Source organism: Amblyomma americanum, chromosome 8 (assembly GCF_052857255.1).
Source record: "Amblyomma americanum isolate KBUSLIRL-KWMA chromosome 8, ASM5285725v1, whole genome shotgun sequence".
Taxonomy (NCBI): domain Eukaryota; kingdom Metazoa; phylum Arthropoda; class Arachnida; order Ixodida; family Ixodidae; genus Amblyomma; species Amblyomma americanum.
This window is the reverse complement of record NC_135504.1, coordinates 112,365,776-112,437,662: the sequence shown is the minus strand read 5'-3', so window position 1 is coordinate 112,437,662 and position 71,887 is coordinate 112,365,776. Positions and strand designations below refer to the sequence as shown.

Genomic DNA, 71,887 nt, shown 5'->3' with positions numbered 1-71,887 from the left:
TACTGTCTTTTTTCTCATTAGAACAAACAATGCCGCCCATTGGCTGTTTGATGGCTGGATGACCTTGTCGCGAATCATTTCCTCCACTTGGTCCCGGATGGCTTGTCAGTGAATGTTCCGTTCAACACCGAGTAATCGGCTCCTGTGTCGACTAGAACGCTAAATTTCCGGCCGTCTATAACTTCTTCCAAGTCGGAAGTCCTGGCTCTTGGGTTGCACGTTGTCCTGGGCTTCGGGTCACGGCTTAGTCGGGTATAGGAATCGTGGGTAAAACGTTTGGTCGAAGCTTTTCTCTGTAGCGGTGTCGTTTTGGAGGTGGTTTGTGTCGTGGTCTAGGTTGTATTTGTATGTGGCGTCGGCGGGTTGGGGGCGGTGTCTTCGTGCGGCATGGTCGTTGGAGGTTAGGGTTCATAGTTTATGGTTTATGGGGGTTTAACGTCCCAAAGCGACTCAGGCTATGAGAGATGCTGTAGTGAAGGGCTCCGGAAATTTCGACCACCTGGGGTTCTTTAACGGGCACTGACATTGCACAGCACACGGGTCTCTAGAATTTCGCCTCCATCGAAATTCGATCGCCGCGGCCGGAATTGAACCCGCGCCTTTCGGGCCAGCAGCCGAGCGCCATAACCACTCAGCCACCGCGGAGGCTGGTCGTTGGAGGATCGTCGGTGTTTCGCTCGGGAGCATCCTCACTTCCAGAGGTTGCTGTCTTTAGTTTTTCCTACGTGGGCTGGGAGACCTTCCTCGTACCACGGCTGCGTAGCTGAGGCGTGGCGACGCAAAGAGCGAGGCTGACGGCGATATTGACTGGGAAAGGCGGTTTAGCGAGTACTTCTCTCGCGCAGGTACTCGTCGACTTCCCGCGGACGTTGTCCGAAGCGTGGTCGTGGTGCGTCAACGGCAAATCCGCGAAGACCCTTACGTCGGTACGGGCCGTGACGAAGAATATGGCCGGCTTCACCGCAACGGAAGCATAACGGTCAGTTGGAAGTTCTCCAGGCGACGCATTTCAGGGGGCTTGAGCATCGTTCGTAGACTGGGAGGGCGGGGGATGGGAGGCGGCGTTCTGGAACAAGTGGCTCATCTCGGAGAGGACCTATTGGCTGATGAGTCCGTACTACAGCGGTGTAGGTCATGGGCTGGGGTTCTGTGGCCGTCGGAGTGCCAAGTGCCTGTTACATTTCTTCCCGTACCACATCCAAGAGAGTCGCTGCTTGCGGCTGTCGGAAGGATGGCAGTAATCGGCGTAGCTCCTCGCGGACGATTTCGCGGATAACTTTCCGCAAGTTGTCGCTGGTGGTGGTTGTGTCTGGACGGATTGCACAGACCGAACGGCGGTTGTACCTCCGAGCCCGGACCTCGAGAGTCTTCTCGATCGTGCAGGTTTCTTCCATGAATTCCTCGACTGTTTTTGGCAGCTGGCGGACGAGGCTGCCAGAGAGTTGTTCTTTTACGCCGCGCTATAAAAACTGAACTTTATTTTCCTGGGTCATCTCGGGGTCGGCGCGGCGAAATAGGCGCTTCATCTATTCGACGTAACCAAAGACGGGCTCATTCGGAAGCTCGATTCTGTACTCGAGGAGTCGTTCTGGTCTTTTTGTCCTCACGACACCAGTGATACCTTCAAAAGTTGCCTCTTGAATAGCCCCCATGTCGTTAGGGACGATTCGTGGTTTTCGTACCACGTACGTGCTGAACCCTCCAATGAGAAAAATACGTACCAATTTTTGCCGCATCATCCCACTTGCTGAATGATGCCACGAGCTCAAATTGGTCCAACCATTCTCCGTGGTCTTCGCCTAGGGGTCCATTGAAAGTTTGCGGCACCCGTGGCTGCTGCAGTATGATCGGTGTGCACTTCTTTGGCGAGGTTGCGTTGCGGTCCGGAAGGGTCCTGAACTGAGGCTCCTCTCCCTGGATACGCCGGCTGGCTCGGTGATCTGCTGGCTCGTCCTCAGGTGCGAAGCAACTAGGGCTGGCGTCGCGACTTGATGGGGGCGTCCTGAACATGAAAGGTTTCCCAAAACCTCCACCAGATGTCACGAAGTGGTGACTGCAATACGAGGAGCAGAGCGACAGCGAAGATGCTGTCTAAACAAACTATTTGGGCTGCCTTGCGTCCACAATGGACTGAATCAGTAGGTGGTAGCGTAGCAACATGTGTGCTAGGCGGTCATCGAAACGAATGCCCGCTGCTGTCGGCTGTGCTCAATTTAATTTTGATAACCAACTTTCGAGATAAAGCATGCAAATTTACATTCTGGAACAACGTATAACCAGCTCTGCCTGGCTGCGATCAATCGAGATAAATTTAGACGCGTCTTCCATCGCAAAAAAAGCGATAAAGCGACGTGCCAGCAGGTTTGAAGAATGAAGAATCACTGCAAAGGCTCGCGGCAATATTAGCATGACTGGTATTAATTCTTGTAGATAGAATGTCGCATTAGCACTTTGTACAATTGCGTTTGTCAGTTTCAGCTGTTCGTTGAGCGTGAAGCGATCTTCAGAGCCTATTTCTAATGCCTACAAAATAATTTAAGATTCAGTCCCTAGTGCTTCGAGACAGCCTCTATGACTGGCTGTTTTGCTTTAAACTGGAAAGGTGGCAGCACGGGGCGGTTTGGAGGGGGGGGGGGGGGTCGGCGGGATTTGACATAATGTGCAGACTGAAAGTCGCACATTATGTCAAATCAGTCGCAAGAAAGTTTGGGAAAAGTCGCTGAGTGAATGAAGAAACTTTCCTGACAATATCTTATAAGGGCCACTGGTGAGTTCAGCTCTCAGTCTAGGTTCCCCTGGGCTTTGGTGCCCGTGCACACTCAGTCGGCCAGGCTGCGCTGGGAGTCTAGTGAGGGGTCGGTGACGCGCAGCCAACAACAGGTGGGGTGGGGTTGTGGCCTAGGGAAGCGCAGTGGAAAAGGCATTCTGGGACGTATCTGAATGGATAAAATCATACTATCACCCTGACTACGTCTACTGCAGGGCAAAAAAATCTCCCATGTTCCTCCACTTAACAATTCCCTATGCCAGCTGCAGCCACCTGCGGCCACTCCACCCCATTCTTATTTTCCTAGTTATTTCACTCTTGTGTTCTTGACCTGCTGTCACCACGTGCCCTTGTAGATGTATTCCCGTACCATTCCAAACACTTCGCAGAATGTCATCAACTTCTGTTCACTTCCGAGACTGATGAACATTCCTTTATTTTTCAGCGCATTAAGTTTTAGAAGAACTGTTTAACTTTCCTGTAGAGGTCTTCGATCATACTTTGGACTTCAGTTCGTGAGTTACTTAGCAAGGCAATGGCATCACCGAATCGCAGATTGGTAAGGTATTCTCTATTACCTTTTATCCTAAATTCTTCCCAATCGAGATATCTCAATCCCTCCTGGAAATAGGCGGTGAATAGTACAAGACAGATTGTGTCTCCATTCCTGATACCCTTCTTTAATGGGATTTTAACCTGACAGCGTTAAGGGCCCCGTTCAGCGGAAAACCCGGTGGTCGTCCTCGGCATCGGCGTAAGCAAAAAATTCTGAGAAAAAGTTAGGCAGGGTTTAATAACGGTTATACCCAACAGGTCAAGCGATAGCTCTGGCATGGCTAGACAGGCGGTCCCGACTCCTTTTCTTCAGTGTCTAATGCGGCAAGGGTAGCTACGCGGCGTTTATGTACACGCCGTACCTTGACGCCACGTCGTGCGACCTGAGAGATGCGCCCCCTCGAAAAAGCTCAATTAAGGCGAAATGTCATGGGTGAAAGGTCAAAGGTTAAAGGGCAAGCCATGGTGGGCATGGGGCGCCTTGGTGCATCATGGGGTTTTAACTTGGTTAAACCTAACATAGTTCAAACGCATTTACAAATAGCCAAGACCAAATTTTGGTGATGACTCGTGAGAAAGTTGGAGGTCACCATCATGTCTTATGCACTGAATTATAGTTGGACATTGCTTTTAGTCTGAATCAGCGAAGGTAAAATTTCGGGGCTTGCCAGGGCTAAAGTTTTGGAAATGACCCGGGCCAAATTTGGAGGTCGCGATCGTGTCGGGCACGGTCAATTATCGTTGGACACAAGACGTGTAACTAAAGGCTCTTGCTAAGCGACTTATCAAGGTCAGTCAAGATCAAGGATCGCACCGACAGGAATATCGGCTTTTACATCTAGAATATCTATCGCTCTAAAATCCTCATAGGTTGGTTAGCAAGACCAACCTGGGCCTCACAAGCCTCACAGGTGGCTATGTTCGAAAGACCTATCTGCCCAAGAATTCTTGGCCACCGTCTTACAGTCTGTAATTTGGCTGGCGTTTTTCTCGCTGCATAAGCGAGGGAGATAATAGAGACTTACAATATTGCAAAGCACCTTGATCCATGTGTCAGTGACCCGTCAGTTTCTTTAACAAAAATAATAAGTACGTATCAAATGTATAGCAAATCTCGCTTTCATGTAACCTGGTGACGGTCTTGTGTGTTTTTGCCATCCCGGTTTTGTTTTTGTCATTTAGTATCTGTTGTATATATTGAAGACCTTTTGAATAAGCTTGAGTTGACAGTCTGTGCTGTGTGTGTCTGGTTCTTGCGTTCGTGCTGCCATTTCCGCCCCTTGACTACCATTATAATGAACAACCAACTGATCCAAAGTTGTACCCCTGATTTTATGAGCAGTTACCTTAGTAAACACCTTGTATGCAACGAACAGTAAGCTGTTTGGTCGGAAATTTTTGAATACTTTGATCTCATCTTTCTTGTAAACTGCGATAATTTTCCCATTCTTCCAAGATTCTGGTACAGTCGAGGTAATGAGGTGTACAGGGTGGCCAGTTTTTACAGCAACAGCTGTTAAGCGTCTGTTCCTGGGTTTCGCGTCGCCGTCGTCATTGTAGTAGTAGTATAAACAGCAGTTGTCGGTGTTTACGTGGGTACGTTGCCGCGGGAACCACTCGGAGGGTACTTACAATGTAAGGTTGTTTTGTGAGAGTTTAACGTCCCAAAGTAACTTAGGCTATGAGGGATGCCGTAGTGAAGAGCTCTGGAAACTTCAACCAGGGGGGGGGGGTCCTTACGTGCACTGATATCGTGATATCGCGTAGTACACGAGTCGATAGAATTTCGCCTCCTACTAAATGCGACCCTCGCGGCCGGGATCGAACCTTCATCTTTCGGATCAGCAGCCGAGCACCATAACCACTGAGCCACCCCGGCGGCGGTTACCTTGGAAGGAGGACGGTATCGCGAGTGCGCAGGAATACCAAGCCAGTTGATAGTTACCGTGGACGGAAGACGGTATAGCGAGAGCGCAGGAATCCCCAGCCAGATGATAGTTACCGTGCTAGGAAGATGGTATGGTGAGAGTGCAGGAATCCCCAGCCAGATGACAGTTACTCTGGAAGGAGGACGGTATAGCGACCGGGCAGGAATCCTCAACCAAATGAGAGTTACTGCAGAAGGAGGGCGATATGACGAGAGAACAGGAATCATCAGCAAGATGAGAGTTACGTGGAAGGAAGACAGCATGGTGAGAGCGCAGGAATCCCCTGCTAGATGACAGATCTGTGGAAGGAAGACGGTATGGCCACAGTGCAGGAATCCCCTGCCAGATGATAGTGCATTGGCTTTTCATATTAGGACATGATACCCTGCTCTTCATTGTATTTGTAACCACTCCTGCAAAGTGTCTCACCAGAGAAAGCATGGTGTAGAAGAACGTCAGTTTGGGCTAGATGGTGCATTATTTGAGACAGAAATGGTAATAGCGCTGCAATTAGACGTACACAAGAAAGACTGACACAGGACTTCTTTCTTGTGTACGTCTAATTGCAGCGCTATTACCATTTCTGTCTCAAAGAGAAAGCAGTATATGTAAAGAATGGTTACAGTGGAAGGAGGATGGTATGGCGAGAGCGCAGGAATCCCCAGCCGGATGATAGCGCGGAAGGAGGAGGGTATGGAGAGCCCGCAGGATTCTCCAGCCAAATTATAGTCACCATGGAAGGAGGACGGTATGGCGAAAGCGCAAGAATCTCCAGAAAGATGGTAGCTACTGTGGAAGGAGGACAGTAAGGGGGGGGGGCACAACAATCCCTTGCCATTTGATATTTAGCATGGAAGGAGGACGGTATGGCAAGAGCGTAGCAATCCCCAGTCAGTTGATAGTTACCGTGGAAAGAGGACGGTATGGCGAGAGCACAACGATCCCCAGCCCCATGATAGTTACCTTGGAAGGAGGACGGGATCTCGAGAGCGCAGTGTCATGGATCTCGACGGAGAACACTCGGACCGAAAGAATGGACTAGGCGACAGGTATACCCACAAAAAAGCACATTTAATACACCTTACGTGACATGCACACTAGAACACAAAACTAACAAAATTAACACAAAACACCTAGACTATAAATACACACGACCCGGGAACCCTGCTACCAGCGTCTACTACTAGCGTCCTACTGTTAGTGGTCGTCTTTCGTGCTCATGGTTGGTACGGTGCGGCTGCGGCGTTGTATGGATCCAATATCCTGCGTCGAGGCGGCGTTCGACGTGCTTAGGCTGGCGTCGCTGGCTGCGTCGTATAAGCTCCAGGTCCAAGCGCCCGTGGATGTGATGCCGGTGTTGTTGGCGTTGGGGGCACCACCCGGAAGGGTGGCAACGGCGCTGGAGACACCCCTGGTAGTAGCAGGTGGTCGCGTCCTCCGTTGACTCCCCAGGACGGGCTCAGGCACGGCAGGGAGTCCACGATGGGAAGCCGTAGAACGCGAGCTCACCGGAGCAGTAACCGGCGTCGCTCTCTTCCAGCCGAAGTGTCCCTGACCCGCCGGAGCCTCCGCTTCTCTGCTCTTCCCCCCACCCATGCCTTGCTCTCCCTTGCTCTTTTATAGCCTCGGCGTTAGTCCACGTAAGTCTTTTCGTCGTCTTCTCCTTCACTTCTCCACCAGTCATCTCTCTCCACCTCACCGAATATTTTCCACCAATCATCTCTCTCCACCTCACCGAATGCTTCTTCTTATTCTTTGTTCTTCGGTTAATCCACGTCGTTTTCTTCACACCTCTTCATAATTTAATTTTAGATTCCTTATTATATGTGACAAGGGTACCCTCTCTCAAAAGTTTTTCTATGAAAAACTGCTCACGTCATACTCATCTTCCAGCCATCCAGCCATCCAGCCAACTGACTATCTTCTGTGGCGATTCTGGACCCAGCACACAACACACTGCAGATGTCCAGCGTACCCCAAAAGCACACCACTAACTTAGCACACCAAACTGTGTTTTCAGAACAATAACACACCACTGCCGTAGTCCGTACAGAGTCCTTAATAATCATGTTGGTGTCCACAACACACTCCATTGATTAATCGCATAACACCAACAACAGCAACAGCAACAACAAGATAAATCCCAGAGATACATAACCACAGCACCAACAACAAGATACAAACCCAGAGATACCTAGAGCTGTTCAATTAGCTCTATCTGTATACAAGTCTAATTTGTAACATATGGCCTCCGTTTTGCCTGGCCCATCCGAAAACGTCTCCCCCTTGATTTGGACTAGAGCTGTGATCGTAGGTCTTCATTCACATTCGGCTTCATTAGTACCTCATCCCCTCCTGCATTTTTCTTCCCACTGCACGTGGGCACCTCGGAAGCATCTCCTGTCTCGTCGGCCACTACCGCACATGCTACCTTGGGGGCGTACCACACGGGTCCCCTTTCTTCGTACTTCTTTAACACATTTACTTGGAAAACGTTCTTAGTGTCATCTAGCAATAACTCATTATCCATGTCCTTTTTCTTCCGCTTCACAAGGTACGGACCCTTCCATTGCATCACTAACTGATTATGATCCGTGGGTAGCAGTACAAGAACCCTGTCGCCCGGATTCACATTCTTGTGAATGGCTTTCTTTTCATAATATCCCTTATGGCGTTCACGCGCCTTTTCCAGGCCTTGATGTGCAAGCCTGCATGTTTCCTTCAATTTGTCCAGCAACTCAAGAACGTACGTGTTTGTTGTCTTGAGATCTGTTGCAGTCTGTTTATTAGCCCACAGCTCCTTGAGTATTGCAAGTGGACTTCTAACGGTTCTCCCATATAGCATCTCGAAAGGCGAGAAACCAAGACTCGTTTGCGGTACTTCGCGGTAAGCGAGCAAAAGAGCTGGGAGATATCTATTCCAATCAGTAGGTCTTTACTGCCACATTTTCTTGATCATATTTTTGAGGTTGCGGTTGAACCACTCTACAAGCCCATTATACATGGGATGGTAAGGTGTCGTCAGTAACTGCCTTACTGACAAAAGGCGGTTAACCTCCCGGTCACTCAAAACTGCCCTCTGGAACCCATAACGCGAAAACATTTCCACAAGATCCTCCGCCACTTGGATACTGTCAATAGTTCTCAGTGGAATGGCGTCAGAATAACGAGTGGCCACGTCAACCAGAGTAAGCACATATCTATTGCCTTTGGCAGTTACGGGAGAGATTGGCCCCACAATGTTAATAGCAACTCGCTGAAACGGTAGGTCGATGGCTGGCATCTTGCCATGAGGTACGGGACAAACTCTCCCCTTTGGAACTGTGCGCTAGCACACGTCACATGACCGAACAAAGCGCATAACGTCACACTGAACACCCGGCCAAAAGAACTCGGTGTTCCTAGACACCGTTTTTTGAACACCCTGGTGTCCGGCCATAAAGGCGTCATGTCCTAAGAGTAGCACGATCTCTCGCATATCTTTCGGCAACACAAGCTGTTGGACCCGCCTTCCTCAACTAAATATGCATTCCCTGTGCAGAAAACCGTTTACCAATTGATATTCGAAGGACGTACGACTCTTCTTTCTGTTCACTTTCTCCCCGAATCTTTCAAAGCAGGCTTTCAAGCTCGGGTCTTCGTTTTGCCTAATTGCAACTTCGCCCGGTGTTACCCTCAGGCACATCATAACAGGAGTAGAGAGCGGACGCTGCGTTGCTCGGGCTCTAGCTTTAGTTCTTGTCTCCATTGCCGACGAGAAACTAACTGCACCCGCCTGAGCTGTGTGCGGGCCTTTCCTCCTTTGGATGCTCTTGAATGTCGAGCATCCTCCACTCGGGATCGGGGTCTTCGACACTTCTTGCACCCGTAATGTTTCCCAAGTTGATATCGTAGATGGGTTGGTCTACGCATTTTGCCACTACCTGCCCCGTATAATATGGCTTGGACACTAGAATCCTGGCTTCAGGAAGGTACCTAACTGTGCTATCTACAAGAGTGACGGCCGACGATTCCCCTGTAAGATCCTCGTCCTTCACCAGGCTTCTCGGGACCAAAACTGTGTTGGCTCCGCTGTCTCTGAGCACCAATATAGGACGGTCCTATATTTGTCCAACCACCACCGGCATTGCTGCTTTCGACTTGGGTGTTCCACTCACCGCCTCATTTTCCAGCGGCGTTTGCTCTCCTTTCAGCTGTGGAACTTCAGGTGGCGTGGCAAGTTCTACCTTAGCGTCGACAACGCAGCCAGCTCGGTCCGGCGTTCTGTATCGGCACTCATCCAGAGTATGACCCCTCCGTTTACAACCTTGACACACAGCCTGTGTTTTTTGGGCTGCGCTACTAGTCCGACAGTCAACTGCACGGTGTCGCACCTTGCCGCAGAGAAAACACCTTACTAGCGCCTAAGATGCACCGCTATATGCTCTTGGTTTTTCCGCATCTGTCTCTAGGATCTTTTGGACTTCCTCCTTTGGCTTCCTCAACTTTCTTAGCCCTTGAGGCTCGAGGTATTGGTCTGCAGTGTCGGCGAACTCTGCCAATGAAAACAACTTTCGTTCTTTCAAGAATAGCCACCGATCAAAATAGTTGGTCAGCCTGCAGGAAAATTGCTTAGCAGTTTCTGAATCTTTAGGTTTCGCGGTGCGAAATCTCTCACGAAAACCCTCTGCCGTAAGCCTGAATATTTTGGGGAGTGCCTTTTTGAATTGCTTGTAGTCCATAGAATCAGCAGCGGGCATTCTTCCAAACACATTCAGCGCCTCTCCGACTAAACATATGCTCAATGCCGTGGCCCATTCACTGCGCTCCCAGTCTTGCCCCAAAGCTGTGCGCTCGAATCGTTGCAGATATGCGTCCAGATCATCTCTTTTGTCATCGAAAGGAGAGAGCCAACAGTTTTTTGGGGCAAACTCTGGCCGGTCTAGGAGATTCTGTTCCCGCTAAGGAACGCTGATTATTGTCCGTGATGTCCTCATATCCTCCCGCGACATGCGTCTGTTTCCACAAAATAAACTCATTCTCCCGTTCTATCTTTCTTTTCCACTGTTCTTCTGCCTCGCGAGCTCTTCTCTCTGCCTCGTCAGCTCTTTTCTCTTCTCGCTCTTCTACCTCGCGAGCACTTTTCGCCTCGCGCTCTTTTGCATCACGAGCTCTTTTCTCTTCTCGCTCTTCTGCCTCGCAACCGCCTGCGCGCCCGTGCGTCCTTTCCTCTCTCTGCCTCTTTCCCTCCTCCTCATAGAGATGCATCGCCTCTTCCTTGCTTAACCCTAGCTTGAGCGCCAGTTCTAACGTTCTTGCCAAATCCATACTTTCTGCCGTCGAGAGATCGGAATGATCCGAGACAAAGAAAAAATAAAAAAGGAAATGAATCATGGCAGGCTCGCCACTTCGTCAAGGATCTTCCCAGAGAACAATCGGGCCGAAAGAATGGACTAGGAGACAGGTGTACCCACACAAACGCACATTTAATACCTCCTACGTGACAGACACACTCGAACACATAACAAAACTAACACCAAACACAAAGACTATAAATACACACGCCCCTTGAACACTCCTACGAGCGTCTACTACTAGCGTTCTACTGTTAGTGGTCGGCGTTCGTGCTCACCGTTGGTTCGGTGCGGCTGCGGCGTTGTATGGATCCAGTAGCCGGCGTCGAGGCGGCGTTCGACGTGCTTGGGCTGGCGTCGCTGGCTGCGTCGTATAAGCACCTGGTCCAAGCGCCCGTGGATGTGATGGCGGTGTTGTTGGCGTTGGGGACACTCCCCGGATGAGTGGCAACAGCGCTGGAGACACCCCTGGCCGTAGCAGGTGGTCGCGTCCTGCGTTGACTCCTCGGAACGGGCTCAGGCACGGCTTGAAGTCCACGATGCGAAGCCGTAGAACGCGAGCTCACCGGAGCAGTAGCCGGCGTCGCTCTCTTCCAGCCGAAGTGCCCCTGATCCGCCGGAGCCTCCGCTTCTCTGTTCTCGCCCCCCCGTGCCTCGTTCTCCTTCGCCTTTTTATAGCCTCGGCGTCAGTCCACGTAAGCCTTGCCGTCGTCTTCTTCTCTTTTCCACCGATCATCACTCTCCACCTCACCGAATGCTTCTCCACCAATCATCTCCCTCCACCTCACCGAATGCTTCTTCTTTATTCTTCGGTTAATCCACGTCGTCTTCTTCACACGTCTTTCCTTCATAATTTATTTTAGATTACATATTATATGTGACACGCAGCAACCCAAAGCCCCATGATAGTTTCTATGGAAGGAGGACGTACGGCGAAGAATGCAGCGATCCCGAGCAAGATGATACTTTCTGTGGATAGTGGATGGGATCGCGAGAGCGCAGTACTTTCCTGCCAGATGATAGTTACTGTGGAAGGATAGCATATGGCGAGAGTGCACGAATCTCCAACCAGATGATATTTACCGTGGAAGGAAGATTGTATGAGGAGAGTGCAGGAATCTTCTGCCGGATGATAGTTGCCGCGGAATAATGACGGTATGGCGACAGCGCAGGAATCCCCCGCCCCGATGATAGTTACCCTGTAAGGAGGACGTTATGGCGAGAGGGCAGGAATCCCCAACCCTGACGTTAGTTATCGTGGAAGGAGGACGGCGTGGCGAGAAGGAATCCTCAACCCCCAATTACAGTTACGGTTGATGGAGGACGGTATGGTGTGAATGAATCGTCAACCCCAAAATATAGTTACCCTGGAAGGAGGCCGGTATGGCGAGAGCGCTGGAATTCCCTGCCCGATGATAGTTACCGTGGAAGGAGGGCGGCATGGCGAGAGCGCAGGATCCCCCCACAGGTAATAGTTATCGTGGAAGGAGAATGGTATGGCGAGAGTGCAGGAATCCCCTGCCAGATAATAGTAACCGTGGAAGGAAGACGGCATGGCGAGAGCGCAGGAATCCCCAGCCAGATGACAGTTACCGTGGAATGAGGACGGTATAGCGAGAAGAAATATCCAATCCCCAATGATAGTTACCGCGGAAGGAGGACTGTATGGCGAGAGTGCAGGAATCCTCAGCCATATGATAGTTACGTGGAAAGAGGATGGTATGGCCAGAGTGCAGGAATCCTTTGCCAGATGGTAGTTACCGTGGAAGGTGGACGGTGTGGCGAAGGTGCAGGAATCCCCTGCCAGATGATGGTTACTGTGGAAGGAGAAGGGTATGCCGAGAGCACATGAAAGCTTAGCCGGGGGTGGTTAATTGGGAAATCGGAAGGAAGGGCCGTTAGGTGTCCACACTCCCGTCCGTTTCACGCCCACTTCAGGGTGCTCGTTTAATAGATTAATAGATTCTCTCAAACAGCTCCATCGACCGTTCGGAGGGTGGTCCCGCGCGCTGATGCCATGCTGCGCGGTTTCGGCGGTGGGTGGTTGCGGTGCATTCTGGTATAGCCACAGCGATGATATTTAGCTCCAGGGTGGGAAATGACTGTCGTAGGTTTCGGGCACAGGAGTGTGTGCAGTGTACCCGTCCTGTGCGGGACCTACGTACCTGGATTATGTCGCCTGATGACTCACGCCACATGTCCACCCTGGTTTTATTCTTTTGCAATCTCCACTCGCTGAAGATCGGAAACATGCTACTGAATATGTGTTCTGTCCTTACTGTACAATGCATCATTTGCAACGTTCAAAATTTTTTGCTTAGTATCACTTCCGGATTTCTTCAAAGGTACCCAGACACCAGCAGGTTCAAGAAAAGCTTAAACGGTAGCAGAGGACCACAAATATGCCTTCCAAAGTGTACATCCTTCCCATAACGTTTTCATTAAGACTTAAACGGTTCTAGAACTAATTCCAGAGCTGGCATGATTTATGGGTTATGGTGTTCGGCTGCTTACCGAAAAGGCGCGAATTCATTTCGGCGGTAGCATTTTGATGGAGGCGAAACGCAAAAGGCGCCCGTGTGCTGTGCGATGTCAGCAAACGCTCACATCGCACAGCACACCCCAGATATATATCCGAGGATATCTGTCCCAAGGTATATATCCGGAGCCCTCCACTACGGAGTCCCTCATAACCTGAGTTGCTCAGGGGCGTTAAACATTAAAAACCGAAACTAATTGGCCCAGGCTACCTTTAAAATCTCCCTGAAGGCATGGAAAACATTCCCTCAGCACCCCGTATCAATTCCTTAAAGGAAATAATAAGAATTATTATCGTGGCTGAAAGAAAAATCTCTCTGGGCGGGCATATTATTGTTTTCACGGAACAAAGACAATTCCCATCAGGAAATGCTGTAGAGGGGAAGTAATTTTATGCCCATCTGGGCATCTTTTCTGTATGTTCGTGTTTCGTGTGTATGCTCGGCAAGCTCGATGCCGTCTGGGAAGTGAGAGATCGTCCAGTACCAAGCGGTTATCGAGTGCTGTACCAGTCCGACTGTAACCTAGATGTCAAAAGTGAGATGAATTCCTCCCGAGATCACATTGCAGAAGCTCGTCTAGCGGCTCATCCTTACACTTGCTAGCTTCCATCTGGAAGAGAGTACTGTGGTACCACTTTTTGACCCGGAGTTTGGATAGTCTACACCGTGCACCTACTGCACTTCATCGAGTTCACTCGTCGTGGCGTTCGCCGAATCCCCTATAATCTTAGGTTGTGAATTTAAAGGAGGCCTTTGATACGACGACTCACGCAGCCGTCATTGAATCCCTAGTAGATGCAAGCCTTGTGCCTAAAGTGATAAACGACTGAAAGGTTTTTTTCCTATTCCGGCACCTCTGAAACCCGGTGCTGTGCCGATAAGCTCTGGACTTATGGCAACTGTGCGGGAGTGCTCTAAAGTGAATCATTTCTTCGTCTCTTTCGAACCTGGACATGCGTTGCCGTGCTGTTAAACTGCGACGGGTACCACCTGTATGACGATGAATTCATGGCTTCGATCGAGACCAGCGAATAGCAGTGAACTACAGAAGCCTAGTGCATGGACAGCATCGTGGTCTACCTCTGCGAAATAGCCATGGCTTCCTCGCCTGAAAAAACGGCGCGCGTCCTTCTTGGAGGAATCCCGGTGGATGGCCAAGAGCTCCATCCTTTCGTGGCGGCAGCCAAGCTCAAGCGCGCCTTTAAAGGGATGGAGGGAATCCTCAGTGCACATCTAAAATAACGGGGCGGTGCTGCCTGCATAAAGTCACTAGAGCCAGAGTGCCACTAAATACGGCAGATAGTGCGGATTGTCGCTCATTACAATGGTGCCGGTTTACATGCGCCCTGATTGGAAAAAAAATTATTTACATATGTACACATGCCAAGGTTACCGGATACATTGACATTCACTAGTAGACATGGCGCTAAGCATGTAAGTCGTGACAATTAAAGTGGAACCATAAGCATCTTTGAGCAACTAACAGGAATTGCTTGTGAGCGATTTAAGAGAGGATAGCATATCTTTTCACAGAAGAGTGAAACAGTAATAATCTGACACGGAGAAAAAAAAGGGGGACCTTAGCGCCAGTTTGGTCTAAAGAGCAGAACAAGACGATCGTTGTTAACAGAAATGAATGGGCACGGCCACTTCCGGAGGAGCTCTTCCTCTCCCAAGAAACAGAGTACTTCTGACAAGAAACTGATCAGTTCCCTTCGAAGACCGCCAAGTATTGGCCACACAGCGCGGCGTCGAAAGCCACCAGTGACCGCGGTGCATCGATTGCGCCATAAACTGAAAAAAAAACCGCAACAATAAGCATGCGAGCAAAACGGCCGTTGAGGAAGCGGCCGCGGGAGATAAAGCTCGAAATCCCCTGCCCACGGAATTCCGCATGAACCGTGCGCCAAAAGACGCGCGTTACCACGCAGATGATTGTAGCGTGGCGATTAGATTCCGGAAGCGGATGATTCGGACAGGTACTGGAGCGTAAAACACCCCACCGCTCTAGCCGATCACAAGTAGGCATCACTGCCCAACCAAGTTTCCAAAGTCGTGTAGATGGTCTTGGAGAGGCGTCGACGCTATGCGCGTCCATTGAACGCGACGCTATGGTGACGACGAGCCGCCGGCACAACAGGCAACAACAGCGAGCCCATAATGTGCACCGCACGGTCCGCAACGATGTTGACATTAGATGCTACTGCGCTTACATGTCTGAAAAAGGCCACTGACTTAGCATAGAAAGCGGTAGGCTACTCTGATTGAGGTCCATGAATAAAAGGGGCCGATGGATTTAAAAAGCGCTAAGAAGGACCCAAGAAGTACCGCGCTCGGGTTCGCGCCTGAGACGCGTCCCCCATCAGGATACGCAAAATGCACTTCAAAGCTAACAACGAGGACGTGATGAACAAAGTTGGAAAGGCTAAACCGCCTCTCTCCCGTGGTTGTCTAAGAACAGCACGAGCCACAAGCTCGGTTCTGCCTGACGAAAAAAAAAAGAAAAAAAAATGTAGTCGGCACCCGCATTATGACGCGCAGGGGTGGTTTAACAATGCGGCAAAGGTACAACAAGACAACCAGCACGACCGACTGAACCAGGTAGCGCCTCTCAAGCAGAGGCAGGTCAAATGTCTGCGTCCTCTGCACACGAGCTGTAATGCCCTCTACGACCGAAGACCACATACCATGCCATATTCTACCACAGTCGTAGGTCACGAATAAAATGCGCATCTGCACACACCACTGCAAAGGTATCGCACATGTAATACGTCTCTGAGGAGACCTCACAAAAAAGCAAGGACTCTTCTAATAATTAAGAGCAGCCCCCGAGAAGGAGGCGTGCTTACGAAAAACATTTAAAGCTTCGAGAAGGCTTCGTTAATCAGCTAAGTAGAGTGTGATGTCATCTGCATAAGCAGTGACGCGCACTGCCTCACTGCCTGGCAACGCCAGACCTCTAATAACCGAGCGGTGATTGACTGCCAGGAGAAAAGGGTCTAATGCTAAGACAAACAAAAGGGTGGAGAGCGGACTACTTTTACGGACGCCGCGGCCAACATCAAATGCGGTACTTTTTCCCAGCCATCGAGGAACAGAGCGCTTGTAATGTCTCTGTACATCTCCTTAATGAGAAGCACGAAAGAAGGGGGAAACCGAAAGCATCCAGTGTACCGTAAATATACCCATGCTCTAAAAAGTCGAACGCCTTCTCTTGATCGAGGGTAGCAAGAAGACCCTGTGCGCGCCGCCGTATAGTATACTCTAGGATGTCTCGCGTTACGGAAGATGAACTATGTATTTCACGACCCGGGATGGAGCAAACCTTGTGGCAGGAAATGATGGACGGGAGAAGAGACCGTGGACGGCAAACAAGTAATTTTGCTAATACTTTATAATCTGAATTTAGTAAGATGATAGGGCGCCAATCTGCAGGACATGTTGAGAAAGGAGAGTTTTAGGAATCAGGACAATGCAGCCTCTTTAAAATGAATCGGGAAAGACATGCCGGGTGAAACAGAGTTTTAACACTTGCGTGAAAATAGGGTCTGCAATATGCCAGAATTGTAAATAGAACTCCACAGGAAGACCATCTGGCCCAGGCGCTGAGCCTCGTTTCATGAAAGCTAACACCTCCTTGATTTCAACTGGTGTTGGCGGAGCCCTAAGGCCATCATGAAGTTCAGCGGCAATCTGCGGCAAGCCTGCAAAAAGTGGGTGTGCGGAAACGTCATCGCGATCAACCAGAAAGAGCGACTGAGCAATATGCAGGAAATGGACGAAAAACGCAGTGAAATTCCTGCCAACTGGCTGCGTCACCGCCCTGGTGGAAGATGTAAAAGCAGGGGACCTTGAGGGCACAACAGCTCCTGGCGTGCAAAGCGATTAACCTCAGGATGAGCAGTTGGACGGCGTTGACAACACCATGCCGCCGCTGTCAAAGAGGATGATCGTAAAAGACGCCGGAGACGCTCCGACAGGTCCTCTTTCCATGCGCACATAAGCGACGATGGCGACGGAGTGCGCTGAGCTATACGCAGCTTCGACGTCACTACACGCACCTCAGCTGAGACGTGAGTCCTAAGGGCTCGACCAGAAGCGGCGCAATGGTGACGCCACTGCTCCTTCAGACGGTCCCAGTCACCAGGCACGGCCTTAATAACCGAAAAGCACAAGGCCCGCGTTAGTCCTTCTCTCGTGCTGGTGTCGTGAAGGATGCGCACTTCCAAACGTCATAATCTGTGAGGAGACACTGCAGCCGCCCGTAACCTCGAGTGACAGAAGAAAGGGGCGATGGTCTGATAAGTATACCGGTGAGGATGCCAGCGTCATTACGTTAGCAGCACACACTGTCCTCGAAAGGCCCGTCGGCACATACGCCCTGTCTAACCTGCTCGATGATAATCCGCGACGCCAAGTCCACAAAAAGACACCTCCATACAGAAGCTCATAAGCGTCAGTGAGCACAAACTGGTTGACTGGGCGGCGCAACTCGCGCGAATTCTAGCCTGGCGTGCCCCTACCACGGCCCTGCACATCAGCGACCGTATCGAGCATGCAGCTGAAATCGCCCAAGATCGCAACGTTACGTCCTCCATGAAAATACACATCTAGATCTTTAAAAATGAGTTTACCAAATTTGAATGCGCAGGTGCATATATGCAAAGAATTCCCAGGCGATGTGCGTTAAACGTGCAGTCGAACACCAGCACGCGTCCCAGCGCATCGTAGGTAACATGATGGTCTCGCAGGAGGATGCGGCTGGAAACAAGAACGCCAACGCCGCTAGAACGCGTGCTGGCGTACGAAAAGAAAGCATCGATGCCAAACCTACGCTTAAATTCCAACACGTCACTGAGGCAAAAAAAATTGGTTTCTTGCAGGAAGAGAATATCACAGCCCGATGAACGAGCAAAAGCGACCACCTCGGCCTGCTTCATGACATTGCGGAACCCCTGCACGTGAAGAGTAATGATGCTAAGAGTAGTCATTTTGGAAATGAAAAATAAAACTAGGAGCTGTGGTGTCTAGGCAATACAATGCGCGCCTCGAAAGGCGCCAAACTACCTCACTTTGTTCGTAGGGTTGGACCAGAGGAGGCACGAGGCCTCCTTGGCCGACCAGGAGAAATGTCCGAGTCCGTAGTCGACCCATGCGGACGCTTTAAGCTCGAACTCAAAGCGACCATCTCAACATCCGAATACAGGGTACTAGAAGTGCTGGCACTAATCTTCGATGTAGAAGAGGACGGCGACTGCACAGGTTCCGCGTCAGGAGATGGCCTTGGCTCCTGCCCAGGCGAAATAATTGAACCGACACTAAAACTCGATGACGAAGGAGATGCTGACGGCGGCCTCGGCTCCTGCCCAGGCACGATGACCGTCTCGTCAATGACGAGGGTGACTGAAGGAGACGAGGACGACAAGCTGCTCTCGTCACAATCGGTCTCAGATATGTTGGCGTTGTTGCTCAAAGCCGCAACGCTGGCTGCGGGTTACGGCGCGGGCTCCGAGAGCGGCTTGTCCCCAGCATCAGAGACTTGCAGGGGCGCAATGGGCTCCGTAGCGGCAAGTACACTTGGAGAGACTGAGGCTGACAGAGCAGGCACATTTACTGTCGGCTTAGTAGGTGCATCACTGGAAGCCTCAGCCGCAGACACCGGTTCTTACACACAGACGCTCTGAGACGCAGAGGAACCACACTTAACAGCGTCAGTGTTGGAAACGCCGGGCTCCTTCATGGCTTCATCGGCTGTCTTTGTGGCCGGCGGAGGTGCAGGTCGGGCCGCAGCCCAAGAGTACGAGCGCTTGATTGCGCATGCCAGGGTGGCGTGTGGATCACCACACGTCGACACGCCAGCACACAACCTTGACCTTGGCGCCCAATGACCCCGCAGCGAGCGCAGAACGGAGCCGCGCACTGTGCTCTGAAGTGTGCAGTCGACCCACAACGCCGACAAACAGGCTGCATGCCTTTGTAATCGCATGTCACGCGGTGGCCAGTGACCTTGATGTAGTTAGGCACGGACGACTCGGGCTTCATTTCTATTCAGACGTACCGCGGCCCGGTGGTCACAGTGGGACGCGACCCGATGGTGCCGCGACTTATGTGCAGCACCTTGCCATAAGGGGAAATAGCCTTGGCAAGGGCGTCACTTGGCGCTCGGGCGGGCCGAAAAAAAACAGTCACCTGATTCACCTGCGGGCTTAGGGGAACGATGGCGATGCCTTCCTTGCCGATGATGAGGCAGGACGCATCAACGATTGCTGCCATGGCGGCTTCACTCTTCACGGCTACTTGGTAATTGCGTCCACCAAGTGCTGGACACCAGTAAACTTCATCCAATCCAACTACGGAGGCTGTCGCATCGACGAAATCCTCCGGACTAGCCCCCTCAGGGACAACGACAACCAAGGCAACATCCTTTGCAGGTGGCTGGCTCACCATATTGATGCACCCGCCAGCCGAAGGACACCCGAACAAAATATCACGACCAGAGGCTGAACACCGGCCACCGACGCAAGCCGGCGGCCGGAACACAGTCAACTGCAACGAATTGAGTCCACCGGTAAAAGAAAGCTGTGCCCTACATCCGATTCGGGGCAATCCTCTTCTGAAGGGCATGTTGCAGCGCAGCGTGTACATTGCAGTGGATTGCGACGTGAGAATACTGATTAGAAGACCAATTGCTAAGGTGCTTCTAGAAGGTTGCAAAACATTGCAGGGCCCATGAAAAAAGACAAAGAAGGTGTTCCTTCAGCTTCTAGATAAAGATTTTATACAATCATAGGCACCGTAGTACAAGGCAGTTGTTCGAGGCGTACGTTATAAGTAAAAAACCGCATATATGTGTTATCAATCCGTCGCTAGTACTTTCTGATTGATTAAGGGGTGCGGTTCCTGCGGGTGTGGTTGTCACGGCAGCGATTTTCGATAGTCTCTTGGCATGTGGTTTTCCTGTTCACTTTATTTGTCATTAACCAATCAAAAAAAAATCACTTGAGCTAGCGCACTTCCTGAACGCTTTTTATTCTATTGTCGGTATTTTTTGGCGTAGTCCCCACTTGCAAGAAGTCCACCAATTAGCCCAGCTTGCCGCCCTACTAGAAATCAATCATTTTAGGGCAGAAACAAGCTGGGACTGGCCGCCTCTGCCAGAGTAACACACGCCTTGAAACGCGAGAAATCATGTGCTTGAGCTGTGCCCCCGGTTTCTATTGTCGTCGATAAGGGTAGCAATGACAATGAGGATGTTGCGTCATCACCCTACTTTAGTTCAGACGGCGAGGACCTGAGGACATAGCCCAGAACATCGGCAGCAGCGCCTCATTTAGTTTATTTGGACCACCTTTGCTCGAGTCTGCGGCTGTTTTGGAAATCATATTCACGTTAACGAGGGTATTTCTCTGACCTCTAGGGTTTCCATATCATTTCGGGAGGATTTGACACCGCGTACGCTGCGAAAGGCTCATTCGATTGCCTGCCGTGTACTATATGACCTATATTCAGTGTCTTGTAGCCATAAATTTGTACAAGCTAACAAAGAATTTTTTCAGAAGTATTTTAACGCAAAGCGTTAAAGGCCCCGTTGTACAGAAAATTCGGTGTCTGCGTTGCCGGCTCTGCGAAGGAAAAATTTGGCTGGGGTTTAGCTCTTGTTAAACCTGAGGTGACGTGATAGTGACCGGGGGCCGAAATCCTTCTTCATCTTCGTTCCTGGACGTGGATTCACTCTATCCCCTCTCCACGTGATCAGCCACGGCGTCGCCATGGTGGCCACGGGGTGGCCACGCTGAAGGCTCGAAATGCTAGAGCAATGTAGCTAATGTAGCGTAATGTAAGGCGAGGGATGGCGGCGGCATCGAGTATGTCGAGGTGGCCGCTCTGGAGAGGGTCGGCTTTCTTTTCCTGAGCTAGCCCTGTTCGCGTGGTCGACGCACAGGCTGCTACAGGGTAAGTGTGTTGAGAGCGGCACTCCGGAACTCAATTCATTGTTTATCAGGGCATGATCGTATTTTTGCACAGGTAGGATACAGTGCGGATTGCTATACAAGTTCCATTACAAAAATTTCTTTACAGTGTTGTCTATGGACTTTTAGTAGACTTTTACCTATAGAAAGTCTATAGATTATGAATAGACGGCGTCCCTCATAGCCTGAGTCGCTTTGGGACGTTAAATCACCATTAACAAAGAAGCAACATTTCACTATAACAATCAATATATTAGCAGAACTCCCGTCGGCAGAGTCCCCCAATGGTTTTCTATGGCCGCCTTAACTGCTCGATGCAAGCGATGGAAACACACTAAAAGAAAGATTTTGCTACATACCTGGAAAATGAACCGTTACCTTAAACATTTCTGTGCCAGTAGCTTCCAGTTTTGCGGTATTGAAAATTTTTCTCGAAAAATGTTAGACATGATTCTGTGTAGAGACCTTTCAGCGCAGAGAAGAATGACGGGACAAAATTCTGCGTGTTCGTTTGGCGGGAAAACGGCTACCGCCAGTCACTGCTCTCGACCAAACGTGAAACTTGGCCTTCAAGAAACGACGGCAGCGCAACCAGAAAATTAACGAACGCAAGCGCTCAAAGTCGTTCCTAGTAAGACATGAACGAATTAGCTCAGTCAGAGCCAGAAGCTCAGTCATACCGTATCAACTGGTAACCTAAACCAGTCTGTAGCATTTGAATTTTTTGCTGAATGTTTTTGCGCTCTATTCAACGCCGCATTACAGATTTTCAGGAATCTTGCGTGAAATAATGTTTAGCGTACCGCCTGGTACAAGTTGTACAAAAATGTGTGCAGTTAGGGCGCTCGGCTACTGATCCGGATATTCCGGGTTCAAACTCGACCGTGGCGGCAGCGTTTCGATGGAGGCGAAACGCATAGGCGCCCCAGTGCTGTGCCATGTCTGTGCACGTTAAAGATCGCCAGGCGGTCGAAATTATTCCGGAACCCTCCACTAGGGGCACCTTTCTTTCTTTCTTTCTTTCTTTCTTTCTTTCTTTCTTTCTTTCTTTCTTCTTTCTTTCTTTCTTTCTTTCTTTCCTTCTTTCTTTCTTTCCTTCCTTCTTTCTTTCTTTCCTTCTTTCTTTCTTTCTTTCTTTCCTTCCTTCTCTCTTCCTTTACTTCTTTCTTTCTTTCTTTCTTATTTCATTCCCTCCTTTACCGCTTCACTTACGGCGCGGTTCAGGTGTCCGCCGATCTGTGAGACAGATACTGTGCCATTTTCTTTCCCCAAACACCAAAAATGTACCTATCGCTACAAAATCACTACCATGTCTCTGGAAGGATGTCCAGAGAGCAACGTAGGAGGCAGGGTGGCTGGCACCTAGATCACATGACCTTGCGGTGTCACCACAACCTGCCCAGCGGATGGAGAGCAACCTGCCAACCGTAGCAGTTAATGACTGGTCCCTCGGGAAGACCAACCTGAACCGCACAATGGCCATCGCTGGGAGCACCTTCCATAGCTGGGTAGGGATGCACCGCTTAACCGCTGCACCACTGCGCCAGGAGGGGAATGAGGACTCTCAGGGATCGAGAATGAACCTCTGCATGTATGGGAATTGGCACATTACGCGGTCGCGTCATATTCTTAAGGCCGAACTTAAGTGTCCCCTCTAATTTTTTTTAACTGCCACACATTTTTATACTTTAAGATTTTATCTTTTTTGATTAAAGCATATCTTTTTACATTTGGTTCAAAATTTTTCTAAGAACGTTGCTTTTGATAATAAAAACTGACAGCATAAGGAACCCTTTTATTTAAGCTTGCAATGAACACAGTATGGTATACTCTTGCCTTTCTAATGTATTGCATTAAATACTGAACCTCAAATTCTTGGACGAAAAGCCCTTAACGAAAGCGTACAAAAAAGGGCCATATTTGGCAAGGTTGTGAAAGAGCGGACTATGCAAAATGGATGTGTACTTTAGCCACTGCGAGAGTGAGGGGAAGAGAGAATTGTGCGGATTTCCGCACTTCGGTCTAATTCAATTTTATCAACAAGAAAAAGGAACGGCAGCAAAGATGTGCGTGTTCCTTTAACCGCTGAGCATCTCTCCAGGCTTCCCGGTTGCTGCGCCCGGGCCACCTCTTCATCCGGGCGTGTTGTAGCGGGTGACAACGTTGTTCCTCTCTCGAATCCACTTGGTCACGATCCACTTGGAGCCCCACAAGACGGGGCACCCCACGTGCTGAGTTCGCTCGTCCACTTTCCTTTTCTGGTGCCAGAAGGAGAAGGTCTGAGGAGCCTTGCTTCCGTCATACGGTTCCACGTCATACCAGAAGAGGGCGTCACCGACGCGTGGCTTCACGCCAATACCCAGCTGGACGAAGGCAGTGGCGCCACCTGCGGCCACGTCCGCCAGGTACATTAGCATTGTCGCCAAGCGGTTGCCGTTCTTTTTGTCAAAGGCGGAAGAAACTTTGTCGAAACGATACGCGTCTATGTGGGGAGTGTAGTGCCCTCCTAGGCCGTAGTTGACCACTTGGTAGGGCTCGGCGGATTCCAGTGAAAGGTTTGTCATCGCCGCTATGCGGCGAGTGAGTCGTTGAAGTTGGGGATGCTTACGGTCTTTAAGCCAAGACACCTGCGGAATGAAAAAAAATGAGCCGACGCTGAGGCAGCGATCGAATATCGAGCGTTAACACACCTAACATAGGACGGCGGTTCATCTCTGCCGCGAACTAGACTCTATCTTAACTAGTAAGTTGATTCTGCACGGAACGCTGAATCGTGTGGCCCCATCCGGAACATTCTGCGGCATACTGTTCGCCCGCAAATTTTACACGAATACCGGGACTAAGTGGCCCACATTGACGCCTGTCAGACGGGGATATATTTATATCGGATAGACATAGTTTAGTTTCGAGTTTTTTTTAAAGCTAAATTTATTGCCCCTGAGCATCAATAATGTAGTAGAGATTAAATGAATGGGAAAAGGTTAGCGTGTGCTCGGACATTACACTGCCGTCTGTTATTTTTTCATGCTATTATGTAGCCACGTACCTTTGTTATCATGATAACAATTGGGTTACAATTTGCGTTATAAGACATCATGCTGAGACCCTAAAGGCGAGAAGCATAGCTCAATGCTCTAATACAATGTCGTTGTTATGGAGGCAGCCATCTTGAATTCTATCCATAGAATGAGCATAACTAGGAGGCTCGAAACGTGAGCAGTAGAGCTAGCTCTCTAAAATGTGTGAGTGACCAAATTCTATCATCCTAATGAAGATGAGTATGAAGGTGCGCAAATTATGCATCAATAAGCACTTCTGAGTGCACTGAAAGCGTCATCGAAGCCATAAGTGAACTATAACAATTGTTGCGTGTCAGCACTACTTCGGGGCCTAGTGCTGGTCCATCACTACCACCCTTGCTCGAATACGCTCGTGCAAGAGCGTGAGCACACTCACTCCTAAAGATGGCGTGGTTCAGAGAAGAGGGAGGCATAGGTTGGGTTTAAACAGCCAATTTATCAAAAGCAAACATATATATTAGTGTGGGCAGAGAAAAAGAAAGAAAAAGAAAACAAACAGCAGGAAGTGTGGTGTTGTGAACACCTCGAAAGAGAAGAAATAATTCGCGCGGAAAGAAGCACGCGACAACGCCAGTGAATGGTGCCAAAAATGTGGTCACTGAATTACCGCTGCCCCGACGCGGTGGCTCAGTGGTTAGGGCGCTCGACTACTGATCCGGAGTTCCCGGGTTCGAACCCGACCGCGGCGGCTGCAATTTTATGGAGGAAAAACGCTAAGGCGCCCGTGTGCTGTGCGATGTCAGTGCACGTTAAAGATCCCCAGGTGGTCGAAATTATTCCGGAGCTCTCCACTACGGCACCTATCTATTCCGGAGCTGTCCACTACGGCACCTATCTCTTCCTTTCTTCTTTCACTCCCTCCTTTATCCCTTCCCTTACGGCGCGGTTCAGGTGTCCAACGATATACGAGACAGATACTGCGCCATTTCCTTTCCCCCCCAAAACCAATTATTATTATTATTACTGAATTACCGTTGGTATACGACCGCAGAAGATAAGTCGTTGTCCAATGCAACTTAGGTGAAGCTGGCTACGGTATGAATGACTGGTTCTGCAAAAAAGTGAACTTGCAAAAGGATGCCATAAGCAGTTGCCCAGCCACGCATTGCCTCACGTGCGGACGTGGGTGCCTATCAGTTCGATCAGTAATTAGAATAATCTGTGCAGTTAATCCGTGGCAGAATTTTAGTAGAGTGCTAGAATATTGTCGAGTCACAGCAGCGAGGCTAGCCGCGTTTTTGAAATTCGAAAAAAACTGATATGGTTATAACTAACAGCTGGCTACAAATCCCTAATTGCAATGAAGTGCCCAACGGTAATAGTTAAAAAGTTGCCCATTAGAATTTAGTTAATCACTCTACACAGTTAACATGTGCCAGGCTGACAACCAGGCAGACCTCTCCTGTTCCATTGAAGTCCCTCCTCCTCCTCCAGTTAACATGTTTCGCCTGTTTTCTGACGTCTGCCAACAGGAGTATTCCTATGACGCAAAAAGTTTCTTTTGTAGCAATAGCTACATTACGGTAGCATTTCGAGCCTTCAGTGTGGCGGTGGCAGCGCCGCCATGCTGTAATGTGGTTGGTCACGTAATGCGGAGCATCTGCCGGCGGCGTGGCGCCATGGCTGATCACGTGGTTTGTCACGTGGTTGGTCAAGTAACCAAGCTCCACTCGGCCAGCTGTAGCTATCGCGTCACTCCAGGTTTAACCAGAGCTAAACCACCGCCAATTTTTTACATCAAGAACCTTATTTTTAAAAATAATGATCGCCTTCTCTGAAACACGTGGTATATTAAGGAAACCTAGAGTAATCAGAAGCAAGGAAAGCATAGGGGAACAAGTTTTCTCTATTGTGCAGAAATCACCATTGGGAGACTAGCAGTATAATCACCCTATCGCTGCAAGCAATCTATTGAGTGACATGAGTGTGACTTGTAGTTTCCAATTGTTTCAATCTTCTGTAAACACGTCCGTGTTCAGTTGCCCGTTCAGTAATAACTGAAAGATGGAGTGCTTCCGTAGACCAGGCTATACGGCGGGCATATGTCCGTGAAATGTACGCGCTTTGTATTTCACATGAGTGATTTAGCACGGAATAACGTCACAGCCACAGTCGGGTTCCGTTTTTTTTTTACTTCGACAGCAACGCTAGGCTTCTTAGGGTATGACAAACGGTCTTAAAAATTAAATGAAGTATATTGCGCATCAGGTGAAAATTCAAGTTTTAATGTTGTCTGTATTGTCTGTATACTGTATTTAGTATGGGCTGGCTATATTCTGAAGCGCTACACCGCTGATAATGCTATGCAGAAAGAAGCGGCCTTCTAACTCAAAACATTATTTTACAAAATTGTTGAATGTCTCAGGTGTAAATCCCGATGTACCAGTCATTGCGGGAGTTGACCGTTCTTGAAGGACAAGTCATAAACCTTACTGCTACATACCACTTTTGTCGTTTGAGTGGATTAATATTTAGTTCTATTTTTTCGTTTTTTTCTCCTTTATTTACTGTATCCAAAAGCAGTGACCGTATTGTTAGCTTCATAGCTGTTGAACGCGACTCATCAAGCGGGTACCTCACATCTGCGCGGTTACTTTCCGCGGTAAATCAGTGGGTACGTCGTTTGGCTTAAGGCTAAGCAATCGTGTTCAGTTGCGGCAACACTGTCTGCTCTTCTACGAGGCAGCACAATGATTGGTCGTCAGGTTATCAGTAACTGTGATTCCTCGGTGGAAACCTCAACTGCGCCGTGAGGGAAGGAAGGATGGAAGAAACGAGAGAGCTTCCGTAGTGGAGGGATCGCACAGCACGCGGGCGCTTTTTGCGCTTCGCCTCCATCGAAATGCGGCTGCCGTGGCCGAGTTCGAGACCGGGTGCTCCGGCACTGTAGCCGAGCGCTCTAACTACTGAGCCGCCGCGGCGGTTGGGCAAATTAAAAAAAGAAAAAAGGCTTGCGTGCTTAAATTGTGATGGTCGAAAAAAGAAACAAACATATGGCCAAATTTTTCTGGAGCCCTCCGCTGTTGTCATCCATAGGCCTCAATGCTCAATATTCTCGAGTTCTGGTAGTGAGCGAAATGTTCTTCAGATACTTTCGGCAGTAGACACAGATAGCATGAGGGAAATCGATTTCAGCTACAGTAAAGTCCTTTGTTTGGGGTACTCCAGGAAAAATGGACTTCCAAGCAACAGACGGCATGATTAGGGGCCATTACACCTGTATTACTCGCCCCTAATCTTCCGATTACACCCGTGTTATGGGCGGCTGACACGAAAGTGGCGGGTTCGATCCTGGTCGCGGCGGTCGTTTTTCGATGAAGGCAAAATTCTAGAGGCCCGTGTACTGTGCGACGTGAGTGCACGGTAAAGAACTTGGTAGCGGCGATGACGACTGGAATCAACCCCTGAACACCGGTCTGCTTTTTCCGCAGATTACCTCATGCAGCGATACTGAATCCTGAATTGCCAGCCATCCGCACGCGCCTGCACCGGTGACGTGTCAACGTGCCGTACACCAGCACAAGCAACCCATCTAGATCGTTTCAACACCAGGAGGCATGGTCATCAACGCTTGGGACTTATAAGGAGCCGCACTTGGCGCACCGAGATCACTTGGTAGCGGCGACGACGACTGGAATCAACCCCTGAACACCAGTCTGCTTTTTCCGCAGATTACCTCATACAGCAATACTGAATCCTGAATTGCCAGCCATCCGCACGTGCCTGCACCGGTGACGTGTCAACGTGCCGTACACCAGCACAAGCAACCCATCTAGATCGTTTCAACACCAGGTGGCACGGTCATCAACGCTTGGGACTTATAAGGAGCCACACTTGGCGCACCGAGATCAATTGGTAGCGGCGACGACGACTGGAATCAACCCCTGAACACCGGTCTGCTTTTTCCGCATATTACATCATACAGCGATACTAAATCCTGAATTGCCAGCCATCCGCACGTGCCTGCACCGGTGACGTGTCAACGTGCCGTACACCAGCACAAACAACCCATCTACATCGTTTCAACACCAGGTGGCACGGTCATCAACGCTTGGGACTTATAAGGAGCCACACTTGGCGCACCGAGATCACTTGGTAGCGGCGACGACGACTGGAATCAACCCCTGAACACCGGTCTGCTTTTTCCGCAGATTACCTCATACAGCGATACTGAATCCTGAATTGCCAGCCATCCGCACGTGCCTGCACCGGTGACTTTTCAACGTGCCGTACACCAGCACAAGCAACCCATCTAGATCGTTTCAACACCAGGTGGCACGGTCATCAACGCTTGGGACTTATAAGGAGCCACACTTGGCGCACCGAGATCACTTGGTAGCGGCGACGACTGGAATCAACCTCTGAACACCGGTCTGCTTTTTCCGCAGATTACCTCATACAGCGATACTGAATCGTGAATTGCCAGCCATCCGCACGTGCCTGCACCGGTGACGTGTCAACGTGCCGTACACCAGCACAAACAACCCATCTACATCGTTTCAACACCAGGAGGCACGGTCATCAACGCTTGGGACTTATAAGGAGCCGCACTTGGCGCACCGAGATCACTTGGTAGCGGCGACGACGACTGGAATCAACCCCTGAACACCAGTCTGCTTTTTCCGCAGATTACCTCATACAGCGATACTGAATCCTGAATTGCCAGCCATCCGCACGTGCCTGCACCGGTGACGTGTCAACGTGCCGTACACCAGCACAAGCAACCCATCTAGATCGTTTCAACACCAGGTGGCACGGTCATCAACGCTTGGGACTTATAAGGAGCCCCACTTGGCGCACCGAGATCACTTCGAAGCGGCGACGACGACTGGAATCAACCCATGAACACCGGTCTGCTTTTTCCGCAGATTACCTCATACAGCGATACTGAATCCTGAATTGCCAGCCATCCGCACGTGCCTGCACCGGTGACGTGTCAACGTGCCGTACGCCAGCACAAGCAACCCATCTAGATCGTTTCAACACCAGGTGGCACGGTCATCAACGCTTGGGACTTATAAGGAGCCACACTTGGCGCACCGAGATCACTTGGTAGCGGCGACGACGACTGGAATCAACCTCTGAACACCGGTCTGCTTTTCCCGCAGATTACCTCATACAGCGATACTGAATCCTGAATTGCCAGCCATCTGCACGTGGCTGCACCGGTGACGTGTCAACGTGCCGTACACCAGCACAAACAACCCATCTACATCGTTTCAACGCCAGGTGGCACGGTCATCAACGCTTGGGACTTATAAGGAGCCACACTTGGCGCACCGAGATTACTTGGCAGCGGCGACGACGACTGGAATCAACCCCTGAACACCGGTCTGCTTTTTCCGCAGATCAGTGTCTTGTGTGCACTTGTTCCTTAGCTATAGTCCTGTCGTTGCTGCTTTCAAGTTTGACGTGTGAGTGTGTACTTGCTGAGTCTGGATAAGAATCCGGTAAAATTTAAAGAGGAAATAAAAGCAGATATCCTGAAGATTAAAGACGAGGTCCGGCAAGAGCTCAAGTTTCTACGTGAGGCGTCCGAGCGAGACCTTCGCACTGAACTGCGCGAGATACGAAATGAACAAAGAAATATAGTCTAAAGCATAGAATTTGCAGATTCCACAACTGAAGAACTTGAAATGAAGTTAGAGGCTGAAGTTGCAAAAAAAGCTGCCCTGCAAAACGAAAACCAAGCACATCGTGCAAAGTGCGATCATCTTGAAAGTTAGGCAGAGGAATATGAGAAGAGAATTGTAAGCCTAGAGCAATACTCGAGAAACTTAAACATCGAAATCCAAGGTATCGAACGAAAAGAAGATGAAAATGTTCTAGACATCGTATCCAGAATATGCACTGCCATCGAATTCCCAGTCTCGCCTGATGATATTGAAGTCTGCCACTGAGTGCCAACTCGCAACCCAGACAAGTCAAACATAATAGTGCAATTTAAATCACGCGCAAAACGTGATGTGGTACTCAGGAAAGCAAAGAAGGCTAGGCTTACCAACACAGACTTAGGTTTCAATGGCAATGACCCCGACAATGGTTCAGCAGCTGTATATGTAAATGAACATCTTTATCCTGCGCTTAAACGGCTGCTTGGTCTGGCCAGCAAGAGGAAAACAGAACATAAATGGAAATCAGTGTGGTCGTTCAATGGCAAAATATTTGCGAAGCTGACAGAAACCTCTAAGATAATACAGATTGCTGGAGAATGCGACCTTCCAAAGATAAACTAAGTATCAAAAAGCGCATTTGTCGTTCAGTATGCAATATCAAGCATTTGCACTACCAGAATCCGTTTTCCCTCCCTCTTTGTCGAGCACATCTGTCCTACATTTGAACACCCGTTCGTCAATAAACAAAAATGATACTATCAATAACCTTTTAAACCAGTTTAGCTTTAAATTTAATACAATTATGTTGACTGAAACATGGTACTACAACGGCTGCAATACCCTTAACCTATATGGGTACAGAGGATTCTTTCATAACCGTACAGACCGAAGAGGGGGTGGTTTTGCAATATATACTGATGTGACTAAAAAATTTTGATATCTTGCCTGAATATACCAAAATTACTGTTGACTATGAAATGTTGGTATTACAAAGCAAGGATGAAATCATATCTGCTGTTTACCACCCTCCCAGTGGCAACATGTTGTGCTTTCTAGAGTTTTTGGAAGAGTTTTTGGAATATGTCTCCGAAACCAAAATGCAACTAACGTGTTCTGGAGATTTTAACGTTGATATTTTAGAAGACAGCAACGCAGCTTTCGATTTCACTACTAGATTAACCTCAACTGGTTTTACCAACATAATTTCTACAGCCACTCCCGTCACGTTGTCAAGTACATCAGCGCTAGATATAATTATCACCAACATTGAAACAACCATCCACCGTGCCGGCACAATTGCATGTGATGTAAGCGACAACTGCCCTGTATTTATGTTCTATTCGAAGTACGCAAACGGTAGTAATGTGAAAGTTCGCGATTCTTTCTCTTTTCAGTGTATTACACCTGACGCAATGGAATCGTTTAAAAATGTAATAAGTACTTGTGACTGGTCTTTTATTTTTGAGAAAACATGCGCGGTTGAGGCATATTCTGCTTTTATTGAAACATTTGTGCGCTTACACGGACAGCATTTCCCTTTTAAAACAGGCACACGCTCAAAGAAAATAAAAAAAGCCCTGGATAACACGATGCCACATGAGAATGATAACGCATAAAAACCGCTTGTACCATTCCTTCCTGCACACGCGTGAGCCAGAGGCTTTTCAGGAATTCAAAAAGACGCGAAATAAACTAAAGGCTGAGATCAAACGAGCAAAGCATGCGTATTATCATCACCTGTTTACAGATATATCAAGAAATCAGGATAACCTAGCCTGGAAAGTAGTGAACAAAGTATTGGGCCGCAGCAGCTTAAACAAAGCCCCAGATAGGATTCTTGTTGACGACAAAGAACTCACCGGCAAGTCGCTTGCAGATTACTTCAATAAGCACTTTGTCTCCATAGGCGCAACAGCACACCTCGTGACACAGGGTGAAAATATAATTTGCAGCCCCATAAGCAGTCTTTTTATGGAACCCACTGACGGAACGGAAGTGTCCAGAACTTTCAAAAGCCTAAATAACAGCGTTGCATTAGACTGTATTAATATACAAATCAAGCCAGTAAAACATGTACTGGAATTGCTTCTTCCAGTATTGGTGCACATATTTAACCCTATTTTTGAATCTGGCGTCTATCCCAACGAAATGAAACGGTCTAGAGTTTCGGTCATTTTTAAAGGTGGTGATAAGAACATCGTGGGCAATTACAGGCCAATAAGCATCCTTCCCGTCTTTTCTAAAGGGCTGGAAAAGCTTATGTTTACCCGTCTCACGAAATATTTTACACTAAAAAATGTTTTCAGCGATGACTTACATGGTTTCAGAGCAGGGATATCAACCGAAACTGCTCGCCTAACACTGAAAGAGACTGTCTCGGATAACATTGACAGAAACTTCTTTACCCTTGGCCTTTTCGTAGACTTCACAAAAGCTTTTGACTCCTTAAGCCGCAGCATCCTAATAACAAAACTCTCTTGGCACGGTGTCCGTGGAACACCCCTGGAATGAATTAAATCCTATTTAAGTGACAGAACACAAATGGTAAGCCTGGTCAATCATCGATAAAGCTTTCTACCAGTCACTAACGGTGTTCCGCAAGGAAGCCTACTTGGACCGCTGTTGTTTAATGTGTTTGTCAATAATATTGTAAACATTGACAAATCAATGAAATTCATCATATACGCTGACGACTGTTCAATACTTATGCCCGGTCCGGATGAAAATGTGTTGAGAGAACAGTGCCAAAACTTCCTTATAAAGTTGTCCTCATGGTCAAAGTTAAACGGACTGAAAGTCAACCCAACAAAGACGAAGCTAATGATTTTAAGAGCGAAAAATAAAGTATATCAATTAAACCGTCCAATCACCTATGAAGGCCTGAATATTGAAATAGTGGAGTCACACAAAATACTAGGAGTTATATTCAACAGTAATCTAAACTGGGATTTGCATGTTGTAGACATATGCAAGAAAGTCTCCAAGGCAATTGGCGCTGTCTCACGTTGCCGGACAATCCTTCCAATACAAATTAAGCTTCAACTATATCATGCATTATTTGCCTCACAAATCTACTACTGCCATCTTGTCTGGGGAACCACAACAACCGCTAATATGCACAAAATCATCGTCCTGCAAAAAAGATTCATCCGTTGCATTGCAAACCACGAATACCTCTCTCACACCAGTCCCATGTTCGCGGCCTATTATATCATCCCCGTGTCGCGTCTGCATGAATTCCGTATTTTACGCTCATGTTATCTTTCGCGAGGTTTCTTTTATAACTTCTTAATTGCTACCGCGTTATTAAAACGTCACGAAAGTACCATTTCAACAAGAAACTCTGAAATTTGGTTCGTCTCCCGCTTCCGCACTAATTATAAAACCCAGTCACTAAAACATAATATCCCATCACTACTAAACAGGTACACTTATGATACTAAGCCCACACTAAATTAGTTGAGGAAACAATTTCTGAAGATCTCAGAATAAAAATCGCGTGAATCAGTGCTCTGATTACTAGACTTACGCAACATATCTGTTGAATAAGTTGTGCTTTTCACATGACCTAGTGCACCTGTTTTGTTGTACTTTGTTGCCATTTTTTTAGTCGACATATGTGCTGTGGTGTTTTAATTAATGTATAACTGGCGAATGTCTGCCATTTCGAGCAGTTTTCTGGCTGTTATGTATGGGAAATATGATACGTCTCAGAACTTAATGCCTTGATTACAATGTTTTATTACATGATTTATTTTTTGGAGCTAGAATGTTTTATGTACTATATATCTTGATCTCTGAGCACTTCTGTAGCGCACGTGTGAACACGTCAGTTTTCGTTGTTTCTGCGCTGTTTATTTCAAGGTGTCTACATTGTAGTGTTTTCACGTTTCACCACGCCCTATCTTGTAATGGTCACCTGGGCCTCGTCAAGCTGCCTCGAGCAGCTTTTAGCCCAGGTGCTCCAACCAGTGAATATCTGGTGAATGAAAACTATTTGATTTGATTTGAAGTGGTTGAAATTTCCGGAGTCCTCTACTGCACCATCTCTCATAACCTTATTCGCTTTAGGACGCTAAACTGCATAAACAACAAACCATAAACCATAAACCTGTATTAATGCGGGCGACCAGCGCTAGTTAGTCCACGTTATGCTTTTGTAATTTTGAACTTGCCTTGAATTTTGTTGTCATGCAACAGTGCTCGGTTTACTTAAGTGGAACGAGCTCATGCGCATTATATTGCTTTTTACAAGTCGCCGACTGCTGTTTGTCTCATATCAGGTGTTCTACCGAAAACTTTAAAAAAGTTTCAAAAATAGGGTTTTGAGGAAAAATATGGCTTTTGCGTCACAGTATTCCCAGTGTTGGTGGACACTAGAAAGCTGGTAACGGGTCTCAAGTCGAAAGCCGGTTAACTAATTTTTAATAATTAACTAACTACTACAGTAAGGTCCGCCTAGTGGCAACTGGAGATTTGTAGCCGGTAGCTAGTAATAGCCACATCAAGTTTTAGAATTCCGAAAACGCGATTACCCTCGCCGCTGTGGCTCGACAAACTTTGGCTGCATCGGGTGAAAATGCATGCGCTTACGAAAGCATGCACAGAGCAACCCCTCCATAGCATGTAACTAGTCCAGAAATCCAAATTTTGTCTAGCTACAGCCCCCCCCCCCACCCCCCCCCCCCCACCCCCGATGGGCAGGGGGCAGCATATCTTCGGCTGCGGAACTGGCACTGGCACCTTCACACGGTTGACGGGGACTTGCCGAAAGCGGTGTCGCTGTTTCCAGCGACACGCTTATAGGCAGGAAAGGCGATGTACACTGGAGCGAAAATAAAGCGCGCAGCAAAGTAAAATGAACAAACTCGTCACGTCAGCCACCCTATATCAGCGCCAACGTACCGTTCGTCAGTTTTTTATGACCAACACAAAGTTCACGTGATTCACTGCCACACGAACGCTTTTTTTTATTCGATCATGCCACGTATGTTAAACGAGTATAACCACATTCCGGTAGACACTGTGTAAATATGCCTTTGGGTTTTTTTTTCACCAGTCACTTCACTGTCTGCATTTTTGCTTCGTGACTTGATTTAGTTTTCTTTACAAGAAGCCCGATTTATTCTCATTTTTCGCCATGATAATTTTTGCTCATGTTTCCTCGTTTATTGGTCGAAAATTTCGTACTACTTCCATTACGCTATGATCAGGTTTGCTAATGTTTGCATTGTATGCTAGTTCACTGCTCGTAAATTTTATATCGTATTGCGCTTGTTCGCTAAAATTCCCGCTGTTTGCCTTTTAAGATTTATGTAAACCCAATCCCCTCCATTATGCTTCGGCGAATAGAAATCCAAAGTTGGCCAAAACAGCAAAGCACGTGAACGCGGCACTACACCACTCCGCCATTGCTAATTTCGGGTGCTTAGAAAAAAAAATTGGGGTAAAACAAATTGCACATCTCTTTTTTCCAGTCATCAGGCAACAATATATTAAAAATTGAAATGAAATTAAGCTATCGAACAGCCACGCTTTCTTCGATCGTACGTGAAATCACGCTATCCTTCTTTCCAGTGTAACTAGCTACGAGGCGCCATCTTTCATATTGCCAGGTGGCAATATCAGCTATGCCAGGTCGTCACACGCTATATTAAACACCATATTTAGGGTACCTAAAACCGGGACTCATTTTCGATGTCAATCCGTGTTGCGACGCTATACAGTTTTAAAACCTGAAAAAAATATGCCCTTCCGTAGGCAGCAGTGCATAATACTATAACGTGCTGGGAGGCTGATGTGTCAGGAAGATCGGCGCACATTTTTGTTAAGCCTGCACGCCGCAGCATAGACTGTTGGAGAACCTTGAAGAAATCTCCCCTCCTAAAGCGTTGAGAGTGTGTAGCCTTGCGCGCACTTGGCTTCAACCTCTGCTCATCACTTGGACGCGGCAGTGACTCACCGGCGGAGAAGCCCCTAGAAGGTTCCAGACGTTTCCGCCTCACCTGACCAACGACGAAGCCCCTCTCGGCGGTAGGGAGAGAGGACACTTGTGCTGTAAAAGCTATGTGAATGTGCGCGTCTGCTTTGGCGCATTCTAATAGACAGACGAGGCGCGACTTATAAATTGAGGTCACGTCGCTTCTGGAAGCTAGCTAATGTTGCAGTGAGTCAACAAACGCTACCGCTCGGATCCCGGGTTTAACCCGCTGTTCTGCAAGCCCACAAATCTGCGAGGGAGCAGCGCACGTCTACGGGACGGCCACAGCGTGACTCTCCAGACGTCGGTCGGCGAGATTGCCCGGTGAACAATTTGGTGTGTATTTGTTCTGACTCTCTCGTGCATAGTTAACTGTTGTTAAGCCTCAGTTTGTAATAGATTCGCTTTGTTTGCATGCTTTGCATTGCTTTTGAGAACCTTCTGTATTAGTATTGACATGTGTCATTTATCTTTATCGGGCGACCACGCTTCGGGCAACGTCCGCAGGAAATCGACGAGTACCTGCGTCGAGAAGAGTACACGCCGAACCGCTTTTCGCGCTCACCATCGCCGTCAACCTCACGCTTTGCGTCGCCACGCCGCAGCTACGCAGCCGCGGTACGAGGAAGGTCTCCCAGCCCCCGTAAGGGAAACTGTAGGCAGCAACCTCTGGAGGTGAGGTTGCTCAAGAGCGAAACGCCGAAGATCATCCACCGACCACGCCCCATGAAGACGCTGCACCCGCGACGCCGCATGAAGAACACAGTAGCAATACTGTGAAAGACAAAACTAACTTTTATTGGGCGAACCTGTGCCCCCAAAAGAGGCTACACTTACAGCACAACGGAAGCGGCGAGCACGGTCGGCGATCGTCGAAATTCTGATCCGCGGGTCAAGCGCGTCGGTTGTTATATAGCAGTCGTCGAATGTTCCAGACTAATCGTTGGGACCCGCGTGCCTTCCACAAAGTTCTACACCATTCGCGTCAGGCGATGAAATCAGATAACAGAAGGTTCGGCTACAACAGACAGCGAATAGAAGCATCAATGACTTGCCAGAAACTTCGGATAGATGCAGGCGCGTCCCGCGCTGTGCGATAACACTTGTTAGGCGGCGAAACGTGGTCGCCCGATAAAGATAAATGACACGTGTCTGACACGTGTCAGTATGAATTCCTCTATCATCTCTTGCTTAAAAAAGTTAGTTTTGCTTGTTAACTCTGAGTCCGACCCTTTCTCTGGTTGAACCGGCGAATGCAGGGCATCAAGCGGCCACGCCCTTCTGTCACTACAGGTAGCCGGGCTCCGGATGAACTTACGCAAAAAGCGAGAAAGCTGCACTGCATTTAAGGGTGCCCGGGAGTGTGCGCCCGAGCGAGTGGCGCATCGTTAATGAATATAATTGTTAACTGGTGACGTTGTGTAATAATAGCACCGAACTGAAACTTCAGCACATTCTTCGATGAACTGTATATTGAAGCGAAAGATTCACCACTCCATGTGTCAGCTAAAGTCGACCTATCCGGCCCCTTGACTTTAAAAATGTGCTGGGACCTTGACCTTATTAAGTGTAGTATCCACCGTTCCATGGTGTCCACCCAAAAGTATACTGCGCCTTCCTTTCCCCAGAACCGAAGTTAAAGAAAAGATATGAAAAAGTGACCGTGACCTGATTAAATGTAGGTGTCCATCATTCCGTGGTGTCCACACAAACCTATAGCACCTTTCTTTCTTCAAAACTTAACTTAAAAAAGAAAAATACAAAAATGGCAATTGAAAAGGTGATGTTACAGGGCTATCGCGGCTACTTTAAAGGCAAAGCTTGAGCGTTACTCCTAATTCAAGACGACAAACCATGCATAACCATGCTTAACACAGCTTTCTTTTGTATTCCTTGGTTCTAGCATGTATAACCACACGAATGTTTATACATATCCCCAAAGCATATTCTCTGCGTGCTTTCGTTCACGTTTTATTTTTTTTTTCACCCCTTCCCATTCAGTTATGCACCCTGTCACCGCCACAAGCCAGAAGGTGCGCAAGTAGCATATGTCCTGGAAAGCTGGGCCTGTCGGAATCGCTGATAATCGACAAGCGACTGCTGCATATTCCGTGGATCAACGACGTCGCTGCTGCTCTGCTCACTGAAAGGTATGCCACCGCTGTCGCTGGGAGCGAACTATAAGTTCGATATCCGTACACACAGCGGCACTTAACACAAATAAGCGATTGGTTTTTTTTCTCTCGCTTTCGGCGCACAATTCCTTGGTCGCCTTACCTTCATGGTATCGCATCTTCAGGGGGCCGTGAAAAACAGTGAACAATGGACAGATATCTCATCAAGGAGGACAAAGCTGCCAAAGAGTGTGACGAAAGGACACCCAGTTCACGCGGCGCAGGACCTTCAACGAGCTCCTCTCAACATACCAAGGTTTGCCTTAGCGGCCCAGGCTCGACATCTGACACTGTATCCACTGCCTCCGCACGCATGCAAATTGTTTGTGAGGATGGAGCCCCTACTGCTGAAGCACAACAGGGGCGACGTTACCAACCAACGTGGAAAAAAGCTTGGTTCGGTTTATGGGGGTTTAACTTCCCCTAGCGACTCAGACTATGAGAGACGCCGTAATGAAGGGCTCCGGAAATTTCGTTCGAGTGGCTTGCTTATGACGCGTCAGTGGTCAAGGTATTCTGTGAGACTTGTCGCGCTGCTTGTGCCATGAAAATCTTTCTGGGAAACACTTCCCAGGACAAGGACTCTCAATTGACGTCTGCGACGAATGTTTTTCCCAACTGGAAGAAAGCTCTTATAAGATTTAAGAGTCATGAGGCCTAGAATATGCATCGTGTGGCTATGAGCGGAACCGCAGCTATGAAAGCGGGGGTGAACATAGCATATGCTTGTGTAATCGGGAAGCAAAAGGAAATGAAAGACGCAAGGAAAGCACTGATAGCGAAATTCTCTTCATTGCAGTACTTAGCGTGCCAAGGACTGGCTGTGCGTGGTCATGATGATGCAGATAGTAATCTCAGACAGCTTCTGGAACATTCCAGAACTGGGTACATTGCTTTCTCGAACAAAGTACAGGTGTTTTCCCATGACATTTTAAACGAAATGTTAGAAATAATAGCTTCTGATGTCCTCTTGTCACTCACAAATGAGGTTCGTGAAGCAGGGCGCTATTCCGTGATCATAGACGTAACAGCAGACATATCTGTCAAGGAAGAAGTGTCGATACGTTTTCGTAATGTTCAAAAGAAAACTTCGAAAGACATGAGCTGTTCTGTGGATTTTATAACACTGCTGACAACAGAGCGAAAAGTCTTTTTGCTGTCCTTAAGGATGTCCTCCATCATTTCAAGCTGAGCATCGGCAGTCGTCGTCGGCATAGCTATGATATCGATGAACACATGAGAGGGCAGCACGGTGGGCTGCAAGCCCTAATACAGCAGAAGAAGCCGCGAGCACTGTATGTACACTGCAGTGCACAGATACTGAACCCTGGGCTACAGGACATGTCTCAGAAAATTGAAATCGCGATTTCCTGGGCATGATATCAGAAATGATAAACTTTGTTACGTGCTCCCCAAAACGTCTAAATTTGTTCGAGGCATCTCAGAAAACAATGAAAGCGTAAACTTGGGAAACTTTTTTCCCACGAGGTGGACGCCCAGGGCCACTGCACTGACGTCGGTTGTTCGGAACTGTATCCACGTAATCTTGTGTCTTCATGACCTAGCATCACAAGAACGGAACGACGCCGGAGCCAAGGCCAGTTGATTTTTAAAAGCGCTGTCAAAGTTCGACATATACTTCAGCTCAAACCTCTGACACTCGTGTATTTTCGCGATTAGAAAAAGTAAGCACGGCGTTGCAGAAGGCAGACTGAGATTTCATCAAGCGGAAAAAAAATGGTCAAGGCTCTCAGAGAGAGTCTCAGTGAACTTAGGAATCAAAGATTTTGCATATACTGGAACGAGACTCAAGCAGAGGCGCGTGAATTGGAACTGCGTGCTAAAGAAAAAGAAGCTGATGCTCTAATTAAGGCAAAGGAATGCTCCACGGCGATATGACGACGAATCTCTACCTGATGCATTTCTTTCATTCGAGGACATGTACCGTCAGCGGTTCTACGAGGTGGTGGACACGGTACATCCCGCGCTAAACGACAGGTATCTACCAGATTTGTGGCAGTACATGGCAGAGATTGAGCAGTTTTTGACAGGAAATGGTTATAGCACGTAACTGTTAGAATACTACGGGTAAGGTCTAGAGCCTGGACGGCTCAACCTTGACCTGAGTGGGCTCATAGATATATTAAGCCAGCGCAATACACCATTGGAGACATTTCACGATGTTGTTGAGATGATTTCTGGCGATAACGATGAGCGGCTGTGAGATCGTTGGCCCGATGTGGCTAAGTTTGTCAAAACTGCTTCGACTACTCCAGTGAGTCATGTACATCCGAGATATCGTTTTCGTGCCTCCATCGCGCCAAAACCTAGCCCAGGTTAACAATGAACAAGCTCGATTAAAACACATAGCACTTCTCCATGTGCAGAAAGAGTTTGCCCGCAAAATAAATCTGTCACATCGCGGGCGACTTTATTCATAGGTCTACTGCGCTAAGAAACACATTTTGTATTGTGCGGTATCCTTTGTATAATGTGAAGGACAGTGAAGTCCATCATATTAAAATACGCCAGCTTTCTTCACGATGCCATTGTCCATGAGCTCACATTAGTCCCTCTCATAAAATCGGCCTTGAGCTCCCTGTGTTGCCGCTTCGCCATAACTATACACCTGCTCCTTGGCTCCTGTTTGTGTCTTCCTTTAATGGCTTTAATGGCTCATACTCGCGGTGACCGTCCGTCCATTACATCCAAAGCCTGGAACAGTGCCAGCTGTGACCCTCCTCCGCACAGGTGCACACCCTTCTCGCCCCTCGGCGACAGGTGGCGGCGCCGAAGCGCATGCGCGGCTGCACATAGCAACAGTGACATCACCTGCAGCGGCAGGCGGAGCGAATACGCGCTGCGATGGTGGTGGTGGTGGTGAAAGTATTTATTTGAATATTGCAGAGAGGTTGCGTGGGGAGCACTCCATAGTGGGCCGCTCCCCTTACAGTACTAGGTGGAGTCTCTTATTCAGGGACCCCATTGGTCTGGGCCGCCACTCGAGCTCGCTGAACTAGGGCTTGTTGGGCCGGTAGGTCCAGGCAGCTGAGCAGGGCCGCCTCTCAGTCCTCTCGGGTAGGGGAAGGGGTTAGGGGCGGAAGAGAAGGATTGTGTTGGCATGCCCAGACCATGTGGAACGTGTCACCCACCTCCCCTCAGAAAGTGCAGAGGCCAGAGAATGAAGTGTCGACATGTTATGTTTAAGCACTGCCGCGCTCCTTCGCCAGACGTGTCGTTGCAGCACGGTTGCCAGATTTGGCTCTATTACGCAAAATTGGCTACATTCTGAGCCTCCCGGCGACAAAAAATTTAGGTTGGCTACTTGGCTACTTTCTGGCTACTATCGCAAAACTTTAGCCTATTCCAACGAACCCGTTTGCACGCTCGTTGTTATAGAAAGACGGAAGGTAAATGTTCTATTAACGGTGGAGCTGTAATACGGCCAATTTGGCATGGTCGGATTCCGTGGGCAGTTTAAGCGATTCTGTTTGTCGAATCGTCGTGTCAGTCACACTTGACAGGCAGCAATACAATGGGGAAGAACGCTTGCTCGAAGCGGATATTCCGCAAGCAATGGCTGGATCACCCAAAGCTGAAAGGTAAGAGTGGTACTTTTGCGACAAAGAAGGGCATTTTTGTTTATGTAGAAAATTTAAAAGCCCTGTGGCGAGTGGCGACACAACGTTCAACTGCACAGGACAAAGTGTACAGCGCTAATTATCAATGCCATCGGACCGCATTTTGAAGAAACCTTAAATCGCGACCTTCTCAGTAAGCCATTTTAAATACTGGTTGATGAGACAAGTGATGCGTCAGTAAAAAAGCTTGTGTGCATATCGGTCCGCTATTACAGTGAAATAGCCAATGCAGTACAACTTCATTTTGGCGGTAATATTCAGCGCGAACGGACGAAGGACACAGGAAGGGTTGTTCGTCCGTTAGCGCTGAATTTTACCGCCAAAATGAACTGCATCCAACTCGCCCAACTCACCATTCTTCTGCAGTGACAACTACATTTCTTGACCTGAAAGAAACTGGGGATGGACGGGAAGAGTCGCTCTACGAAACAGTAAAAAACGTTCTCGGTGACCATTCCTTGCGCATAAGTGATTGTGTTGGGTTGGCGACCGATGGCGCGAGTGCCATGCGCGGTCGACACAATTCAATGTGGAAAAAGAATGGAGAGCGACAATCCATCGCTAACACTTGTCAAGTGCTTTTGTCACTCCCTTGTCCTTGTAGCCGCCAAAGCTGTGGAAGCAATGCCTTCTAATGTGGTCTTCATTGTCAAAGAGATCCACAATTTTTTTGCACAGGGTAGCACACGGCAGGCAGCCTACAGAAATTTCTACCGCAATGCTACACCGACGGGCGATGAGCCCTTGAAGATTCTTTCTCCGTCGGGGACTCGCTGGCTTGCCATCGCTGACTGCACTGAGCGTATACTTTCTCAGTTCGACACACTAAAGAACCATTTCACCACTTTGGTGGACAGAGCCTACAACGTACGGCTCCTAGTGTTCCTGCATCTCATTCTAGCCGACATTCGGCGAGTAAACAAACTTTTTCAAGGAGAAAGCGTTGACCCCCTCGTCTTGTTTGATGAACTGGAAAAGCTTTTTAGGAGCCTATTGATCAGAATCGTCGAGCCATACGTGCTGCGGCAACACGATAGCAACAGCCTGCTCAACCTCGACGTTGGAAACTTTGAGCCCATCTTTTTAAACATTGAGGACGCTAACCTAGGGCTAACATTTGCCGAATAGCTTCAAGAATCAAACTTGAATGCCGAGGAGAAAGATGCTGTGAAGCCCCGGTGCTCTTCTTTTCTCTGATTGTGCATATGTGACCTCCAAAATTGCGTGCCAAATGCTTCCTCTCTGCTACCATAATTGCAAACCATCAGTCCGCAGTCCGTTCTACGGCCGTATGGCATGAAAGCGCTGAAAGGATTATCACTTAAAACATTTGGTTGCTCCGAAAGCCAGCTTGAACGAGAGTTGAGGCACTTGAAGCAAGTGGAAGACATTAGCTCTGAAGCAATCACCCTTGATTTCTGGACCAAAGTTTACAAGTACAGAGATCCATCTGCCGCCAATCCCATGGAGCCATGAAGGTGCTTGTTTTGCCTAGATGGAACGCCGACACGGAGCGAGTATTCTGAACCGTCGCATTGACCAAGACAGAACTGAGAAACAATGTCCGATGGCCTTCTTGTATTCATTTTGAGTATAAAGTTTGGCCTACAGTTGAGGAATGTGATAAGTTCGGGGTTCCCTAATCCACAAGAAATGATTGATAAGGCCAACTCAACTATTTACGGCAGGCCTGAACATCGCACATGAGTTGCCTGAGTGGTTTCAGATCCGTGGTGTTTTCTGCAACGTTCAACTCTATTAACATTTTATGCTTACATTTCTTAATAGATATTTTTATGCATTTTTTACTCTTTGTTGTCCTCGCACAGAAGTCTGTGATAAAAATGTGCGTTTATCTAGTCATTTATCGCAGTGCTAAACAGGCATTTTTTTCAGAAACGTTTTCTACCTGATTTAGCTGTTACAAAACGCATCTGGCGTGTTTCTTCACGAGCGTTGGAATAAAACGAGCAATAAACGAAAAATGTTTTGGTTGTCTTTTTATAGTGAGCGCTCTATTTAACCAAATGCTATTGAACTGCCCCATGGCTCCTTTTCGGGTACTTTTTATTTCTCTGTCTCTGGCTGTCTACTTTCTGGCTACTTTTCCCATTTTTCTGGCGAGTTCTCTATTTTTCAACCTGGAAACCGTGCGTTGCAGTCGAGTGAGTGAGTCGGATGGCTCCTAAGCGGCCCAGTGATTCCGCACCAAGCGGTTCGGGCCAGCCCAGGAAATTCTAAAGTGTGTTCGGCGAAAGCTTGAGGCCATTAGACTATGGGCGCCATGCACAAACGAAGTCAAGGAAATAGGCAGTGGAGTGGCCACAGGCTTTCGCAGAACACACCTTAGAGTTTCCAAAGTGTCCTCCTAAATTTTTTTAAAAGAAAGAAGACATCATATTCCTTCTTTAAATTCAAATTTATTAGCTCGTTGTAAGATTGTTTGTACGCTCCATTGTTTCTTAGAGACGGAGAGTTTAAAATATCTTTATATTTAAACTGTAATTATGTAGTCCAATGTTGTGTCCTTGCAAAGTGCTTTTTGTGTATCCGGAATAAACCGGTGCTTTTAGAAGACTGGATTTGTCACTCGTCGGGCGATACCATGGCTCGCAGGCCCGTTCTTCAGAAGGCGGGGTCTTTAGTATACAGCCCATCCGCGTATCTACATCTTGTACTAACATCATCTGAAGATACCATGTCACAAGTAAAGGAATACATATGCCCGGCCTGGGCAATCAAGATATCTTGCATTTCACGTTAGATTTGTCGCATGCACCATAGTCAAAACGCTCCAAGACCATTAGCGGCTATTACAAAGCTCATTTTGTAGCCCTTAATAACTGGGCTCCTTTTTGGATATTTTTTTACTACGTTCTCTTTAGCGCGCAGTAGAAACAAACTGGTGCATGTACCGAAATAAAGTATCTTAACTAATTCCTCGTCTTATCAGTCTTCGGCATGTCTGCTCCAATAGCCATGCTCCATGGTATAACAGATCTTTAAAACGATTTTCTAACAGAAAGAAAATACTTTTTCGAACTGATAAGTATTCATTAAAACTTGCCCATTGGACAGCATACAAAGCAGCTGTTTCAGCATATTAACGAGCACTGAAGCCCGCTAAATCCACTTTCTTTCAAGTAACCCTCCTGAACATTCTGAAATCTAATCCAAAACGCTTCCCGAACATATTAAAATCTGGAAACACCAATAAAGTGTCGTTATTGTACCAACCGCCGAAACTGCTCCCGACCACCTCTGTGCTACTGTACTAAATGATACTTTCGTTAAGTAGTGTCCTTCTTCATCCAATGTTATCCAACGTCCCGATTTCCAACTGTGCGATCATTTCACGATGGATCCCACTCTGTTCGACCTGCTATGCATCATACCGATTATCGATTTGGAACTAACATTTTCGAGTGGAATGGATGCCATAAATGGCAAATTTATAGGGAATACTAAAGAGTACAGTTCTATATTATTACGAAATACATATGACAATCGTATCATCAGGGTGTACTACTAGAGACTGCTGTGGTTATACCAGTACATAAAGCTGGAGACAAACAGAATCCATCAATTCATTGAGCTATATCTTTGAGATTAACAGCACGCAAAATAACAATACCTATATTTAACATCTTGTTAATTTTCTGGAGGATAACAGTTTCTTCTATCTAACAGAGCATGGATTTCGAAGGTTTTCTCTGGTGACTTTTCCTTGAAGAACAAAGGGTCAACAGAAAAACTGTAGATCACTGAAAAACAGTTGACTGTAACGTTTTCACCAAGATATCGTTAACGTAATGTAGTTTTTTTACCGGTCTTAAACCCTAACTCGCACAATAAAAAAAGCGTCCACGTGACAACAGTGCCATTTGAACGTCCAAAGACGCGTCTTAGAGATCAAAATATATTTTTACTGGAGAGCTTTCCCAGCCGCGGTGGCTCAGTGGTTAGGGCGCTCGACTACTGATCCGGAGTTCCCGGGTTCGAACCCGACCACGGCGGCTGCGTTTTTATGGAGGAAAAATGTTAAGACGCCCGTGTGCTGTGCGATGTCAATGCACGTTAAAGATCCCCAGGTGGTCGAGATTATTCCGGGGCCCTCCACTACAGCACCTCTTCTTCCTTTCTTCTTTCACTCCCTCCTTTATCCCTGCCCTTACGGCGTGGTTCAGGTGTCCAACGATATATGAGACAGATACTGCGCCATTTCCTTTCCCCAAAAACCAATTATTACTGGAGAGCTTTCCTTGATGAGCCTTTGTGTGCAAATTGGTGCAGAGATGTGACCCAGCAGCTGGTCACGTGATAGCTTTCTTTTAAGGGCAATAAATAATGCTACGTAAAGCGTACCTTGATGCAAACAGCCCTGCTGGTGGTTGACCAAGACGATCCCCACCTTTTCCATTGACACTTTGTTCCTCAAGTCAATAATTAAAAAGTTAGCTAATCAGACTTAATAATGAACTTTGAGGAATGAAAAAATACTGCGGACTGGGCCAAGCGACTGCGAAGAATTCTCAGTTGGTTTCACGGGGCTAGGACGCTTTGTCTTTTTCAAAAGCTTGGTCACATTAACTGGGACACCTGGTATATACCAGCCATGGCGGACCCCAAGATTGTAAGCAACCGTTTGTCATCCAGCGTTCTCAGAAGTGTCATGCGATTTCTCGTTGCATATAGCTTACATGTGCCAGTCAGGTTGGAGGCTAGTTTACGACCGGGATCCCTCAGAAGTGTCATGCGATTTCTCGTTGCATATAGCTTACATGTGCCAGTCAGGTTGGAGGCTAGTTTACGACCGGGATCCCAACCGACGCCACATGCGCCTTCAATTGCATGCCTTCCCAGACTCTTTACTCTTCCCTTCAGGCACTACAGTGGTGTCCACTGAGATGCGAGACAGTTGCTGTGCCATTTTCTTTCCTCAAAACCCAATTTTCATATGAAATCTGTGACGGCACCGTTCTCTTTGTCCTACACGGTTGCGGGGGGGTGTCATATATATTAAGGCGAAAGCCTGTAATGGCTCATACTCGCGTCCGTCCGTTACATCCTAGGTCACGTGACGGTGTCCGTCTGTTACATCCTAGGTCACGTGATTGTGTCCGTGTCCGTTACATCCTAGGTCACGTGACCGTGTCGTCCATTCCATCCTATCTCACGTGACCGTGTCCGTCCGTTACATATTACTCGCGGTGACCGCCCGTCCGTTACATCGCCCCCTAGTTCACGTGACCTTGTCACGTGACAAGGTCACGTGATCACAACCGGACCCGTAAACTTGTTGCCGTGGCACGTGCCGGAAGTCTTAACTCGGGAACTAAAAAGGTTAGAAGAAAAACCGCTGAAGAATGAATGGTTGCTTTAGATAGAGGAGGGCCGCACTCAACCACTTGGCGAGGGAGCCAGTGTCCAGTTACAATCACAGTCTTATGGAGGGGTGGAATGCCAACCTAGAGTGTATCGCATGTGGCACTGCACAAAATTCTAACCCACCTGCTACGTACCACGCGTATGTCGAGCTGTCTTAATCACTGTCCCATGAAATGAATCCCCTCCCATAGTAACCGTCACAGATAATTACCACGCGTTGTTATGTGACCCTATTCGCGAGGCTTGTGAGGGAGGGGCACGCTGGCCAGCCCCGCTTTTTTTGGCGCCCCCACGCTGGTGTCGCTGCAGAGGCTTTCCTTCTTTCCACTCTTAAAACGGAGAGACCACTTCTCCTCAGCCCAGAAGGAGCCCTTTTCTCCCGAGGCTGTCACCTATTTAAAGCGGAAGCTTTACTACCAATGTCACCGGCACGGTACGTTTGACCTTCAAGTGGAGAGAAGTGTCAGCCACGTGACGTACCATGTGACTCGCCGCAGTTGCAGCCGCGCGCCGCCTTGCCAGCTGTGTCCACGCGACTAAACACGTGACTAGCCGTTCACTTGAAAGGGAGACGGCGCCGCAACCACCTGCATACACACTGCCGCCTCGCAGCTTCTTGCTATGTATGAATCAAGTCAGCCGGTACCGTCTACGCCGTCAGGACAGTCTCACAGACGACGGGCTGAGTCCAATCATCCGGCTGGCGTTGCCAACCATACTAAGCATTTAGCTAGAGGTAGGGAAGTTGAACGTGCCAAGGTAGCGGCGTCGATGGACTGGCTCAACGGCGGTTGAAGGGTGCCGAAAGGCGGCAGCGAAGAGCTTTGGTGGCAGCCGCTGATGCTTCTGCCTCCGCCACGACACAACGAAGCTTTGGCTTGCATAACCGAGCTTAGCCTACATAAGCAGTAGCCATTTTGGGGGGGTTGGAAGCCGTGCTCACGAACGGAATACGTCTGACTAGCAGACCGCTGCGGTCACCGTTCCGACCAGCCAACGTTCGTGCTGATCCCCGTCGGTTGTGAGCACTGAGCATTGAGAGGTAACCCAACGTTACTCTCTCATTTCGCGTACATTGAAAATTGAAAACTACTTTTGCGTGTGCTGTGCGATGTCAGTGCACGTTAAAAATCCCCAGGTGGTCGAAATTATTCCGGAGCCCTCCACTACGGCACCTCTCTCTTCCTTTCTTCTTTCACTCCCTCCTTTATCCCCTCCCTTACGGCGCGGTTCAGGTGTCCAACGATATATGAGACAGATACTGCGCCATTTCCTTTCCCCCAAAACCATTATTATTATTGTACTTTTTGAGGAGGCGATATGGCGCAGTATTTCTTACATATCGGCGGACACCAGAACCGCGCCTTAAGGGAAGGGACAAAGAAGGCAGTGAAAGAAGAAAGGAAGAAATAGATGCCGCACTGGAGGTCTGTGGTGTAATTATGACCAGCTGGGGACCCTAAATGTGCACTGACATAACACAGTAGCACACGGCCGGCTTCTGCGTTTCGCCTCCATCGAAATTCGGCCGCCGCGGCCGGGTTCGAACCCGGGAGCTCCGGCTAAGTAGCCGAGTGCCCGAACCCCTGAACCACCGCAGCGGGTGAGTACGGTCTCCCTTTTGTGGTTTAGTGCATAAGTAATAATTCTATTGGTACTAATCCGGAGCAAAATCTTCTGTTGTCTGTTCGCATGGTCAATTTGCCTAACGCGAGCGCTCAGTCAGGCGGCACTGCCCGCTCGTCGTCGTCTGATGCGTAGCCAAAATCCGTGCTTTCGCAATGATTAGAACGTAGCAGACATTCTCTAGTTTTTGCATCCCCGTACGAGAACCGAACGCTCCCTCGCTACGGTGGTTGTTTGTTTGTTCCTACTTGTAATTTGTTCAAGAGCAATAAACGCTCTTTCGAGTAGGTGAGTCGCACATGTTTATTTTGGCCCGAACACACCGTAGTGGAGACTTATTGCACCGCGAGTTGGGGCACAGGTCTGACTGGCACCATTGAAGCCGACCTTAGCTTCAATCAGCTTGAGCGTTATGACAAGAATAACCCCGCATACAGTACAGCGACTGTGCTTATATTTCCTGGTAAATATCAGTCATTGTTACTTCCGTTTGGTAGCATTTTTGAGTGGTTTTTCTGCCTACAAGCACTCTAAACTGATACGCGACTCAGATAGCAAAAAGCTTCGGAACAGGTACTGACTCAGCTATCGCGGGCAAAACAGTTCTTAGCTGGCCCAATCGGGAAGCCTCGAAATATTTTCTGACCATCGCTGCCAAGGTGACAACGGTGAGGTCGTGGTAACAGTCTAATACACATTACGATTGGTTTAGTGAAGTGTAGCGATCGTCAACCCATATAAAAAAGAACTGACCAATCATGAGAATTGGAAAGCCAAAAAGCGAACCCGATGTGCGAGGCTTCTTCTCCGTTGTGAGGTGCCATTAGTCGTAAATCACGCCTACAAAAAAAAAAAAACTAGCCGGAGAAAATCGACTGTGGTACAGAAATGGGTAACACTGTTGTTTGCGTTTCACGCTCGAAACTGGTTCTTACCTTGCCAATTCGTTTCCAGGTCTTGGTGTCTCTACGTGTCGTTGCATCGTAGATTCCGACCCGTTCAAATTTCCCCCGCGCCGCTGCTCGGATGTAACCGACTTCCGACGGGCTTAGAAAGCCGGGGAAGAATACGATTCGAGGTTCCGTCGACAGCAGTTCAATCTTGTGCGGAGCCAGTATGAGGCGCGGGTCTCCGAAATTCGTCGACATAGTACAGAATAAATTGCCACCAGACGGCCGCAAGTCTCCCTCTGCGGTGCACACGGACTTGTAGCTGTGGACGTCCGACTGAGGCGGTGGAGGGTAACGGAGCGAGGGCCTGGACATCTTCGACCTTCTCTCGTCGTTGTCCTTCAGCCTGCGAAGGCCGTGCTGCAGGTTGAGCGAAGAGCCGCCGATGACGGATGTCCGTTCGATTGCCGCACGGGACCAGGCCGCGGTGCTGCCGAATGGCCCGGTCGAGAAGCATCCCCTGGCCACGTCCTTTAAGTCTTCAGCCGAGGCGGCGGGTATCAAGCGGGACTTCATGGCAGCCATGCTGGTGGCAGAGATGTGGTACACCCGTTGCAGCTTGCAGATACCGGCGGCGGCTCCTGTGACGTCGCTGTCCATCGGCCACCACTTCATTGAAGAACGCGAGTTGAAGGCAGCGCGAAGGCTGCTGAAGGCGGAACGACGCCGCGGCACGAACCAGCCAAAGGTTACGAGACGGCTGATCGAGAGGAATGCTCCTATAACATCGTGACCCGCCCATCGCGGTATGGCGGCCAGCAGTCTGCCACGCTGAAGGATCGACGCGTCTAGACGGCGTTGCTCGAGCAGCAGAAAAAACCGTGCGTCTTCGAGGGCGATGCGTTCGGTGCTCAGCGATTCTTGCATTTCATCCGTAGATGTGAAGAGATCTGAGGAGCACGCCGACAGTCTGAAAGCTAAGCTCATGAAAATAAGGTGTTTCAGCCGAAGAGGCATCGTTCTGACCTCCGCAAACTTCCTCTTCTTTTCGAAGCTTTCGCCTGCAAGCTCTTCACGCAACAACATTGCGACCGTCTAATCGCAATGTAAGGAATAAAAAGGAAGAAGACGGAGAACTTGTGAAACATTGCTACACGTGTGTTAGCTGCAGGCCGTTACTAGACAAGTGTTTTTTAGTTGCGAAAGGTAAGGACAAGCGCACTCGTGAGATTATATAAGCAGAAAAGATAGCAAGATTAGGAAATGCTTGTGTAAGCACTCCTTCTGTCAGACTCTAAAAAAAATTGCCTACCTACGCTGGCACTGAGTTTTGCGCATGCATTGAGATGACACGGCAATAATTGCATGTATATATTGATGTGCTTTTTTTTTCTAATAAAGTTGTTGGAAGTTAGCGCTTTGTGTGTCTACTTGTTCTTGGTCTCTTGTCCTGTTTGCGCTATTGGTCCGAACCATGAACGAACAAGCACGAATTTCGACGTTGCCAGTTTAACAGTTAATCTTGTTTTAATGTTCTGCAATTCGCCCTTTATGCCTTTTGTTGCAGTTTTCTTTTTTAGCCTTCTGCATTTTGTGTCGTTAGTGGGGCTCGTTTTCAGGAGGCCTACAGTATTTTTGAGTAGAAACTGGTAGACACCTCAAACTTCCGAGATTTTCAAGTGCGCCGGGATCACGCCATTGGTACATCTGTTCAAACTGTTGTTCATACTACTTTTCTAGCCAATGTAATATCTTGGCCTTGCGCATGGCCAAGAGTTTAGTGAAATATTATTTGCTGAGCAGTTCTACTAATGACGCTGCTGCAACTTATACTTCAAATGTTCATGAAAAAGCAGGTGCGGCTAGTTTCTCGCACCCCTTCTACTGGGCTGCTTGGTTAATTCTGTATACAGACAAGATACACGAAACAGAGATGAGAAGAAGGCGAGCACCGAGTATCGAAATAATTGTTGGCCTCTGCAGATAGTCCCATATCTCACTGTGCTGCACGAAACAAGTACAATGAATGGCAGCACCATAAATGAGAATGGAACAAAAGCCAGAACAGAATCACAAAACCGTCTTTCGTTTTCTATAGGCACATGCGTGTAAAGCATACATGCATAACGATTAGACGCATTACAGTGGGACGTTAGTCATCCCTGTTCTCCTCCTGTAGGTGCAGAGAGCTACAGGAAGAGAAGGAACCCATTATTCACATCATTATTCGCACCATTCACCATCGAGGAGGAGATGTCTGGCCGTCTTCCTTTTCTGGACGTCATGGTTGAGCGACGCGATGACTGCCTATCATTCAAGGCGTACAGAAAGAACACGCACACCGGCCGGTATCCTTATTTTAATTCGGTCCATCCTACGTGTCACAAGCGCTCTGTCGTTTCTACTCTCGTCCGAAGTGCGGAAAGGATATGCTCTACATATGAAGATAAAGCCTCTGACCTACGCCAAGTGCGCCACAAGGTAAACAAATGCGGCGATCCAAAGCACTTCACGGACGCTGTTATACGACAGACAGCGAGAGCAGCTCAGCCCGTTGGCCTTCCTTGCTGTTCCTGAGCTGCAATACCTTATGTGCCAGGCGTGAGTGAGACATTGGCCCGAGTTTTCCGCACCTACGATGTGCACATAGCTCGTGTTCCTGCGTGCAACCTTCGTCACGAGGTGGTGGCCGTAAAAGACAAGCGAAAAAAGGGAAAAGTTTTCCGGCGTAGTTCATAAAATCCACTACTCAGACTGCGATCACTTCTACGTAGGGGAAAGCGGAAACATTTGAAAGACGGCTGAAAGGCCACAAGAATGATGTCAGAAGAAAGAAAATCGCTTCTAATGCACTTGCTGAACAGTGGAAAGCGAGAAGCACAATATCGCTTGGGGTCACGCCGATATCTGGAGCCCTTGATTATTCAGAGAACAGATCACGCGCTAAACCGTAACATCGGCAATCTACCGGCCACGTACGCTCGATGCGTGCGACGATTAGTACAACGTATTTGAGCTTTATGCCTGATATTTTTCCTTCAGTGAACAAGGCTTCCTTGTGGAAGTCGAAACGTCTCTGTCATCTTGACTACACCTTTTGTGGTCCGCGCTTCTTTATTTTTCACATGTATTCCCCCAACTAGGCGAGATTTCGCCAAACCTTAGAGTTCATGGATCAGCTAAGTGTCCGCAGCATTTGGCCATCCACAGAAAGTGTCCGCGCCAACTGTGCAACTTAGCTATGACTTAATTAGCTGTGGCCTAATTAGCAATTAGGTAAGATGTAAATAGTTACTACTCAATTAGGAATTATTTATTACGTATTTAAGGGTTAATTGCTGTTAATTTTGGACGTGATGTAATTATTAATGGCATTAGTGATACCCTAATGAGCAATTAGTTAACACGCATTTCGTTATGTCTTATTTAGTAATTAGTTTACACTCAATTAGGGTTTGTTTATAATGAAATTTTGGATATAGCGAAGGCGAATATGTCGTAATGCGAGATTATCACGTGATGAGTACATGTGTGTGTGTGTGTGTGTGACATGAGAAATGACGTCACAGGTGGGGTGACTAATGACGTCGCCGGCGTTGCGACTGATGACGTCGCAGGTGGCGCTACTGCTCCCGAGCGGCGCGCGCGTCTCCCCTCAGTCGACGCTTGGTCCCCGGACTGAACGGACGCTTAATGGAAGCTAGTTCCTGTGTCTCCTGCCAGCAAGCGCGCTCGTGATGCAAAAGTGAAGCACCAAAAACCATGTGCATCTAGTGGAAGCAAACGACTACCTTCTCCCGACACAAGACGGAGTCAGAAAGGTGTCAGAAAGGCTTTCGCCTATGCGCACATACAGTGACTTAAGTGCTCCACTGAATATTTGAGACTCCGCGCGCTCGTCAGCGACCACCTGGTTTCCACCGTTCCTTCGCACACTCCATCCGATTTTCTGAAAGGGGATTTGTGGTGGATCAATTGGCTTCAGAAGGCCGGCCGGTTTTGTCGGTGGTATCTTCCGTCGTTGACACTCACGACAGGTTCTAACGTATCGTTGGACAACCTGAGCAAGCCGAAGCCAGTAGTACTTGTGGCGGAGGCGTCCCAATGTTCTGGAAAAACCGGGGTGGCCAGAAGGATGGTTGTCGTATCATGCTGCGGGAACTTCCTGAAGAAGCGCGGTTGGGACAACGAGGAGATAAGCAGTTTCGGTCGGGCAATAGTTTTTATTATAGAGGACTGCATCTCTTAAGCAAAACGACGAAAGGCGCGAGAAGAATCGGGGAGGAGACGGAGCGGTTCCTTGGAGCTACTCGATGAGAGGCAGCAGTTCACAGTCGGCCCTCTGGTGGTGGGCAAGGTCGGGCGTGGTGACAGCGCCGAGGAAAGCAGAATCGTCGTCGGACTCATCTCGTGCGCACGTAAGAGGAGCTCGGGAGAGACACCAATCAATCAATCAATCAATCAATCAATCAATCAATCAATCAATCAATCAATCAATCAATGAGCATTTATTTCACGAACAGAGTGTACAGGTGGTGAAAAAGGGTGGCGGAGAAAAAGCTGCAAGTTTCACAGCTTGAGAAAAGCCCCGTCCACCCCTCGAGTAGCGACAGCCTATAGTACGTGTAAAAAACGCACATGAACACAAAAATATAACAAAAGAAAAAAACATGTAATCGATAGTGATCAAGGGTTGCAAAAACAGTAATACAACTCAGATCTGTCATTTATGATAACATATGTTGGAACAAAAACTGTGTCGAAATAGCACATGGTTATCAGAGGTGTTAATCTTGGAAGGCAGATGCATGTAGTACACACGAGACACAGAAAAGGACGATTGCACTTATAACTGATTATTTCATTCAATTTTGTCTAGTGAAATGTCAGCATCGCTATGTATCTGACCTGACTTATACACGATGGTGACGTCGAACTCTTGCAACTGAAGGCAAGAGAAGAACCGTGCAAGCCGCCCCGATTGATCTTTCAGGTTCTCAAGCCAGCTCAAGGAGTGACGATCGCTGAGTCGCTGACAACTCGAAACGGGTGGCCGTACAGGTACGAACGAAATTTCGTGACTGCCCACACAATAGCGAGACACTCCTTTTGCATGGTGGAATAATTCACTTGGAACGGGCCAAAGTGCGACTTGCGTATGCGATCAGATCACGTGTTTACACCATCTTGCCACTGCAGAATCACCGCCGCGGGGCCAACATTGCTGGCATCTGGGTGAAGTTGCGTGCCGGCTTCCTCTTCGAACTGACCAACGATAGGCGTAGATTGGAGGCTGGTCTCAAGTTCTGTCAAGGCTTTTGTAGCGATAGCTACATTACTGCAGCATTTCAAGCCTTCAGCGTGGCGGCGCCGCCACGCTGTCACCTGGTTGGTCACGTGGTGCGGAGCAGCTGCCGGCGGCGCGGCGGCGTGTTCCCAAAGACCCGAACCTGCAGCAGCAGAAGTTCCGGTTACGTCAATAAACACAAAAACAGAAGGAAAACAAAACAATTACGCATTTACGTTTGATTGAGCATACCACTTATTGCACAAACTGAAATGCATTATTAATAAAAAGTCTGCTGCATTAAAACTCCCTCACAGCAATCCATTCTTTACATTGCCTGTGTTCTTTGTGCAATCTTCACATCGGCTGACGCGGCAGCTAGCGGGCTGGCTGGGTTGTTTTTAATTTCATTAGCAATAAATGTTCATAGGACTAAGTATAGCGCTACGGCACAGCCCTAAAACCAGCACGAGCGATGTACAGGTTGAAATAAAAAGAAAGAGTGCCTAAGGTGAGCTATGCCGGAACGCCATCTCGATAGTTGTCGCGTGATCCTGTCGTACTCATTGGTGTGCAGTGCGTTCACTTTATTTTTGGTGATTCGCATGTTGACCCTGTCTTCTCATATGACCATATTTTTCTGTTCCATGCCACCCATACACCCGCAAATATCCTAAATGCACTTTTTGCTGATCACCTAGACAACTTTCCCCAACGTTCTGTTCTCTCCACTGATTCCTCCTGGAGCTGCGAGAAGGCGGCGATTGAGATACATTCACAGGACTGGCTTGGAGCTATTCAGTTCCATATCCGTGATTACACTCCTTTATTCTTTGCAGAGTTTTGGGCTATTGGTTTGCCTCTTCTCAAAATTCCGAGACATGTAGCACGGATTCTTATCCTTGCAGACTGCCTTTCAGTTTTATCTCTCTCCAAACTTCACGAAAACCTCTATTGAATCGTTCCTTTAGGTTTTTGTTCTACTCTCCGCGAGAGAGGTCTATTTTATCCGGGTACCTGGTCATTCGGGTGTCTATTTTAGCTAGGTGGTCGATTTATTGCGAGGTCAGCTCTCAGTGCCCTTGTAATCAATCCCGTCCTTCGCCTCATTCTGGTGGGGATTTCGTTTCCTGTATTTTCAACATATCTCAGCCATCCTCAGTGATTCCGTTGCTCAGTACCGTGAGTTTTGAGCATTTAAATTATACCCTTGGAATGTTTGATCATATAAATCAAGGCTGTGTGAGTTGTCAATGACGCTTCTGTGATGCACAATCCTCCACCAAAATGTACACATATGCAGATGCGGGCTCCCTATGACAAACCTTTGTGACTGATGTGGGGAAGTTGAAACAATAGAACATTTTCTCCTCTTTTGCCTGCGGTTCAAATTTCAAAGAAAGACGTATGTGGAGGTCACCCTTGCGACGTTACGACCCCTTGTGTCTCTTCCAGTTATTCTCTCGTTCAGTGCGAGAACCAATGGATTCGCATTAAGTAGGTACCAGGTGAGGACGCGTACACATTAGAACGGATTCACATGGACGACGCTGGAGACAGAACTGAAAATTTTTGCTTGATCAAGGAATCGAGCAGAGCAGGGCGCACATGCGCATGAGCAGGACACGCTGGCAAAAGGAAGAAATTTGGTGAAGTCAGCGACGGTTCTTGGAGGGTCGCGTTTGAGGCCAGCGAACAGCTGCTCCTTCACACCACGCACGAGGTGGCGCGCCTTCGTAGCCTCGGGCATGGCAGGGTCAGCCCGATTGAAGAGACGTGCCATATCTTCTATAAACATTGCGACGCTTTCGTTCGACTGCTGTGGCCTAGAGCGATGGGTGATTTCGGCGTTTTCTTTTCGTCTGTGCTGATGGTGATGAGCAGCTCATGACGTAATGCTTCCCAGTAAGTAAAGGATGCCTCATGATTCTCGAACCATGTCTTTGTAGAGCCTTGGAACTCGAAATACACGTTTCGTAGCTTTCGGTCATCGTCCCACTGTTTAAAAGGGGCCACAAGGTCAAGGCTGGCCAACCAGTCCTCAACATTCTCGAACTGACCGCCGTGGAAGGATGGCGGCGAGCGAGGTGTGAGGACTACAACCGGCGGGACAGTGCCGGAAGGCTGACCGGTCTGACTGCTGGTAGTGGACGTCATGGTACGCATCGACATCGCCAGTGGCTGACACTCAGGTTCCAGGCCTCGCAGGTGGCGGCTTGCTTTGTGGACGGATGTTGTTTCCAAGCGTCGCGGATGAGTGTCAGAATTGTCCTCGGGATGAGCGTTCATGGGACGATGCCCAGCGGCTCCATCAAAATGTCGCGGACGAACATAGCGCGAATCAAATTCGGCTTTTTAATCGAACGGCCAAGCAGACCAGCAGCGCGCACCGGAGCGGAAGCGTCGTCTTCTTCGCTCCGTCAAGAGCCGAGTCATGCCGCTCGGCCGCAAGGCGGCTCTCGCAGAATGTGAGCAGTGTGGCAGTGCACTGCTACAGAATAGTGTGCCACAGGAACACATTTCTCTTCCAAGTGGCCATCACGCATGTTCTAGCATGTTTCCAACTTTACACCCAGGCGTAGATATCGGCCTAGAAGAAATCTGCGTAGAGGTCGTCAACTCATTTCTTGATAGCTTGCTTGACATCAGTGTTGCTTGTGAACTGCCAAGAAGGAAAGGCGGTTTTTCAGTGGTCCGAAGAGACAAATCAATGAGCGTCGTTAGGGGCTGCCGGGAGTTGAGATGGAAAGAGACTGCGTCCACATTGCAGAAAATTTAGATCAGCTGCTACTTATAAAAAGCTATGTCGATGGTCTGTGGGGCCCAGAAGGGCGTGCATGTTCTTGATTAACTAACGACGGCAACCGCAGCCAATACTGCCAGTTATTGTCACACGCTAAGCCGGCTGCTGGAAGGCGACGGCCTATTATGCCCACAAGGGCGTGCATCCTCTTGGCTTACTAACGACGGCAACCACAGCCAACATTGCCAGTTATTGCCACACGCTAAGCCGGCTGCAGGAAGACGACGGCCTATTCGGCCCACAAGGGCGTGCATATTCTTGATTAACTAACGACGGCAACCACAGCCAATACTGAAGTTAATGTCACATGCTAAGCTTGCTGCGAGAGGGCATTATCACAGATCTACCTGAACTTTTCTCAAGAGGCCTAGTTTTGCACTAAAACCCCCTACGAAACAGCTCGTGTGCATTGTGGCGCTTTTGATGGCAGGTACTGGACAATCCTCCCTACAGCACGGTCCTGGCACCTAGTGCTTTTTTAGCCTCTTCGGACTTCAAGAAACACCTGAATGGCGGGAAATTAGTAGCGATCTAGATGACTAGCAAGCGGTTATGACGAGGCTCATATAAGGAGCTTGACGCTGGTTGCAGATATTCCGGCATCGAGGCATTGATGTACGTACCACCCTGTAACAAATATTTGGAAATATATAGCGGCTGTGCCATAAGGTAACGCGTAAAAATAATATAGTATTGTGTACCGCTACACGTCCTTTTGTAGTAGTTTGCCCATGCAAGCGCTTGTTACCTTACATTTGGAAATACCCTCCTGGAAGGTTTATGCAACATCGCATTGATTCTCTCGATATCCTGATAAAACACTTAGTGGGGCAAGTTGGTGCCTAGCTTCCATAATTCAATTGCAACAAAGACAGCACGTCCTGTCGTTCTCCTTTCTGTGTGCTGTCTTTGTTGCGTTTGAATTCTAGAAGATATTTCGATAGATTGCTTGTTGGATGCCGTGACTGGTGAGCAGACCGGACCATTCAGTTACAGACTGATCCAAAGAAAAACTACATAGCAACTTAATGATCACGAGCCCAGATGCATGCGTCACTACTGAGCTGAGGTCATTGAACTGCTTTTTTGAATCTAAGCAACATGCTTTGATTCCATTACAGAATCTGTAGCGCTGTCTTTGTCTCATGCTACTTTGCCGTTTATTCTTTTCTGCCATCAACAGCGGCTATGGAAGAAACAGAAAGATGGAAACGAAAACACCAAGAAGCGGGACTTTGTTTCGGAGTAGCATTACGTTCTATGGTACCAGGCTGGAACCGCTGCATGACGTGGAGACAATAATTTTGTTTGCAAATTGTATTGCCTTCACAAAGACAACCCAAAAACCACAACGGGGTTCTTTGAAATATGTGCCCATGTATGTATAATTATTTATCCGGATACCAGTGAAGAAAGCTTGGCGGCGACCACTGGGCTGCGCATTTTTATTTTCATAATTGGTAAGAGCTATGCATCCGAAACTTAAGGCAATAATCTACAAACTATAAGCGTTTAAAAATTAAGATTTTAACATTTGGAAACACTGGCGGAAAAACGTGGTATCAAAAAAGCGTAATTGCGAAAAGTACCAAGGAACTGTCTCCTACTGTGCGCAGTCGTAAAACTCGTGCACAGCTGGCGAAGAGTACGCAGCAGGCTATAAAAAGTTGAATTAGACAGCCCAGTGGTTTTCGCTCCACGTGGCTGAACGTTAGCGCAAGTATTGCCTCCATAGTTGAGCACCTGCCGTTAGTTCTCTCTGTGTTCGAAGAGCAGGACGGTGCACTAGCGGCCCACAGAAACATACTAGACTGGCACTGTTGCCTTCAGCGATAATCTTGCAGCGCTTTCCAGTCGAAAAAAAATACAAACTACAGAACCGTGACAAAACAACGACAGAATATTTTATAGTTTTGTCGTAAAGACAGATTGTGATGTTGTAGTATTCTTCTGGTTTATTTTACTTTTTCTATAGGAATTCTCTGTTGTATGTAGTGGTCTAGTATTTTCATGTAGTAACTGCGCAAAATTCTGTTGTTACTACAAAAATTTCTGTTCTTACTACCAGCTCTCGGTCAGAAACATTACAGAAACACTGTTGTGACGGCAGAAATTGTTGTCTTGTGTTGTACATTACGTGTTGTACTTTACAGTGGCGCTTCTCGTCACGCTGCCAGCAGTGAATGCCGGAGAATTATTCAGCACCGTGGTTAAACTAGCACGAAATGTCCTGGGACGCAACAGCGAACCTGAGCCCAACCAGAAGGCATGAGCGTTTTCTTTTTGAATTAACGGAGAATTGATGCCTGCTGCGGTGCCTACTGTGCCCCAGTGCCGCCATTTTGAAGACCGCGAAGAACGACACTGCGTATCTGCAATTCAGTATCGCGAGTTTGGAGATGTCAGAATAAATTTTCTCCATGAAACAAGGGCAATCGTGGCTCTCTCCTGTGTGTAGACAATGTACTGTTGCAGTCTCTGTTAGGCGCCTATTCAAGTGAGGAAGGGGAAGAGGAGTTTGGGGTCGAGGTGGTGCGATAAATCATCCTCTGCTGGTTTTCTTGGAAATGCTTAGTCAGCTGCCAGCACTAGACTCGCCGCCAGCAAGAAGAAATTCCCATGGGCCCCTCCCACCATGACTGGGAGAGCAGCCGCTCATACCGACGACGTTGCCTCCTAATGATGCTTTTTGCAAGTGGGCGTTTTCACGGGAAGTGGAACACTCATGCCCAGTCAATCTCTTTAATCCTGACGAAGAAAAATAATGCTGACCAGGCGTGCACAGAAACATATCAGAATGTAATTTCTGAAATAAAAAACATTCACAGTTCCCAGAAAAAAAAAAAAATGAAGGCTTCTCTGGGAACGTGCCCATGTTCTAAATTTTGCAGAATTTAAGTTTTCACAGCTCTAAAATGAAATTGTTTGCAGCTAGCAGTCCCTACTCTATAAGCAAAACGGTGTGTTTGTTTTTGTCTCGAAGATGATTTTTTTGTAGTGAAAAATTGCAAACAAGGTACATTTGCACAAAAGCTCGAACTACGAAGCCTCATTTCTCTTCACTAAAATGGCATAAAGAACTGAAATTTCCATATTAAAAAGGGGTTTTGAAATGAAAATGCTGGTGCCAATTTTGGTTTATGTAGCAAAAACGCATCCGAATGCTGCAAATCATCAACGCTGTCATAATTTGACGAATATTTTAAAGAAGGCAAGTTTCATCTTTTATCTTCAATAAATTATGGTCCACACTGTTCTCACATATTTTATTATTTCTATGTTTTTCGAGTTAAGGATGAGCAAATGCAACTTTGTTGCAGCATTCCGGTTGTTAATGGGGTACAAGGTAACAACCATCGGCCTCCGGCGTGAAACGACCTTGAAGGGCGGCTAGTTGAATGAATTTTGAAGTTCTGAGCTCTTTATTTTTATTTATTCAATTTCAGACAGTAAATTAGACACAGCTAAATAAATTGATGAGTAGAATTTCGTAATCAACAATTATTCATGCGCTGGTCTCCGAGAGCAAATTAGTCCAAAGGCGCATGTGTTGCCCGATTGGGTCTCATTTTCCACATGCATTTGTTGCATGTGGTGGATGTGGAAGAAATGATTTTATTTTCAGGGTTTCGAAGTTACGACGCATACAGAGAACAATTAATTGACAAACAATTAGCCTAGAATAGAAACAAAATAGTGTATATAATTATTGCAGGCTTAGCCAGCGTTCAGCCATATGTACTTCATTGTGCCCCTGTGTTTCTACATACAAGTGTCTTCGAGTACTCATTTGCGGCGACCCTTGATGGAAAACATATCAAAAACACAGCTAATAATGAAAATCATACGTTTGCTTCTCTTCGCCGTAACTCGTCGCTTGCTTCAGTTGTTTTGAAACTGCGGTTAAACTAGATGTTCGATCGGAGATAGAATGTGCATCTTAGAATATGTGTTTTCCGCATAAGAACCTCATTCTGAATTTATTAATGCTGTGAAATCAGTTCAGAATCGTTCAGCTCGTTTTATTTTGACTAGCTCCTCTTGTTTAGCTAGTGTTACGCTTGCGAAAAGAACTGGGATCTTCGAGATTTTTCTATACGGAGTCATCTTTCTAGACTTTCCACCTTTGACAAAATATATTCCGCAGACAAATCAATGAAATGAAGTCTACTGACAGCTCAAAATAGCTAATCATCCCGCATTGATAACCGATTTAGAGCAAGCATTCTAAGTGGCAGACATAACCAGCATTTTCAATCTGCGTCGTCTCCACGCCTGGACCTCAAGTCTTGAAACTTGAGCTTCTTCATCACCTAAGCTAAAAAGACAGCTTGTATTGTATTCTTCGGGCATATTTACCACTCCTGAGGGTAAAACCTTGACAGCCCAGAAAGTAGATAAATAATTGAAAAATAAAAATTCATTTATTATATGATGTTATTAAGCGCATTTTTCATTCGTGATTTAAAGCGGAAAGTGCATGTGATTCTACAGAAATATTATTGATTTTATTTCAGTTTTTACAGTCTCGCATTATCAACGCTTATCAGAACCATTGAACACGGATGTACTTTTGGTAATACGTCAAGGTGCGAGGCACCCATCAGCATGGAGCCGCCACACTCTGGCAGACATCCTTGCAGGACTTTTGACACTGGCGTCGCAATTGAAAATTATAATGCGGCTGACATTGTATAGGTGCTGCGTCAAAATTTATTATTCTAACGCAGCGTTCGAAAAGTTCAGCTCATAACACAAATGCCACACAAAATGCAGCAAAAAGGATGCACAAAACATACACGTGCTCTAAGTGAACGTAGGGACCGTAAATAATTTGCATTGTGCTTATAATTTTTCAATATTTAAAAGAAGGTTTATTTTGTTCGTAATATTGTCATATTGCAAAAAAAATAAAATAAGGTACGATGTAAGGGGTGCCGATTATTCGTTTTTATACTCCGGACTATGAGTTCTTTCATGACGTTGTCGTAACAGAGGTGAGCGGTGCACATGAAACGCATTTCTGGTAGCCCAATGTTACGTTGCGAGGATCAGTGACGCATTCTCCTGATATGCAAATCTGAAATAATTTAACAAAGAACTGTGCATTAGACAAAAGCAGAAGACAAGAGGTAAATCTTCATACACACGTGCTATTTTTGCCCAAAATTGATTTCTTATGGCTGTGTCTACTAACAGAAAACATCACGGCTCGTTTTTGCTCAAGGCACCATGTGCACCTGTTTTCTTTATTATACAGCCATTGAGGTTTGCTAGCAATCCACGTCGTGCGGTTCGTTTTGCTGTGGAGTGCTTAAAATATCTCGGCTATGATAACAAGTGTGTTAATCACTCCTCAGGGACCCGACACTTCCGTCTTACTTTTCCAACATGGCTGAAAAGAAAACCTGTAGGGCTGTATATTCTTTTTACAAAACCTACATATTGTGACGAACAGGACGAGGAACTGTGCAATGGCACGGGCAGGAGCGCTCGCGCTAGGCCAGCAGCCATTAAATCATCTCATTGGCATCGATCACCGTGTCTCTTTCTTCGACTGGCCGCCGCGTAACAATATCATGCGCAAGGGTCGAGTGGCAGACTGAAGTACAAAAATATCGTAAATAAAAATGTGGTGATTAGTTATGTTGCCTCGAAATGAAAACCGTGGATGCAACGGAAAGCTCGTAGAGAAAACGACCAGCAACGCCACTCACTGCAGCTTATTAAGAAGAAAGAATTCCAAGGGAATAGCGTTAATGACTTGAACTCGCCTGTCCTGAAGGAAAGTGACGACCGTACATTGTTTATTTGTTTGTTTACCGAAAATTAAAAGGAAGACCACGACACAATGTGGGATAATAAACATCAAAGACTTAATACAGGGCTCAATGATTAGGCAACCTCACCCGGCGACAAAACAGCACGAGACATTGGCACATGACAGAGGTTTGTTTGTAAGAGGACAGAACAGAACGTATTTGGCAGGATGAACCACTGTACCTGATTTTCACCACATTTTGTTCCATCCAGTGCGACAATATCGGTGACTGGTTTGTAAAGAAGGGTGGTATTCGAACAGCAGGATCGGCATACTTCTAAATGCGCAGTCTTCTTTTGCTCTTTCTGGAGAGTGGGACGAAAGAATACAGATAAGTGTGACATAGCGCATATGTTCATCAGCACTTGAATTCCACATTTTGAAAGCTACCTTTGGAGGCTTCTCTAGAGTTGTATGCTTTTGCCTAATATTTGGATCACATCAAGGCAATTACTTTATCAAATGAACCATACACCTTGAAATGACTTGCTTACGGCACTTAGACCATGAGAAACATCAGTAAAAATGATGTTTTATTCAACAGTTGCATTGCATCATAGAAATATGTAGTGTGGCAGTATCGATGACAAATAGGATGTCTCTGCCATGAAAATCAGTAGAATGTTCGCTGCGAAATCTTACACGGAAGTAGTATGTACTCGCTTGATTAGGACATAACGAATCGGAAGTCTGGGTCGGCCTCAGCATTGCTGGGCCAAAAACGCCTGTTTTCGCAGAGCATCAACTGCTCTCTCAGTGCGAGAGTAGTGTCGGTGATGACAAAACAACGCTGCACGACTCGGGCCAAAGTCCAAAGCAGTCTTCTGCGCTCAGAGCTTTTGGAAACTGCGTTAAATGGCTGCTGCATGAACACCGGGTCCCTGGCTAACGGGACGGGCACTGGCTACCGTACGCGTTGGCCGTACTCGTGTAGGCTTCAATTGTAAGGCGTTCACATGAAGTTTTGTCATTGTAGCTTGTGCATTGTTTGCCTTTTCGAGAAAAAAAGGGGTTGGTATTAAGCACCCATCTTGTTACTTGTTGTGTATTTGAATGTCCTGTATTTTCGATCTGCTTTCGAAGACTTTAGATACTGAACGAAGTCCCCAAAGGAATATTTTGATTGATATTTATTTCGCACCAGGAAAACATTGGCCGATGACTACGGTTTGCGATAATGCGATTGTGGAGCGCAGCTACTGGAGTATTTGAACCGTAGGCGACCGCATTGGAACACTCAGTACTGAACGAAACGGCCCTGGGTTTCGCCTTCGGCAGTGCGCACAGCAATCCGCCACCACTGAGCCGCCTCGCGTGAACCGACGGCAGCGCGTGGTACTCTGGCGGCATCCCTGGACGAGCGGCGGCCACAAATGGCACTCTTCGCGACGCACTCACCACATACCTTACCGATGACGCCATCGGCAAGCAGACGACGGCGTGTGCTTCTCTTTTGCCGCGGGCCGCCGCGCAGCCTGCCGCCCCCACGCCACCGTCGCACTCTCCTCCCGGACTATCCTCCTCGCGTGGCTCTGCACTCCGCGCTGGGTTACGCCAACGACGGCAGGAAGACATTTTGGATATTTTCAAGCAAACTTTTCTCTGCCGAAGGTCCACGAAGTAGAAGAGAAAGTTTGTTCAGACGAAGACTGCAGTAAACACCCTTCCTGCTATAGAGACAAGCAATCAGGGTGCATCACGCAGCTTGAACAGTGACACTGTGAAGCTCCTTTAGTGATGTTAAACCAGGTGCGTTTAAGTTGAGCCCTACTTCCGGGCTGACATTCAGAGGAATCTATCTAGCAGGAATGACTGCAATCCTCCCGCTTTTGTTGCGCTCTATTGTCCTCAGAAAAGAATTGCCATGTCAATGATGGATGCCGCCAAGAAGACCATCTTCAACACGAAATAAACGGTTATGATTCACACGTGATTTGACGCAGGACGACCTGAGTGGAGGAGCAGGAAGCCAGGGATACTGGACTACGAATCGGAATAAAAAAGATCTGATGGCTCGCAGTTCATTTGGGCTGCACCGAGAATAAATGTAATAATACCAATGGTCTCTTTCACCTCGTAATCTCCCGCGAAACCACAAAGAAAGTTCAGTTATGTGGATCAGAATGAATCCTGATGGCTTAACCATTTTAGCACATGTGATTGCCTTTAGTTTTTTTTTTCTCGCCCACGTTTCTTGTTTTGACCTCCGTGTCTCAACCATGGACGCTACATTTGAAGGGAACCATTAGTTAATATTCGTCAACACATTGGCTGAGGAGGCAATGGGTATAGCAGTGCGCATTTTAGTGGGAAAGTCGAAAATCATTCGGACTTGTATTACCTAAGAAATACGGGGCGTAGAACCAAAGGCGGCCTACCGTCGAGAAGGTCATGGTTCCAAAGCCAAGCAGGCGGCTAACAGCGTTTAAACTGTGCCTGATTTTTAGTATTTCAACTTGGAACACAATTTTTAGGAGTTTTCATGAAGGACTTCTTAAGGTAATGGAAGAAAAGCTCGCTGATGAAGACTGAAGCAAAGATTACCGCGTTCCGCTGCTGTCGGAGAAGATAGTTATAGACGGAAATAGTTCTATGCTTGGCACCCCGAATCAGCACGAGGGATATGATAGACTGCGCATCAGATGAGCTGCAGGCGAATATCGACCTGCGAAGTAAAAATAACCCAGAGGCCTCTTATGCCTGGCATAATGCAGGTATTAATCAGGTGGCGATAAATCCCATATGGCTATCAGATGAGGAAATCTCGGTGAGCACTGCTTAACTCCGGCGCTAGAAACTGACTGGAGCTTGAGGCAAAGGTATAAGCAGCACTTCGAGGTGTCTCTTGTATTTGCCGTGTGGTAAAGAGCGCAAGCATAAGTCGCGATATCAAGAAGCTTTGAGATTAAAGTCTTAAGGCATGCTTGAAGCAACTACGCAGTATAGACTTCAGGTAACGCGAACTAGTTTCCACGTCTAGACCATGTCATGCAAGTAGGCCGCACAGCTGTTGTAATTAATGCACTGTTACAAAAAAGTTCTAAAGTGCCTTCTTGCATGTCCAGCATTCCTGGATAAAAATTTTGAATTTTGGAATATTGTAAGGTGCTGTTATGAAATATTGAAAGTAATGGTCCATTCTTCCAATGCGCAGGAAAATCTTTCTTTGAAAGATTTTCCATCGCTCCCATCAAGCAGTTAAGACAGTCTAGAAGGTCAATGTGGAACGTTTTTAACGATAGCAAAGACATTAATAGCGAAAAATTGGAAGCCTGCCGACCAGAAGTCTGCGGATATATTGATTGTTGCGGTTAAATCTTATCATGTGTGAAAAAATTGCTTCCGTGAACTTTTTACCGGTGGAAGTTTTTTTCCAGAATTGATGGGTATAGACTAAATTTCAGGGCTATAAAGCAACCACGTGATTTCAAATGAATAAATATTTCGGCAATCAAGACTGTAGCGTGCATCTATACTCATTAGAGAATGGAGTAGGCAAAATGGAATACGGATCTAAAGGGGGCTTTAGGGCACTGCAGCAGAGGGTTTAGTAAAATTTTGCTGCTTGGCACAAAAGAAAGCGTTCGTCTAATATAGGAGTTTAAGCTAGTGATATTCGTAGTTCGCCAGTGGCCACAAAACTATAAGCATTTTCACGGAAAGTGCATGAAGGAAACATAATCTTTGTGCAGAATTAAGCAGTTTAGAGAAAAATTTGAAGGTCGCCAAAAAGCAGCCGGAACTTACGGAGCAATCTTGCATGTATGGATTCTTGTTAAAATAGCCTCTGCAGTACTCCCGGTACTGGAACATTTCCGATGGCAGCTTCTTGCTCTCAGGCTTTGTTTCTGTCTGGTTGAGGCAGCTTGGGGCTGTTGTTCTGAAAGACGTACATTCCACCTCCGTATTATTCTAAAATTATACCGTTCTGAAATATATTTCTTATTTTCTTACTAGTCTTCTAGGAAACAGCGAGGCAAAAAAATTACCTTTATAAAATGCAATCGATTGAAAGAAGTGTGTAAAACTGTCCCTACCAACAGCTGCTTAAACTTCTATAAACTAGCAAATAGGAAATATATATAAAGCCCATAAAGAAGCACAAGCTCACACAGATGCAGGTGCTAATAGCAAGCGTACCTTTTACCCGTAATGTTGGCAAGCATGTCTCGTTGACTGCATCTAGACATGTTGTAGTGCTTTCCAGAGGCGTTGTACGTAGATAGTAGATAACCGTCTTCCTTCATGCAGCCTGTCTCAGTTCTGTTCACGTCCCATGTCGCTCCAAGGCTGTGGAAGAACAAGACTTTAAGTACAAGTGTACATATTAGCTGCGAATATTGAAATGTAGCGCGCGCATCTGCTCACAATAAAATGCACAGTGTGCGGACAGGTCCTTTATGAAAATTGCAAGAACAAAATACTGCTCCGTTTTGCCAAGCGGCGCTGTGAATTGTACGAATGCTCGAATGGAAGCAAGCATGGAAATGTGCCCATGTGGAGGGAGTGGGATATTGGAGTGTACATTTGAGATTTTTCAGATAGATTTGAGCTTTCATTGGAAAATTTGCATCTTCCCATACATTGAGATACCTTCGTATTGAACTTCGCCCTGACTCTGCTTCGGTAAATGCACACGAGCTCTAAGTCAACCTTAATGTGGATATACACGAGAAGGCAGCACGCAAATCTTTTCGCGAATCACCTTGGCACGCCTGGAGGCATTTAGTAGACTACTATTGAACCGGCGGCATAAAAGCACCACGAACACAAGCGAAACGTAGCGTGCTTTATTTTCATTTTGTCCGAAAGTTTTCCGAAATGACTGGCTATTCTGCTGCCTAACGGATTAGTGTAGAAATTTTGCGCGGGACACTGCAGGCTAATAAAAACCTTACTCTTTCAAACAGCTTACTCATGTTCTCTTAGTACAAGAAAAAAAAGTATTTTGCATCAGACTTGGCGTTGATAAAACAAAAGCATTCGTACGTACAGTATGGCAATCTTCTGAGCCAGCGAGGAGGAGCCAGTATAAGCAGCAGCATTATCTCTCACCACCACGACGTTGTCTTTTGAGCAAGCTCCTGACTGATAAGCGTATCCTGAAAAGAACAGGTTATCAAAGAAGTTAACCTTTTAGCATATGCATAATTTATGGAGGATTCGACCAAAAAGGAAGAAAACATTTTTCACACCTAAACAAGTGTTTATTATTTATTTATCATTATATTTAAATAGAAGGAATATGTCTTTGCAATAAGGTCAACGCTACCATACACTAAGCCTAAATAGCAATGAATTACTCTTCTTCCGCACGGGGCATTTTTATTCATGCTTCTTGTCCTCCTAAGCGCAACGAAAATGACATGTCTTGTTCATGTTCGTCTAAGTGCAGTTGCTTCAACAAATTTTCTTACTTCTAACGTTACTGTTTTTACAAGAGAACGGCTCAGAGATTTGTTTAATTAGTTTTGTGGCTTCAATCCAACGAGCTCTGTTGCGGAGCACCTACCGACACTGAAACTGCGCAGTACAGTTAGTAGAGCTTCGCGAAGTAAGCAGACTGAAAGACAAGACGAATTGAAATTGAAAAAAAAAGCATAAGAAGCACTTAAATTACAGATTGAGTTAAGACAAAAACGATCTGCCACAATTTTAGTAAGCTACCACATTCCAATAAAGAAACGCACGATTCAGGGCACCGGACAGAATTGCCACCTATCGAAACATGTAAGATTCGAAGAAATCAATGGTATTCCAGACGAGGGCATTGTACACCGCATGTCACTCTGATATGATTAGATGGCAGAGCAAAATAGTTGATTCTATCAATCGCCTGCTTGTGTTATAATAGTTCGAAAATATTCCTGCGTGGAACTACGCCATGCACACCCGTCTATGCGCAACTAGTGGTCTGTACTCTATCGTTCTAAGAGGTTCCTTGCCGTGCGACGAGTTGGCTCTTGCTCGTACTTCGCGAGAATGTCTTGTAGAAGCATTTTCTCCACAAAATTAGTCTTGCCTTTCCAGAGTGGTTTTGCCCTATAGATCGTTGTTTTTAATCCCAAAGCATACAGATAAACCACTGCTGAAAAACAAAGTTTGGATAAATCCATGGTGATACGAGAAAATTACCGGAATAAAACATTCTCGGCTGTAGAACTTGTTATTGAATGGATCAAAAAGCTAATTAAAGACCAGGTGATAAAAGTTATTCGAGTTAATAGAATGAAGCCGGGTAGGATTTAGATATACGTGGGACAAATATTGGGTGCTTGTTATCACCACTCTCTTCGCGTACTGACTGTTCTAACAAGGGAACCTTATAAACGGTGTATGAAGGATCCAGTATAGAGAAGCATCAAAAAGAGACGTCTTGTCGTTATGATTATGTAAACAAAGCAAATGTCGCTCCTAACTCAAATACAAATGCTTGCAACCAATGCAGAGATTAGGTAGCACATAGTTCATCGAAACGTTCCGCAAGGCAGGAAATAATGTTTACATAGCGTATGTGGCCACAATGTTCAACATGCTGCGTGAACAGTCGCTGCCGCCACAAGGCCGCGGAATTGGCGGTACCTTCACTCAAAACGCTGTAGCTCTTAATTTATTTTATTTTATTTTATGCAATACTGCCAGCCTTCGTTTGGTAGCTAAGGCAGGAGTGGAGCAAGCATACATCGTTGTACAACGAGTTGCATCAAAGCAAACACACACCAAATAAAAAACGAGCACAGAGCAAAAACAAATACCCTGTGTTTCTCAAGAATACAAAAATGCAAAAAATAAGAGCATGAACAAACTCCATGCGTCTATAACAGAGACACCACAGCAGATAAGAAAGAATCTTGATTTGTCAAGCTGACCAGGTCACGAGGAAGCCGGTTCCATTCTGATATTGTTTTTGGGAAGCAACAAAACTGGTAAGCTTTACTTCGACATCGTGGCACTACTATTGTCGAGTTGTGTTTGCCGCGAGTTGGGCGAGAAGTATTATATTCAATGTAAGAGTCAAAATTAATGTTTGTTAAATTATTAATAATATAATGCAGCAGTTTTAAACGGATAACTTGCGGTGGACTTGAAGTGTCTGGAGTTCAGATTGCCTTAGTAGATTAGTGACAGGCACTGCTTACTGATTTCATGCAGACCGTGGACGATGAGGTGGAGTGCCAGTTTTCATGTGAATAATTAGGTAGCATTTACAATGAAGTCAGGCCATAGCGCTTCCCGGTAGACTTTAATTAGTATGCTACCAGGAACAGTGCTGACAGGCTCACAAATCTATAGGGCGTTCGGCACTATGTACAGGGTCAGTCAAAAGTTTCCAGGCCATAGGGTCTGCTTTCGAGCGCAGTAGTCAGGCACTCACGACACTCCCGATGCCCAAAATGTCTGTAGAGGAAAGGAGAAGAATCATCCTCACCTCTCAGAATCTTAATAGCTCTATTGTTATCAAAAGTAGCGGACCCTATGGCCTGGGAACGTTTGACCAGCCGTGTACCTACAGGTGCTCTCAGTATGGCCTCTTTTGACTACCGAGTAGTCTTGATTCAGATTATAACACCAATTATTCATAGGTTATCAATAATATGAAAAACGAGAAACGAATGAAATGCCTAAATGCGTAATGGACTCACCTACAGAAGTGCTCATGCCGTCATATTCTGATACCATAGTCCGGCTGCAAAAGACGCACGTGGATAATTAGGTAAGAAGACGAAAATATAATGGTGGGCTTACTTTGAGATATAGACGTATATATCAGCGTCGGGGCGAGAGGGCGGGTGGTACTGAATAAATCTTTGGAACAGGTAAAGTGTGGATACGGTCAAAGAGTCTTGTTGGAACACTCTGATATCTTGGGTTTCCTAGAAGAAAAAGGGATGGTTGTTAGGGCTCAGGCGGTTTCAGTAGATATAATGGCAGCTGTAATAAATTTTAGACACTCACATGGTTTGACAGCAGTTTGGAGCCGCCAAATAATAACTTTACCGTGCCATTTTCTAGAGGTTTAAACCGAAGTGCAGCCTGCAAGAAATGTCATCAGATGATGTATTGTGTGAAGGAAATAATCGACGTAGCCAGCATATACAATGCGACTGCCATGGAATGGGAATAAATACCTAAAGAATATGTTTGTAATCACTGTGAATTCTAGCTACTGGAACGTGTTATGCGTAATATATTGGGCTTCTTTGAAAATTGGGTTTTGAGGACAAATCGCGGAGTAATTGTCTCACACCTCGGTGCGCAGCCGAACCGCGCTGTAAGGGAAAGAAGGAAGGTGGGATTGAAAAAATAAAGAAGTGCCACAGTGGAGGTCTCCGAAATAATTTCGACCACCTGGCGATCTTTAACGTGCACTGAAATAACCCAGCACACGGACGCCTTTTACTTTTCGTATCCAGTAAAATGCAGCCGGGTTCTAACCAGGTTCTAACGCGGCTGCGTTTTCATGGAGGCGAAACGCTAAGGGGCCCGCG

General features: G+C 47.3%; 3 protein-coding genes across 3 annotated transcripts in view; all 3 read right to left on the bottom strand.

Moving 5' to 3' along the window:
- Window positions 1-23,040: 23,040 nt before the first annotated feature.
- LOC144100640 (prolyl 4-hydroxylase subunit alpha-1-like) lies at window positions 23,041-50,505 on the bottom strand. Its single transcript, XM_077633522.1, has 2 exons — window positions 49,533-50,505; window positions 23,041-23,720 (listed from the first exon to the last, which is right to left on the bottom strand). The coding sequence occupies exons 1-2, from the start codon at window positions 50,502-50,504 to the stop codon at window positions 23,226-23,228; spliced, it is 1,467 nt and encodes a 488-aa protein (XP_077489648.1). The 5' UTR covers window position 50,505; the 3' UTR covers window positions 23,041-23,225.
- Window positions 50,506-62,505: 12,000 nt separating this feature from the next.
- Window positions 62,506-71,079, bottom strand: LOC144100639 (A disintegrin and metalloproteinase with thrombospondin motifs like). Its single transcript, XM_077633521.1, has 6 exons — window positions 71,042-71,079; window positions 68,392-68,500; window positions 67,539-67,688; window positions 67,146-67,278; window positions 63,581-63,703; window positions 62,506-62,657 (listed from the first exon to the last, which is right to left on the bottom strand). The coding sequence occupies exons 1-6, from the start codon at window positions 71,076-71,078 to the stop codon at window positions 62,553-62,555; spliced, it is 657 nt and encodes a 218-aa protein (XP_077489647.1). The 5' UTR covers window position 71,079; the 3' UTR covers window positions 62,506-62,552.
- Window positions 71,080-71,140: 61 nt separating this feature from the next.
- The window catches only part of LOC144102671 (uncharacterized), a 12,802-nt gene continuing 12,055 nt past the window's right edge, over window positions 71,141-71,887 (bottom strand). Inside the window, exons 7-8 of the mRNA XM_077635877.1 lie at window positions 71,355-71,432; window positions 71,141-71,272 (exon numbers count right to left, since the gene is read on the bottom strand). Coding sequence (XP_077492003.1) covers window positions 71,141-71,272; window positions 71,355-71,432 — 210 coding nt within the window. The remainder of the gene's footprint in view (window positions 71,273-71,354; window positions 71,433-71,887) is intronic.

Bases quoted from the DNA above. Each gene is read 5' to 3' on its own strand.
- LOC144100640 (XM_077633522.1), bottom strand. From the start codon at position 50,504: ATGCCTCTTCGGCTGAAACACCTTATTTTCATGAGCTTAGCTTTCAGA. The intron at 23,721-49,532 runs GTAAGAACCAGT...TTCATTCCGCAG, and splicing joins CCTGGAAACGAATTGGCAAG to GTGTCTTGGCTTAAAGACCG.
- LOC144100639 (XM_077633521.1), bottom strand. From the start codon at position 71,078: ATGGTATCAGAATATGACGGCATGAGCACTTCTGTAG. The intron at 68,501-71,041 runs GTGAGTCCATTA...TGTTCTTTTCAG, and splicing joins CGGCATGAGCACTTCTGTAG to GATACGCTTATCAGTCAGGA. The intron at 67,279-67,538 runs GTACGCTTGCTA...TACGTCTTTCAG, and splicing joins GCCAACATTACGGGTAAAAG to AACAACAGCCCCAAGCTGCC.